Source organism: Myxocyprinus asiaticus, chromosome 34, assembly GCF_019703515.2.
Source record: "Myxocyprinus asiaticus isolate MX2 ecotype Aquarium Trade chromosome 34, UBuf_Myxa_2, whole genome shotgun sequence".
In the NCBI taxonomy this organism is placed as follows: Eukaryota; Metazoa; Chordata; class Actinopteri; order Cypriniformes; family Catostomidae; genus Myxocyprinus; species Myxocyprinus asiaticus.
This window is the reverse complement of record NC_059377.1, coordinates 8343435-8415523: the sequence shown is the minus strand read 5'-3', so window position 1 is coordinate 8415523 and position 72089 is coordinate 8343435. Positions and strand designations below refer to the sequence as shown.

Genomic DNA, 72089 nt, shown 5'->3' with positions numbered 1-72089 from the left:
AAGGCTCTGGAACTTTGTGGTTCCTATTATATAGTGGATTATGGCAGGAACCCTGGGTCAAAACCTTCGTCTTCGGCTCCCTTCTCGAAGCCTTCCACGGCCCCTGTCTTGAAGCCTTCCACGGCCCCTGTCTCAAAGCTGTATGATCTGCCATTGATGTCGGTGCGTAGGTCATTGAAGACCCTACCTCAAAAATTGAGGCCCACTCCTGCCACGGCCAACGAGCCAACGCCCATGGCCAATGAGCCAACGCCAACGCCCGCCACGGCCAATGAGCCAACGCCCGCCACGGCCAACGAGCCTACGCTCGCCAAGGCTAACGAGCCAACGCTCACGCCCGCCACATGCGGTACACAGCCATCCATGTAATGTAAAAGAAAACAGGACTCATAGGACCAGGCAACTTTCTTCACTGCTCCATTGTCCAGTTCCGATGCTTGTGTGCCCATTGTAGGTGCTTTCGATGGTAAACAGGGGTCTCCGCCCTCTCCCCCAGAGACTATTCCTCCTGCGGCTCCGCCCTCTCCCCCAGAGACTATTCTTCCTGCCGCTCCGCCCACTCCCCCAGAGACTCCTCCTACAGCAGCTCTGCCGCCTGACCCTGTCCCTGTCCTGTGGCTGCCTCCCAGGCCTCCTGACCCTGTCCCTGTCCTGTGGCCGCCTCCCAGGCCTCCTGACCCAGTTCCCACCTTGAGGTCATCTCCTTGGTCTCCTGGCCGTCCGCCTGATCTGCTCTGGTCTCCCTGGTCTCCTGGCCGTCCACCTGATCTGCTCTGGTCTCCTTGGTCTCCTGGCCATCCGCCTGATCTGCTCTGGTCTCCTGGCCATCCGCCTGATCTGCTCTGGTCTCCTGGCCATCCGCCTGATCTGCTCTGGTCTCCTGGCCGTCCACCTGATCTGCTTTGGTCTCCCTGGTCTAATGGCCGTCTGCCTGATCTGCTCTGGTCTCCTTGGTCTCCTGGCCGTCCGCCTGATCTGCTCTGGTCTCCTTGGTCATCTGGCCGTCTGCCTGATCTGCTCTGGTCTCCTTGGTCATCTGGCTGTCCGCCTGAACTACCTGTTTTCCCTCACACCCCATGGACAATTTGGTTTTTTGATTTGTTTTTGGAGCGTCTGGAATCCGCTCCTTAAAAAGGGGGCTCTGTCACGTATTCCCTGTGTTTTTGCTTAGACTTTTATTTTGAAATTCTTGTTTAGTTCCCTGTTCCTGTTTCCTGTTAATTTTGTAGTCCTTTGTAGTTTCTTTTCATGATTGGTTTTCCCCTGATTGTTTTCCCCAGGTGTTCCTCATTTCCTTGTTTACCCATTTGTATTTAAGTCCTTGTTTCCCCTGGTTTGTTTGTCAGTCTTCACATGTGTTGTCACATTCTGTGCCTAGTTTCCCATGTTTTGTTTCGTTTTATTCTGAGTACTTTATCTTTGATTTCCATTAAAAGCTGCATTTAGATCCTCATTCCTCGCCTGCCTCTTCACACAATCTGTAAACAAGTTTTGGAAAAATTACTGATGTCATGCACAAAGTAGATGTCATAAACGACTTGCCAAAACTATAGTTTGCTAATAATAAATCTGTGGAGTGGTTAAATGAGTTTTAATGACTACAACCTAAGTGTATGTAAACTTCTGACTTCAACTGTACATACAATTTTTACTAAAACTATTAAAGCATGTAAAATGCCATACCAGTGACTTCTGTGAAACAAAATAATATGAAATATGATTCAAATATTCAATATAATGCCTATCCCTAGTCATTTATACATATTTCAGTTCAAGTCTGAGGGTTTGCTATAGCAATTAATTTCTATATCAATTGTTTTGATTGATTGAGGGTAACCATGATCTAATAAACTTGCCCATATAACAAAAAATGTATAGATGTTGACATTAAAAGGGTGACAAAAATTTGATTATTATATGATATATTTAGGGCTGTCAATCAATTGAAATTTTTTTAATCAAATTAATTACATAAAATGTCGCATATCAATATTTGCTGTGAAAGGCCCCTAAATAAAGTTATTTCTATATTAAATCAATACATAATTCAAATAATTATAAATATACTGTATATAATCTTGAGACCCGAGTGTGACTGCTGTGTGCATTTTCCATTTTCCTTTTTGATTTGTAACTAGTAGCACCTAATAAACAAGCAAAAAAATAAAAAAAATACACTCTAGACCAAATATTAAAAATGAATGTCCACATGTGGACAGCGAGACTACGTTGTGAAATTTTAAACACACTAAGCTATAGAAAGTCAGAATTTTTTCATCAAATTCTTTATTATGTTTCCATGAGTGTTGGTTATTCATGTTTTTGAGACACTACAGACATTACAGCTGATTTTCTGTAAAGCTGAATAAATAATTCTTATTCAAAGTAATGTCCAGCATCATCCAATCACAGCCAACCATGTTAAAATTAAATGTAGCATTATAAAATTCTGAATCTATGTACTGATTACCATTGTCTAGGGCTGAAATGATTAGTCGACGTTATCGACAGCGTCGACAATAAAAAATTGTCTACAACAATTTTCGTTGTCGAATAGTCGTTTGATCTCATTTAAAGTAACATGAGATCACATTAAACTCTAATGATGACGTGTGAAAGCAGCACTACAGTTCACGCCTGACTGAGGAGAGGAAGAAAACACAGCTCACAGTCCAGATGCACGCTAAACCTTCCAAACAGCTTCAGGTGATGTAGATTGCAAAGTATGAGGGAATTATACAAAAATACAAATAAGTAAATTCAGAAACACTCTTGTTGTGGAATAAGCAGAGCCGGAGCTGCCGCTCTGCTGAAGCAAAACTTGCGTTTTGAGCGTCTTTAAAGGAAACACCCCGGCGTTACATCTTTAATGCAGTTATATTTAATGCGTTATTGCTTTATTAAAATTCAAATAATAAGGAAGCTGGTCATGTAAATAACTACAAACTCCAAAACTGGCATTTCTCTGTGCGGTCAGTGCCTCTTCTATGAGTTGTGTGAATGTCCAAATCTAAGGGGGGAGTTTGAAACTGCACCCGGCTGAGGCACACTGTCATGGGGAGGCTCATCCCTCGAGTACGCACACTTAATGCAGCTAGATTATAACGTGATGGCTCGCGACTTATTGAATCATAACATATGTCACTCTGTTTATTATCGTGAAGAAAATTGGCAATACGCAGCTTTATTAATAAGAGAGAGTTATTATTTTTTTTGTGAATTAAAGATGGATTGAAGTAAATAGAAGGTGAGAGAGGGTAGTCTTCGCCCCATTATACAATGCAACAAAATACGTTTTTGATTTGTTTTTGTTTTGGCTTTTTTTCCAATATAAATATCTAAAACTCCTTTAAAACAACGTACATTTACTTTAGCAGCTATACTGCAGAAGAAAAAATTGTTACCTGAGAATGTGGAATATAATATTAAAAATACAAATATTTAAAAATATCAAAAAATCCACTTATATTTAAGATACATTCTCTTAAAGCAAGTCTAAATATCTATGTTGCTTGTTTTAAGAATTTTTCGACAATCTTAAATGGAAAACAAGACAAAAACACTTGATAACAATAACAGGATTTTTTTTTTGCAGTGATTTTCTTTACTGAAATAAACGTAATAAAAAAAAATTTGTTGTTTTTTTTTAATTCAGTGAATGTCATTTAGAGGTATTTTTAAAAGATGATTTTGTCCTCTTTATTGCTAGCAAGCACGTTTAATGCAATCTTTTAAGTCAGGGCACAAATATATAGTCGGTTAAGGGCTAATGATTAATTGTTGCAATAATCCCGAATAGTCAAATAATCGTTCTAATAATCATTAGATTAGTCGGTTATCAAAATAATCTTTAGTTGCAGCCTGAAACTGAACTTTTGACCAGATGTTAGGAGTGAATGCACTTGGCTGCATAGGAAAAATATAGGATGCTCCCTTGCTCACTATTTAGTGAATAACTTAACCTCCAGTGTGCTGCCTGTCTTCACTGGTCTCAGAACAGTTCAAAATGCAACTTATTTTCATCCCAACTCCATATAAATCCTCTGAAAGCAAAATTGTTCAGCTTTTGGGTGAACCCATTTATTCTTAATATGAAAAGGCACAGTAAATATATAGGAATGCATTAACTAATGTTAATGAATAGAATCGTATTGGACAGAGCTAACAAAATGAAACATAAAATGTATTTTAAAATGAAGCTAAATGACCCACAGATGTGTTAGAGTTGAAAGTTATTAAAAATAACTAACATGTTTTTTTTCTACTTTTGAGGAAATACAATGCCAGTGTCCACATATGTAGACATCATGTTTATCAGGGCACTGATGTGCGAAAATGAATGGATTTTTTAAAGCGGCATATCAAACGAAACTAGAGATGCTACTCTTTACAACCAAACAGGTTTAAATGAAAAAACTTAAAGAGATTTCTTACCAAAGGCACTTTTGTTGGCTCTGCATCCGTAGGAGCACTTTGAGGAAACTGGCGGCATGCTGTTGTGTCACTTGCGGCAGAAGTTAACCCTTTAAATGACAGTCTAGAGTCTTGTGGACATTATTCAGTCGGTTTTTATTCATTTACATAAATTATGCGTTGCATATAGCGAAGCCAAAATACAACGTCCACGCATGTGGATGCGGGGTCACACGAGGATAATAAATATAATAATTTAGATATTCAGATTGAAATCTGCATTATTGTGGCAGAAGAGTCAAGCATTAATTACACAATACAAAAAGTGGTTTTTGAAGCCAATATATTGTTTGTTTTATTCCCATATTATAAACATAACCTACCATCAACAGCAATCCATTTTTCAATTGAGTTCATCAGTCTGTCTTGTTTTCACAATACGTGTTCTTGTGTTTGGTCTGCGCTATTTTTAATTGTCGGTCTATGTGCAAATGCGTAAGATACACACTTTAAAAGGGTCTTACTGCTATTCAGTATCATAAATGTGCATTTTTTATGGATGCTGTGTCAAGTTAAAAGTAGTTGAAACTTTGAGAATCACGTCTCAAGATCCCTGCATTCTGCTGTTCTGTTGTGGTTGAGGCGCGCTGACTGCCCCCTGCTGACGCGGCTCGTAAAAACACTTGGTAAGAAGTGTATAGCTGCAGGCAGAGCTCCAAACAGCCAGCAAAGATATAGGGAGCCCCTAAACTAACCTTAACTGTGTGGAAGTGATGCCCCTTTTTGGAGTTGGCGCAACCCCATTTGGAGATCTCTGGCCTGCAGCTATACCTACTTGTAGATGGTAGGAAAATATTAACTTTTTTTTGCGGAATTTACGTATGGGTCAGGGGGCGTGATTAATACATACATTTCTTTAACACATTTTTTATATAATTAATTGCACAAAATGTACATGTTGAATCAATTGCCCTAGATATAATACATATGATATGATACACAAGATGTACACAAAATTGCTTAAAATTAAATCAGCATTTATTGGATATGGTATTTACTCAGAATTTACTCAAAAATATTTGAAAACAGAGTTTATGTAAACTTTTACACTGCACTCTCAGGTTAAATTCTAATGGTTAATCTTTTTTTTTTTTCCATTTTAAGGTGATGTATGGTCCACGGAGTGGAGACCGCTTCAACCCGCCTTCATTTATGCAAAGGGACCGATTCAGCCGCTTCCAGCCCACCTACCCGTACCTGCAGCAGGACATCCACTTACCACCCACCATTTGCCTGTCAGATGGCGAGGAGTTGCCGCCCTATAAGGGCCCCTGTACGCTGCAACTCAGAGACCCTGAGCAGCAGCTCGAGCTTAGCCGTGCGTCCGTGCGCGCTCCACCCAACCGGACCATTTTCGACAGCGATCTGATAGACGTTTACGTGCACGGAGGCGGGCCGCGGCCCCCGAGCAGCAACTCTGGGAAGAGTGCCTCGAACTCGCACGTAGAGGGGCCGCCACCCACCTATAGTGAGGTGATGGGTCAGACGTACCCAGGCTCCACCTCCTTCCTGCACCAGCACAGCAATAACGCACCACCCTCCAATCAGAGGACAGCCAGCGGCTCCGCCCAACCTGGCACAAGAACAACTCTGTTCATCAAGGTTAAGGATAGCCAGCGTGACAAACCGGTGTGACTAGGAGGCGCTTGTGTCTCTGGTACTGCCTCCAGGACCTAGAGGGGAGTGGCTTCACTCTTGGCCACGCCTTTTGCACAATTTGAATAGAGAATTGAGGAACCAAGCTTACAAATGTTTTTTTTTTTTTTTTTTTTGCTAGAACTTTGGGGCCTTGTATGGATGTTTGGGCTTCTTGGCTAAATTTTTGTCTGTTTGTTTGGTTTTGTATGCTTTCCTGTAGTTAAAGAAAATGTATGTTGGCACAGATTGTTTGCGTGAGAGACCACCTAGGTCATAGGATTGAGACATTTTTTATTTGTTTGTGCATTTCCAGGACTTGTAAACATAAACTGTTCACAACCAATCAAAATTTAAATTGAGTGCCATGATATAATCTTATATCTTGGGGATATAAGACTCACCACAACAAGTTTTTACTTTGCACTTATTCTTTAAATAGTATACATGGCTACCGGTACCTGGGATTTTTTTTCCTTTTCACTTTTTTCTTTGTTTTTTTTTCTGAAATGGAGATGTAGAACTCTGATCCAGCCTAAAATCTCCACAACTGAACTGCATCATGGCACTTATAAAAAGGGGGTTTAACAAACTGTTCAAATTCCACATTATTTTCCACTGACCAAGTGAGAGATATTGGAATGGATATCTGCAAGATGGAAGTTACGACACATACGCCACTTTCATCCTGTCGAGTAGCACTTTAAACTTACGTCACTTCAGCATTGTCATGGGGTCCAAGTGCAAGGAAATCATGGGAACTGTAGTCTTATGCACATCGTCGCGTGTCATATCTCATACTGTTTATCGTTTTCCACTAAGAAAAGCATGCATCATGTAGTTTTCCAGTTATCCATACTATATCTCATATTTTATCCCTAATTCTTCTCTCCTGGAATGCCGTTTAATTCCAAGGCACCACAGGAACATGGTTTTGCTTGTTTATCCTACACCAGTATTTATTCTTTGTGAAAGTGTACCTAACACGATCCACTGTAACATCCATGTGCTCCCCCATTTCTTTTTTTTTTTTTTTTTTCAGATTATCACCACATGGCACACATTTGGAATGCTTTCAGACACGTTGATTGTTTTTGTGATCACATCCGAGCTTTGTAAACCATCGGCTTTTGTCTCATAGAAAACCTATCAGAGCTTAGGCTATTTATTTGTTTAACTATTTATTTATGTTACCAGTTTAGGAGGATCTTTGGTTCATGTGGATGGGAAAGTCACTGTTTTCCCCCAAAATAGGTTTCTGTACAATCTCTTTTGCAAGATTTACAAGCAAATGTTATCTCCCATTTGGTTTAATGGTTGGTTTTGAAGCTTCAAAACGACCTCCTCTCATTGGCTCAGCTTCCTGTCACTCATTCTGGCTGTGCAGTTTGAATTTTTACTGTATTGCTGCTACTGCTACTGCTGCTTATGTAGGCTTATATCTGCTTCCCCATTACTTTATATTCCCATAGATGTTTGTGCTGTTTTTGTTTTTTTTTTTGTTTGTTGTTTTTTCGTTCGTTAACATTCATAGTCGTACTAGGAAAACAAATCAAATGTATTTTTTTACGTTTTACGCAGATTTGCATGTTACTATTTACATGAGCAAATTTGGTGCCTAACAGTCATGTTTAAGCAGACATAGAAACCCACTTGCACTCAAAAGTCCCCACCTTTGTTGTGCCTCACTTCCTATGGTGCTTCTTTCAGTAGTCGGACTCTGTTTTTTTGTATGGTGCTGTATATAACTTGAATATATTATGCACATATCCTACCCAATGGGTAGAAAACCACAAGAAAGCATTGTTAATACTGTAATATAATGTATAGAGAATATTAAAAAGAAAAATTTAACACAGTGGCATCAAGTTTTGTGAATGCCTTCAATTGTGCTTTGTCTTTTTTGTAAAACAAAGTTTGCAAAGAGAAATGCTACATTATGGTCACGTAAAGACATAAATACTTCTTATATTTTTCTTTCCTATACAGTAAATGCAAATCTGTTATGTGATGAAACAAATATTCTGATTATAAGGCAGTTATATAAAGGATATCTAGCTGCTGCTTTTATAACTTCTGGAGAAAGAATTATAAATGCCAGCACTCGTCATTTTATTTATTGACATTTTTATTTTGTGACTGCTAGCTGTTTGGACTTGTAAGAACCACGCTCAGTCAATCGCAGAAAATAACTTAACGTAACATAATTGTACCGTAGTTAATGAAATAAATTAGACAAATGAAACGGATTGTCGATTTTGGGCTCCCACAGAAACAGAAAGGACGTTTTGTGGTTTATATCAGAACAGCAGCTCAGGTTGAGGCTATATCTTATTGGTGGGACATCCAACAAAATGGATTTACCAGTTGGAGTTCCACTGTGAGAAAATCCAGCCCATTGCATGTTCATTTTGCCATTTTGCATAGCAGTCTCATTCCGAGCTCTCTGCACCAAACGGCTCCTCTTCAGAAACATGCTGTGTTCCGTTTCCTGTACGTGCTTGAATGAACAAATAAACAAATGACTGACTGACTGAAGAGTTGTGTGGGTGAATTCAGCATCTTGTTCAAAGAATAGATCAGAAATTCCAACTCCACAGAAATTCACAGCATCAATGGCCTTGCGCAAGATCACATCACGGGACTTCATGATCTATTGTGGACTACAAACTTTTCTTTTTTACGAGGAAAAAAAACAGTTTATTGAGCAAGGAACACTGCTGTCCTTATGCCTTTTTTATTTGTATTGTTCTATTATTTAATTGTGATGTCAGCGGTTTTCAGTTTGAGGTCTGTTAATTGCAATACTTTTACAGGAAAAAGGTGACTAAAAACTATTTTAAAAATGAATAAAAACAAATAAATACAAGGACAAAAAAATCAATAAAACTATTGCTCAAAGATACTATTGTAGTCCCTCATGAAATGATTCCACGCTTGTTCTTTCGCTGTCATCAAATGGCTAGAGAGAGCAATAAAATTGAGGAAAACATGCACTGTAGAATGAGTCTCTTTTGTGTTTCTGTCATCCTGTTATTCTCCTAAATGTGAATCTACTCAGCCAAAACAAACTGCTTTCAAAACTGGACTATTTTTCCATTAAAAAAGTTTTACACCTAAAGAAATTAATAGTGAATGAATTCTGACAGTACAAATAAATTCTTACAAATAGGCTACGGTTAAAATGTACACATGAGATGAATACTTTTATGATATAGAAAAGCTGGTTATGTTTGGAATAGCATGCTTACATATTACTCTTACTACTGTATTTCTGCAGTATATACTACAGTCTGTAGCTGAGCACAGTATGCATGGAATAGCCAGAACACATTGTGCAGTATACTGTATTGCACAATTTGTGCTTGACTTGACCTTCCATTTACAGTTTGACTCATTATTTGATTGGATTAACAAATGTTGAGATATTTTAACTAGGGCTGTAAACAAAAAAAAAAACAAAAAAATTATCGAATTAATTACATGACATGCCGATTAATTAATCAAATTAATCACGTATATCTTTTTTTGCTGAGAATGGCCCCCAAATAGAGATAATTCATATAAATAATGCATAATAATTCATTTATAAATATAATATGTATAATTTCTAAGCTATAATCAATATAAACTCAGCAAAAAAGAAACATCCCTTTTTCAGGACACTGTATTTTAAAGAAATTGGTAAAAATCCAAATAACTTTACAGATTTTGTGAAGGGTTTAAACAATGTTTTCCATGCTTGTTCAATGAACCATAAACAATTAATGAACATGCACCTGTGGAACGGTCGTTAAGACACTAACAGCTTACAGACGGTAGGCAATTAAGATCACAGTTATAAAGACTTAAGACACTAAAGAGACCTTTCTACTGACTCTGAAAAACACCAAAAGCCCAGGGTCCCTGCTCATCTGCGTGAACGTGCCTTAGGCATGCTGCATGGAGGCATGAGGACTGCAGATGTGGCCAGGGCAATAAATTGCAATGTCCGTACTGTGAGACGCCTAAGACAGCGCTACAGGGAGACAGGAAGGACAGCTGATCATCCTCGCAGTGGCAGACCACGTGTAACAACACCTGCACAGGATCGGTACATCTGAATATCACACCTGTGGGACAGGTACAGGATGGCAACAACAACTGCCCGAGTTACACCAGGAATGCACAATCCCTCCATCAGTGCTCAGACTGTCCGCAATAGGCTGAGAGAGGCTGGACTGAGGGCTTGTAGGCCTGTTGTAAGGCAGGTCCTTACCAGACATCACCAGCAACAACGTCGCCTATGGGCACACACCCACCTTCGCTGGACCAGACAGGACTGGCAAAAAGTGCTCTTCACTCGCGGTTTTGTCTCACCAGGGGTGATGGTCGGACTCGCGTTTATCGTTGAAGGAATGAGCGTTACACCAAGGCCTGTACTCTGGAGTGGGATCGATTTGGAGTTGGAGTGTCCGTCATGGTCTGGGGAAAGATGGGGAAAGCTCATCGGACTGAGCTTGTTGTCATTGCAGGCAATCTCAACGCTGTGCGTTACAGGGAAGACATCCTCCTCCCTCATGTGGTACCCTTCCTGCAGGCTCATCCTGACATGACCCTCCAGCATGACAATGCCACCAGCCATACTGCTCGTTCTGTGCGTGATTTCCTGCAAGACAGGAATGTCAGTGTTCTGCCATGGCCAGCGAAGAGCCCGGATCTCAATCCCATTGAGCACGTCTGGGACCTGTTGGATCGGAGGGTGAGGGCTAGGGCCATTCCCCCCAGAAATGTCTGGGAACTTGCAAGTGCCTTGGTGGAAGAGTGTGGTTACATCTCACAGCAAGAACTGGCATATCTGGTGCAGTGCATCTCCTCCTCATGGACTGCACCAGCTAGTGGCCACACCAGGTACTGACTGTTACTTCTGATTTTGACCCCCCCCACTTTGTTCAGGGACACATTTTTCCATTTCTGTTAGTCACACGTCTGTGAAACTTGTTCAGTTTATGTCTTAGTTGTTGAATCTTTTTATATTCATACAAATATTTACACATGTTAAGATTGCTGAAAATAAAAGCAGTTGAAAGTGAGAGGACATTTCTTTTTTTGCTGAGTTTTAATTTAAGGATTAAAATTCAGTATGAAATAAATTGCATTATTGTGGCAGGTGAATAAAGCATTGATTAGAGTAGACAATACAAAAAGTGGCTTAAGAATTCAATATATTGTTTGTATTTATTCTCATATCATTGAACAAGCCTACAGTTGTCGCTCTATTTACACGTATGTCACTTGTATTCATAGTCATAAAAACCGCATTTTCAGGACGCTCTGTCAAGTTAAAAGTAGTGGAAACTTTGAAAATCACGTCTCAATATTCCTGTATTTTGTTGTGCTTCTGCTTCCTCAGAGTGAGCGAATCTCATTCTTTGGCTGCGCTGCCACTTATTCACATGGCTCGCAAAAACAGATGTACTTCAAGGTTGAAAAAGTCAGTGATTTTGCTTGCTGACATCGCCTCTACAACCATAGATATCTATACATAGATACCTTATTAGCAGCTGTTTCTATGGACCACGATACGTCAGCATGTCCGCCATATTGGATGGGTCAAGAGCTGTCCGTCAACACATGAATGTAAACTGACAGATACGGTCTATTGTATTTTCAAGCCAACTTTCAGATTATCTGATTTTCCACAAACATTGGACAATATTTTAGATAATATAAAAAATCCTAAATTCACTTATAAAGACACAAACTGCAAATAAAGTCCTCTACAAATGAAGATATCAATGTAAACATTCTGAAAATGAGCAACCAGTCAGTCAAATCATTACTTGATCTGTTTCCACCAGTGGTGCCTGTATGGCATACCATGAGCTCTGACTGACCTGAGAAATGTTTACTCTCAGAATATTTCATCAATCATGAAATGTGTCCCGTATTTCTGTTGGCTGTTTAAAAGAACTAGCAATGCCCAATTTGCAAATGAATAATTCTTTTGAATCGGTTCTTTTCAGTGAATTAGCCAAACGGGCTTGCAAAACAATCTGGATTGATTCGTGATTCAGTACAATTCGTTCAGAGCGCTCTCTCACTGAATGATTTGGAGCAGTTTCTCACACAGTAAAACAGTAATGGGATATTTACGAATACAGCGCTGGATACAGTTTAAATTTACCTACAGTCAACTGAAACAAAAGGCTTCAGCTAGTGCTGTGTCATGTGAACAAGGGACTGTTCTAACTGAACGTGTTTTCCATGTAATCATTCGCTAGATGGATGTCTTTTGACAACTGTGTCACATTTCGCAGTGTTTTTAGAAGCTGTGTCAAGTTAAAAAGAAATTCTTCAACTGATAAAAGTGCCCTTTATGTTGTGGTGCGTTTTGCTTTTTTAGTGCGAGAACGTGTCTGTTCTGAACGGTTACTGGAAGAAATACTTTAGCCAATAGTTACATGAATGCAACTCATACTCAAGAAAATAAATAAACGCTTATCTCAAAGTCACCAGAATTGAACGTTTTGGTGTTGTTTTTTGCTAAATAAAATCTGCACCGCATCTCACAGGACCGGCACCGTTTAAACACCATGTCAAGTTAAAAAGATCTTCACATTTTCAAAAATGCATGTTGAGACACCTGTGCTCTATTTCATTCTTTGTGCTAAATCTAGATTATTTTTAGCACAGCTGTCACAAAGATTAAACAATCTGAACAAATTCAGGCTGTATAGAGGGGACTATTGCATTGTTTCATATTATTCCAGATTGTTCTGCACCAAGTGAAGTTTCATTAAATAAACGGTAAGGCAATGCTTTTTTTCCCTTCTGCTCTGGAGTACTAAAGGGGCTGCCGTGCCTTGTTAAAACTGTATGTTTGCTGTTTCAATACTGTTAAGAATGTTGCCTATATGCTTACATAAAATACAGCTATACTAGGAGAAGATACAAGGAGAAGAATTAGATAGTAAGCGATTTCGGGGTCGGGTTCGTGTTTAAAATCTGACGGAATTGTTCGGGCCAGGCCACACGGTCTGGGGTTCGGGTCGGGTTTCATTTTAAGGCCCATGCAGACCTCTAGGCAGATTTCTGTGCATACCCTCAGATTAAATCCTGCAGGCACCCATGGTTTCCATACAAAAGCAGTTTATGCAGCGGTCTGAGGCTTCTCCTACATTCTCTTACATTCAAACAGCTCTCCTTGTTGACTGTTCCAAGATAGCCCCACGGTTGACATACCCAAACCAGCTGAATGAGTCATCTATGTATGTATATGTATGTCTACCACTGCTTCAGTAGGTAATGAACCTTGTAAGATCTCTCCTCCCACTTGCAGCTGGTATGGTAGGAACATCCGTACTTTTATTTAAGGAATTTACGTATGTCAGGGGTCAGGATTAACTGCGTAATTTTTTCAACATGTTATTTTTTATAGAGATGCACCGATCTGATAACTGGATCGGAATCGTCTCCGATACTGACATTTTAGACGGATTGGGTATCGGTCCAATGAGCCCGATCCAAATCCGATGCTGTGTGTTAGTCATATTCGTTATTGTCAAGCTCCAATCTGAAAAATAACCAAAAAATGCACCATTAAAGTAGTCCATATGACTCGTGCATTTTACTCAAAGCCACTTGAAGACATACAATAGCTCTGTGAATCGCAAAAGGCTGTCTAATAGGTAAATAAGCAGCGCATTAGTGAATGGCGCTTCTCTGTTGACACAAATATAAGCAAGCGCAGGCTGGTGAAGTGGTTGTGGCTATTTTCATATGTGAGTGTTACTCACAAACAACATCTCAGATGTAGATGCTCAATAGTTCGGTTCACTTATAATATGCATTTAGAATGGCACCAGAGGAGCATTTTACTAGAATTTGAATAAGATGCGAATTAAACCACTGTGAACCCTACATACAGACATAAAGACTTCCTGGAGTGTTCCAATCGTCAAAACAAAAGCCCGATGATTTTCAAGTTAAAGGTGCACGACTGAAATATATTACTGTTGTATTTTAAAATTCTAAAAGTCAATAATAATAATAATAATAATGTATTATTATTATTTAATTTCAAATTATAACAATATTTAAGTTGAATGGGTTCTAAAAATAACTGTGAATAAAAAGTGGACCAACATACAACTAAATTGAACAAAAAGAGATCTGAATCCTTTAAAGTCCAGATACAAGTTGAAAATTTTTGGCAAAAAAAAAATAATAATAATAATATATATATATATATATATACATATATACACTATATTGCCAAAAGTATTCGCTCACCCATCCAAATAATTGAATTCAGGTGTTCCAATCACTTCCATGGCCACAGGTGTATAAAATGAAGCACCTAGGCATGCAGACTGCTTCTACAAACATTTGTGAAAGAATGGGCCACTCTCAGGAGCTCAGTGAATTCCAGCGTGGTATTGTGATAGGATACCGCCTGTGCAACAAGTCCAGTTGTGAAATTTCCTCGCTACTAAATATTCCACAGTCAACTGTCAGTGGTATTATAACAAAGTGGAAGCGATTGGGAATGACAGCAACTCAGCCACGAAGTGGTAGGCCACGTAAAATGACAGAGCGGGGTCAGCGGATGCTGAGGCGCATGGTGCGCAGAGGTCGTCATCTTTCTGCAGAGTCAATCGCTACAGACCTCCAAAGTTCATGTGGCCTTCAGATTAGCTCAAGAACAGTGCGTAGAGAGCTTCATGGAATGGGTTTCCATGGCCGAGCAGCTGCATCCAAGCCATACATCACCAAGTGCAATGCAAAGCATCGGATGCAGTGGTGTAAAGCACGCCGCCACTGGACTCTAGAGCAGTGGAGACGCGTTCTCTGGAGTGACGGATTATGCTTCTCCATCTGGCAATCTGATGGACGAGTCTGGGTTTGGTGGTTGCCAGGAGAACGGTACTTGTCTGACTGCATTGTGCCAACTGTGAAGTTTGGTGGAGGGGGGATTATGGTGTGGGGTTGTTTTTCAGGAGCTGGGTTTGGCCCCTTAGTTCCAGTGAAAGGAACTCTGAATGCTTCAGCATACCAAGAGATTTTGGACAATTCCATGCTCCCAACATTGTGGGAACAGTTTGGGGATGGCCCCTTCCTGTTCCAACATGACTGCGCACCAGTGCACAAAGCAAGGTCCATAAAGACATGGATGAGCGAGTTTGGTGTGGAAGAACTTGACTGGCCTGCACAGAGTCCTGACCTCAACCCGATAGAGCAACTTTGGGATGAATTAGAGCGAAGACTGCGAGCCAGGCCTTCTCGTCCAACATCAGTGTCTGACCTCACAAATGCGCTTCTGGAAGAATGGTCAAAAATTCCCATAAACACACTCCTAAACCTTGTGGAAAGCCTTCCCAGAAGAGTTGAAGCTGTTATAGCTGCAAAGGGTGGGCCGACGTCATATTAAACCCTATGGATTAAGAATGGGATGTCACTTAAGTTCAAATGCATCTAAAGGCAGATGAGCGAATACTTTTGGCAATATAGTGTATATATATATATATATATATATATATATATATATATATATATATATACACTGGTACTGGAACTGGAATTACTGTTAATTTTGCTGCTACATTATCCAGTATACTAGTTAACAATACAGTTTTTCTTAATAAGCTATACATTTATATTGAAATAATGTGTAGTTAGAGGTTTGTGTTTCTTTACATATTAAAGAGTACCCCCAATTAGTTCCACACAATATTGTAAAGATATTCTAAACTGATTATGCAAAAAAAACAACACTGGTATCGGATTGGGATCGGTATCGGCCGATACTGAGATTTCAGATATCAGAATCGGATCAGAAGAGAAAAATTGGTATTGGTTCATCCCTAATTTTTTATATAATTAATCGCACTAAATGAATGCGTTAAATCGACAGCCCTGATTCTTTACCCAATATTGAATAAAAAATGCAAAATAAAAAACATTTCAACCCAAGATGATAACTGCATGTACTCCACTCACATCCAGCATGACTCAAAACAATCTGCTCACCTGAACTATAACGCGATGGGTGAATGACATGTAAAGATAGCCAGAGTTGTCATACAGAGATATTTTTAATTACTTTGTGTTGTCTCTTGGAGTTTCATGAGCACAGAGTCACATCAGTACGTCCACAGCATGAAGGTAAGATCTTGTGTATTTATGAACGAAACTTGTTTTACAATCTCCCCGCTCATCTGCTTTCCATTATGACATCCACTGAACCCTTTAAAATACTCATGGTAACTTTTGGCAACTCTATAACCTGTGTAAATCAACTTCGCTAGCTAATTACTCTTAGACATCAACACCATAAACATCTATATAGAACCGCTAGACCGAAAGGTCAAAGACAAAATTTTCCAGATGGCTGTGCACTAGTTTCTCTGGTGCATAAGGTGCATTCAATTCAATAAATCGAACAGGTCGCCCCATCACAGTAGCTGCCATTATAAGATCACATGACCAGCCATGTCTTGCCCAAGACATTAATAATATGGTGCGTTCAAGCCCTGCTGGGTAGTTCGTATTGTACTTACGATGTTATGTGCGTTCAAGTAATTTTAGTCAGAAAGTATGAACCGTTTTGCAATTTCATATTTTTGTCTCTCATTTTCTCATACTGGCAAAGACAGGAAGCTTTTTTAGCACTAATGCAACAAAATGAAGTGAAAGCCCCACATTAGGTGTGTAATTAATGCTTTATCTGTCTAGTTTATCATTCTCATGCAGCTATATATAATGATGGGGAATGCAGTTTTATTGCACAAGCCTGTCACTGCATAAACCAGCTAAAATGAGTCTTATTGTATGGCAAGCTGTATTTTTATTCTTCATTAAAAGTATAAAAATGCACACAGACTAAACTGCTGGAACTGCACAGTCAAAATCCACAAGCAAAACAGAATTATAACAATTTGCTTCCACTATTATTCTTAAATAGACACACCACCAGCTAAAAGAAACTACAGAGTTTCCCACTTAGATTTATACTATACTTAGATATATTCCTAGATTTATACAGTGCATGCAGTTGAAGAGATGGTAAGTCTATCCCTCAAAGCCTCATTTTCATTCCCCTCAAAAGTCAAAGATGGCGCTTCTGTGAATAAGGTATTTAATCTTAAATTTATATTGCACTTCTCCAGTGATCTGAAGGTTGTTAATCAATGGTATACTGTATGCTTCTGTTAAATCCATCAGTCCACGTTATTTCAACTTCATTTAAAAAAAAATATATAATAATAATTCATGTTTAATAGCAGAATCCCTGGAAAAGAATGGCACTACCCATGATCCCGAGGGGGACAATCCACCAATCAGATAGTCTCTGCAAATAAACCACTCCCTACACTTTTTGCTATAATTTTGCAATAAAATTAAAATATATTTTTTTCTATACTTACAGTATAATCAACAACTTAAAATCAATATTTTCCAATCTTTTTGAATTAAATTACCTAATTTATGGTGCTTCATGGGATTGTAGTTCATTACCTCCTGAAAGACGTTAACAGAGACTATTTAGCCCGAGATTTTGTATTAAAATAAATGGGTGAAAATGGAACTTCCAATAGAGGGCAAGAGTCTGGTTCTGGATGTAAAAATCCCATTAATTTTTCCATAAAAAAATTATTTTCAACGATAACTTATAAACCTTTAAAGACAGATCTACCATGAGCTCAGAGGTTGTTAATCTATGGTATATGCTTCCGTAGAAGCCATCAGTTTGCGTTATTTCTACTTCACTGTTTAAAATCATGTTTGATAGTGGAATTCATGGTAAACAATTACTACCCATGGTCCAGCAGAGAAAGATCCACCAATCAGAGAACATTGCCCGTGAACATTTCCCGTGAAATGTGCCCAGGAGTGACTCCCCAATCCAATAATGCACTGTAAATGACGCAACCAAGTCGGTTTCTCTTCACCCTTAAACTAGTTTTATATTTGTACATATTGGAATATTTTGCAATAAACATAAAAGATATTGTTTCTATACTTATAATCAACAACCTAAAATCAATAGTTTTATACATTCCATTGATTTTTTATTTAATTACATAATTCACAATGCTTCAAAACAAAGTTTATAATGTTGTGATTCACCTCGGAGCAGGTTTGTTTGATTCATGGCTTACAACTTTTTTATGGAGTATTTTATGAAAAGCCTATGGAAGAAATTAATGGGAAAAAAATTGCCAGAACCCAGGCAGCTATAAAAGTTGGCAGGCACTGTTGCCCTCTATAGATGTAGCAAAGGAAGTCCTGCCTTACAGGTAAAAGAGCCAATCAACTTTCAGATACAGACATTGACTGTCAGTAAACTCGAGAACACGCATGCACATTATCTGGACTAGCCTGAAAAATAGCGTTTTGTTTTTTTGTTTGTGTTTTTTTTTTTTAGCATGATCTGAGCTAAAGAAGCACAATTTGTTTATACCATTGTTGTCAGATTTAACTGATTATTTGAAATATGTTCTTTGATCGTAATCTTCACCAACTGATTTGGAGATTTCTGTCTTTCATTATGCAAGTATATTGGAGCTGTAATTTTATACTGCTTGTTTATATAGAAAATTGCTGCCTGGAAGCATTCCCAAGATGGCCACTGAGTGGACTGGCTTGCCTTGAAAGGGACTTTGATGATAAATACACAGTCTTGTACCTTCATTTATTTTATTTTTTTTACTATTATTTTGCTCCAAATATAATTTTGTAACCTTGTGATTAACCAAGCTACAATGTAATAATGGCCGTTTTACAATCTGTGGGTGTTTTCAAACCGGGATGGGCGTTTCTAAACTATAAAATGAAAGTATGGAATCTCAATGGTTTGAAAACGCCCACTGATTAGAAAAAGCCAATTTTTGTTCTGCAGAGACATAAGTCTCTGAAAAACTCATCTGGAATCAAGTCGGCTGAAAAAAATGGGCTGCTTTCATCACAGACATCAACCACAATTTACAACTTGCTAGTCAGTTGCATGTGATAGGCTATTATTGGGAGGTACTCTGGAGAGCATTTGATTGGACAAATATCTGTGTAGTGCAAGATGAGTAAACAATATTTCTGGTTCGTTTTCCCAGAAGAGAACAACTAAAAATTTTAAATGCGTATTTGTACTAAAGGTAAATTTTGTCAGGTTTCAGGCATACAACAGCATATTATAGATGATTTTGAAAAAAATAATTATGCCTTGAATATAACAGACATAACAGACTAAGGGCGTTTTCACACCTGGCTCGTTTAGAGCGTTTGTTTCGGAGCCTGGCGCGTTTTACAGAACACAGGCAGGATGGCGTTAGCAAATTTTTGACAAATAAAAAAACATTTTTACGTGGCTTTACTCTGCTGTTTGTGTGTGTATGCGTGTGTGTATGTGTAAAAGAGGCAGAGAGAGAGAGAGATCTGTGAGATCAGGAGATGGAGAAATAATGCAAAAGCAACTAATGATGTATAAAAATAACCATCATGGAAACTTTACAACTCATATCCATCCAAGTGACGGATCATTTGTATTTGGATCACAACCTCTAACTGGCGACGCTCGAGAATTTTCTCAAATTTGTAATGGTTGACAAATTTTTTACAATCATATAATTTTAACCGGTATATCAATGGATGAGCTTAATCTGGAACAGTGAACAAACATAGTGACCAATAAGGTGACAGCTTGCTCACATGTGACTTGTATTGACATAGTTTAGGTCCATTTTGAAATGCTGCCTTGTGAAAGCAAACCGAACCAAGAAGAAAATGCAACGTAACAATTTAGTCCCCATTTTGGAACAAAGCAAATGGTCTACAGGTCTGAAAATGCCCTAAGAACCACAAATTGTATTTAACCCTTGTGCGACCTTAGGGACATTTTTGTCTTTTTCATTTTTGTTTTTTCGATCATTTTGGACACTTTTGATGTCCAAAATGTTTTTGTTGTTGCTGTGAAAAAGTGAAGTAGCCTACTCCATGCTGCAGAATTTGCACCAAGGAACCAGGGGCCTCATTTATTAAACCTATGTACGATCAGATTTGATCCTAAATTCCTTGGGTTTGATCCTACATTATAAGTGAGGAACAAATCAGGATTTATAAAGGCAGAAACTGACTTGAAAATGTTCTAACTGACAAGCATGTGTACAAACGTTTTTTTGTGCTTAGGCTCCGGTATGCCAGTGTGTGCTGACTTGATTTTTTATTTTTATTTTTAGTAATGCAAATATGATTAGTCAGTGAATGACTGAATATATTAACAAATATTTTAGCATGTTTATGTGAACAAGAATATTCCGATACGAGTCAGAATGTGGTAGGCCTATTATTTAGATGATGTGTGCTTTATTTTAGATATCCGCTGTAACTGAATATTTTTTATAGTAATATCTGCACGTTTCCATAATAAATACATTTTAAGACCTACGAGATAGCAGGAAGGTGTAATACACGGTATGTTATAGGCTATATCAAGCACATTTTTGGAGTGAGGAGGAGGAGGATATAGTCCTTAACCCTTGTGCGACTTTGGGACATTATTGTCTTTTTTATTTTTGTTTTTTTATCATTTTGGCTGTGTTAATGCCAATGGCATAAATTTTGCCAAAGGTGTGTATTTTTGGGGGATTTTTTAATTTTTCAACCTCAGTTCCTATAATACATCTATAATGCACTGTGTACATAAAATAGTTACACTCAGGAACTTCAGGAATAAATGTCCCCATTGAAACCCATTAAAACTGCAGTATATGATCCCAGTGCCATTAAAGTATAACATCATGAATTCTATTATATTATGCTTTCATTCCGGAGCCCTGGCTTCAAAATTTTAATTTTTAATATTTTCCACCAGATGGTGCCATTTTTCTCATGTTTAGCCAATGGAGCAAATACATGCTTTTTTCCTATTTTCTGTTTGCTGTATTATAGAGCACTGCAGGCCAATTGAATAAACGATGCAGCTAAAATTGTTTGGGTGTGTTGGTATGGATGTCAGTGTGTGTTTTGTATGTGTGTATTGAAAAATTTGTGTGTGTGTGTAAAAAATAACAGTGGCATTAAAATCCTGAAAATGAATGAATATTTGGTAGTTATGATCAGGACTGATGTTGGTTAAAAAAACCTAAGTCAGTAAAAGTGGAAAATAATAATATATAATATTTTTATGGCAGTTATTTGATGTGGACATTTTTGTCCTCTAAGGTAATGAGTGAGGTTTTTTTGCACACACACACACACACACATAATAATAATAATAATAATAATAATAAATCAAAATCATTGTTGTTGCTAATCACTGTCATATCCCAGACTGTGATAATCAAAAAAATAAAAAAATAAATAAAAAAAATAAATAAAATAAAACCCTCTAAGCATTTAGTACATGGAAAATAATTCCTTTTTTTTTTCTCATAAAAACAACAGTGGCATTATATAAACAAACTGGCATTTAAAGGGTTAAAATCCTGAAAATGAATTAATATTTGGTAGTTATGATCAGGACTGATGTTGGTTAAAAAAAAATAACTAATTGAAAGTGGAAAATAATATTAATATATAATTATGGCAGTTTTTTGACAGACATTTTTGTCCTCTAAGGACCTCTGAGTAACTTTTTTAAATTGATGCACAAGGGTTAATGTGGTGTTCAACACTTAGAAATAGAAATAAATTAGAGATGTATACAATACAAACAGCATTGGAAAGTGAGACATTTTTAGGTAAGCCCTATAAAGTTAAAGGCTATATAATTTATAATTCATAATTCTGAGAGGAGATGAGAAATCACTGTTTATTTCTGATGTTTTTATTGTTAGTTTGGACAACCAGGTGTCATCACATCATGGTACATCCTTCAAGTTAACTGACAAAACAACAGATGCAGCCTCTGTTTTTACCATAACATCCATATGAACATTTACTGCCAAAGTAGACAGCCCAAGTGCTTGACCAGCAGAAACATTCACAGACATCTGCGGCTCAAAAATAAAGCCTCATTTCTCACTATGCAAAACTACAGCAAAAATAGCACCTGTAGGGAAGTATGACAGGTACTGTGTAGTCCAGACATTAATTATAGAAAAACAAAAACAATTTAAAAGAAGACCATATAAGTTAAATACATGACATCACGACAGGAACTTCTAGTGAATTCAAAAAAGGATGCAAAAATGCTGTTGGCTCTTATATACTTGTTTGATTTGCAAAATGACAAGACTATTTGTGAATTGAAGTTTCTCTGTTACTGTGTTTTTCAGTTCGGAACAGCACACGACTACATTAGCTGCATTTCATCTCCAGTAACACACCTATGTGACTAGTCCAAGTGCTGTTTGTAAGTTTAAATATTACTGAAATAACCATTGTAAAAATGGAAAGAAGCAGTGCTAATAATGGAGCATTACTGCCAGGCAGTAACAGTCCTCACATGTGGACATATATAATATTGGACACATTCCACTTCAAGTCCTCTTTAGAAAAACATACTATCATCCTTTAAACAAAACACACACTTAAAGGGATAGTTCACCCAAAAATGAAAATTCAGTCATTGTTTACTCACCCCTATGTTGTTATAACCTCATATGACTTTCTTTCTTGTTCTTAACACAAAGGGAGAAATTGTGAAAACAATCTTGTGCTCAGTGATGTCATACAATGGCAGTTTATGGTGACCACATCTTCAAGCTTCAAAAGAACGCAAAAGTATAATTCAGAAGTCTAATAAATTATTACATGAGACTCATGATTGTTATGAAAGCATACGATAAGGTTTGGTGTGAAACAAACCTAAATCTAATGTATTATTTAGTTAAAATTTCCACTGACCGATGCTCTCCTGTGCATGTTCATGAGTCTGCACGTGAGCAACAGTAGTTACACAGCACGCGCGAGATGGGGCGTTCAAGCAGAAACTTGTATTGTTACGCTTTAACGGGACCACCAGCGATATTAACAACAGAAAACACATCATAGCTGCACACAAACCAGAGAACAAAACTTACAAACATGTCTGAAGAGTTTATAGTGGAAGATTAGATGCATTTTAATGTCCAGCCTAATTTGTTAGAACCGGAGTCCGCAATCAAAAAGTGTGATGGAGGAGGCTGAAGCACCTATCAGTACCGCTGCTTCCTATTTGCATGTTACACAGTCTGCGTAGGGCACCAACTCCCTTTACCTGAGGGGCGCACCAGAAACTCCACCGGCTGCCCTTACTCGTACATTTTGCGTTATTCAAGGCCCAAAGGAAGTTGCGGAAAACAGACAATCGCCTCGCGCTCGGACCACGAACACATTTTGGACCGGTACCAGTTCATAGCGAACAGGGATACCGTGCGCGACGCTAAATATTGAAACCAAGCGATCGACAAAATGTCCCGTTGTTCGTCACAGCTGCTTAGGACAAAATACTCTGATTAACACAGAAAATATAACTTTTATTGCGTGTCCTTTGACGTCCGAGTAGGACACGGTGTGACTGTACCTTGAGCCAACAACTCTTCAGACATGTTTGTAAGTTCCGTTCTCTGGTTTGTGTGCAGCTATGGTGTGCTTTCTGTCGTTAATATCAGTGGTGGTCCTGTTGAAGCTACACAAAACGAATTTTCGCTTGAACGCCCCATCTCACGCGTGCTGTGGAACTACTGTTGCTCTCATGCTCATTCTCATGAACGCGCACAGGAGATCAACGGTCGGTGAACATTTTTTTTACTAAATAATACATTCGATTTCGGTTTGTTTCTCACCAAACATTACCGTATGCTTTCATAACAATCATGAGTCTCATGTAATAATTTATTAGACTTCTGAATGATACTTTTGCGTTCTTTTGAAGCTTGAAGATGTGGTCACCATAAACTGCCATTGTATAACATCACTGAGCACAACATTTTTTCACAATTTCTCCCTTTGTGTTAAGAATAAGAAAGTCATATGGGGTTATAACAACACGGGTGAGTAAACAATGGCTGAATTTTCCTTTTTGTTTCATTTGTAACAGCTGACAAACATGATTATGATGTGCTGTGATATTTTATATCCAGTCGTGGAGAAACGAAAATCATAATTATCCATGATTTTGCCATCTTGCGATAGCTTAGCCTATAATTTGAACGATTATTGTAGCGCTAACAGCCTACATTAGATATTTATATATTCTTAAGACACAACTCATGTTGTTTCTCATGCGTAAATTATGGCAAAATGTTCATTTGTGGGTGAACTCTCTCTTTAATGTGTATTGTTAAATAACATGAATCTTCATTACATTAATTTGAGGTGTCAGATAAAGTCTTTCGTGCATCTCTCACATCCTGACCTCTCATAAGTCATAATACCCCCCTCATTAGGCATTACAAAACTATTCCTTTTTCTTCCGGAAAGACACTTTGTCTTTGGTTTCTTGAAGTTTTTCAGTGAATTTGTCTTTTGTTTCCTCCATTCTCTCAGATATACGATCCTTGGTCTCTTCCATCTTCCCAGAGATCCTCTCTTTGGTCTCCTCCATCTTTTCCTGCAGGTATTCTTTCACGGGTGGAGGAGTGGTCATGTAGCCGTACTTCCTCAGGTACTTCACAGAGAGTGATGTTCCTCCTAAAGTCACTGTGTACCTTGCAGGTGTGGCGATCTTTGGGAAATGAGAGAAAATAAGACCAGTATCATATTAACTTATGCAAAAAGGTAGCAAAATGCCAAATGTTGTGAGCAATTCTCACAAACTTTGAGGTCAATGTCATTCTAACTAAATGTATTCAGATGAGCTGCAGCATCTTTAAATATGACATTTAATATTTATTAATTATAATAAATTAAAAATATATATATTGTTGAAGTCAGAAATTTACATACACTTACAGTGCATCCGGAAAGTATTCGCAGCGCTTCACTTTTTCCACATTTTGTTATGTTACAGCCTTATTCTAAAATGGATTAAATTCATTATTTTCCTCAAAATTCTACAAACAATACCCCATAATGACAATGTGAAAGAAGTTTGTTTGAAATCTTTGCAAATTTATAAAAAATAAAAAACGAAACAAATCACATGCACATAAGTATTCACAGCCTTTGCCATGACACTCAAAATTGAGCTCAGGTGCTTCCTGTTTCCACTGATCATCCTTGAGATGTTTCTACAACTTGACTGGAGTCCACCTGTGGTAAATTCAGTTGATTGGACATGATTTGGAAAGGCACACACCTGTCTATATAAGGTCCCACAGTCAACAGTGCATGTCAGAGCACAAACCAAGCCATGAAGTCCAAGGAATTGTCTGTAGACCTCCGAGACAGGATTGTATCGAGGCACAGATCTGGGGAAGGGTACAGAAAAATTTCTGCAGCATTGAAGGTCCCAATGAGCACAGTGGTCTCCATCATCCATAAATGGAAGAAGTTTGGAACCACCAGGACTCTTCCTAGAGCTGGCCGCCCGGCCAAACTGAGCGATCGGGGGAGAAGGGCCTTAGTCAGGGAGGTGACCAAGAACCCGATGGTCACTCTGACAGAGCTCCAGCATTTCTCTGTGGAGAGAGGAGAACCTTCCAGAAGAACAACCATCTCTGCAGCACTCCACCAATCAGGCCTGTATGGTAGAGTGGCCAGACGGAAGCCACTCCTCAGTAAAAGGCACATGACAGCCCGCCTGGAGTTTGCCAAAAGGCACCTGAAGGACTCTCAGACCATGAGAAACAAAATTCTCTGGTCTGATGAAACAAAGATTGAACTCTTTGGCCTGAATGGCAAGCGTCATGTCTGGAGGAAACCAGGCACCGCTCAGCACCTGGCCAATACCATCCCTACAGTGAAGCATGGTGGTGGCAGCATCATGCTGTGGGGATGTTTTTCAGCGGCAGGAACTGGGAGACTAGTCAGGATCAAGGGAAAGAGGAATGCAGCAATGTACAGAGACATCCTTGATGAAAACCTGCTCCAGAGCGCTGTGGACCTCAGACTGGGGCGAAGGACAGGACAACGACCCTAAGCACACAGCCAAGATAACAAAGGAGTGGCTCCGGGACAACTCTGTGAATGTCCTTGAGTGGCCCAGCCAGAGCCCAGACTTGAACCCGATTGAACATCTCTGGAGAGATCTGAAAATGGCTGTGCACCGATGCTCCCCATCCAACCTGATGGAGCTTAAGAGGTCCTGCAAAGAAGAATGGGAGAAACTGCCCAAAAATAGGTGTGCCAAGCTTGTAGCATCATACTCAAAAAGACTTGAGGCTATAATTGGTGCCAAAAGTGCTTCAACAAAGTATTGAGCAAAGGCTGTGAATACTTATGTACATTGATTTTTTTTTCCCGTTTTTTATTTGTAATAAATTTGCAAAGATTTCAAACAAACTTCTTTCACGTTGTCATTATGGGGTATTGTTTGTAGAATTGAGGAAAATAATGAATTTAATCCATTTTGGAATAAGGATGAAACATAACAAAATGTGGAAAAAGTGAAACACTGTGAATACTTTCCGGATGCACTGTAGGTTGACGTTATTTAAACACATTTTTTAACCACTCCACAGATTTCATATTAGCAAACTATAGTTTTAGCTAGTCATTTAGGACATCTACTTTGTCAATGACATGAGTAATTTTTCCAACAATTGTTTACAGACAGATCTTTTCACTTTTAATTGACTATATCACAATTCCAGTGGGTCAGAAGTTTACATACACTAAGTTAACTGTGCCTTTAAGCAGCTTGGAAAATTCCAGAAAATTATGTCAAGCCTTTAGGCAATTAGCCAATTACCTTCTGATAGGATAATTGGCTAATTGGAGTCAACTGGAGGTGTACCTGTGGATATATTTTAAGGCCTACCTTCAAACTCAGTGCCTCTTTGCTTGACATCATAGGAAAATCAAAAGAAATTAGCCAAGACCTCAGAAAAAAAATTGTGGACCTCCACAAGTCTGGATCTTCCTTGGGAGCAATTTCCAAACACCTGAAGGTACCACGTTCATCTGTACAAACAGTAGTACGCAAGTATAAACACCATGGGACCACGCAGCCATCATAACACTCAGGGAGGAGACGCATTCCGTCTCCTAGATATGAACGTAGTTTGGTGTGAAAAGTGCAAATCAATCCCAGAACAACAGCAAAGGACCTTGTGAAGATGCTGGAGGAAACAGGTAAACAAGTATCTATATCCACAGTAAAACGAGTCCTATATCGACATAACCTGAAAGGCTGCTCAGCAAGGAAGAAGCCACTGCTCCAAAACCGCCATAAAAAAGCCAGACTACAGTTTGCAAGTGCACATGGGGACGAAGATCTTTTCGGAGAAATGTCCTCTGGTTTGATGAAACAAAAATTGAACTGTTTGGCCATAATGACCATCGTTATGTTTGGAGGAAAAAGGGTGAGGCTTGCAAGCCGAAGAACACCATCCCAACCGTGAAGCATGGGGGTGAAAGCATCATGTTGTAGAGGTGCTTTGCTGCAGAAGGGACTGGTGCACTTCACAAAATAGATGGCATCATGAGGAAGGAAAATTATGTGGATATATTGAAGCAATATCTCAAGATATCAGCCAGGAAGTTAAAGCTCAGTCGCAAATGGGTCTTCCAAATGGACAATGACCCCAAGCATACCTCCAAAGTTGTGTCAAAATGGCTTAAGGACAACAAAGTCAAGGTATTGGTGTGGCCATCACACAGCCCTGACCTCAATCCGATAGAAAATTTGTGGGCAGAACTGAAAAAGCTTGTGCGAGCAACGACGCCTACAAGCCTGACTCAGTTACACCAGTTCTGTCTGGAGGAATGTGCCAAAATTCCAGCAACTTATTGTGAGAAGCTTGTGGAAGGCTACCCAAAACATTTGACCCAAGTTAAACAATTTAAAGGCAATGCTACCAAATACTAACAAAGTAAAATTAAACTTCTGACCCACTGGGAAGGTGATGAAAGAAATAAAAGCTGAAAGAAATAATTCTCTCTACTATTATTCTGACATTTCACATTCTTAAAATAAAGTAGTGATCCTAACTGACCTAAGACAGGGAATGTTTTCTACGATTAAATGTCAGGAATTGTGAAAACTGAGTTTACATGTATTTGGCTAAGGTGTATGTAAACTTCTGACTTCAACTGTGTGTGCGTGTATGTATGTATATATATATATATATATATATATATATATATATATATATATATATATATATATATATAAATAATCACACACACACACAGGGGCCCAAAGTTTGGAATAATGTACAGATTTTGCTCTTATGAACAGAAATTGGTACTTTTAATCACCAAAGTGGCATTCAACTGATCACAATGTATAGTCAGGACATTAATAACGTGAAAAATTACTATTACAATTTGAAAAAAATGTGACAAACTACTTCAGAGTTCTCATCAAAAAATCCTCCACGTGCAGCAATGTCAGCTTTGCAGATCCTTGGCATTCTAGCTGTCAGTTTGTCCAGATACTGAGGTGACATTTCACCCCACACTTCCTGTAGCACTTGCCATAGATGTGGCTGTCTTGTCGGGCACTTCTCACGCACCTTACAGTCTAGCTGATCCCTCAGTGGGGTTAAGATCCATAACACTCTTTTCCAGTTATCTGTTGTCCAATGTCTGTGTTTCTTTGCCCACTCTAACCTTTTCTTTTTGTTTTTCTGTTTCAAAAGTGGCTTTTTCTTTGCAATTCTTCCCATAAGGCCTGCACCCCTGAGTCTTCTCTTTACTGTTGTACATGAAACTGGTGTTGAGCGGGTAGAATTCAATGAAGCTGTCAGCTGAGGACATGTGAGTTGTCTATTTCACAAACTGGAGACTCTGATGTACTTATCCTCTTCTTTAGTTGTACATCTGGCCTTCCACATCTCTTTCTGTCCTTGTTAGAGCCAGTTGTCCTTTATCTTTGAAGACTGTAGTGTACACCTTTGTATGAAATCTTCAGTTTTTTGGCAATTTCAAGCATTGTATAGCCTTCATTCCTCAAAACAATGATTGACTGTTGAGTTTCTAGAGAAAGCTGTTTCTTTTTTGCCATTTTTGACCTAATATTGACCTTAAGACATGCCAGTCTATTGCATATTGTGGCAACTCAAAAACAAACACAAAGACAATGTTAAGCTTCATTTAACAAACCAAATAGCTTTCAACTGTGTTTGATATAATGGCAAGTGATTTTCTAGTACCAAATTAGCAATTTAGCATGATTACTCAAGGATAAGGTGTTGGAGTGATGGCTGCTGGAAATGGGGCCTATCTAGATTTTATCAAAAATTACTTTTTGCAAATAGTGATGGTGCTGTTTTTTACATCAGTAATGTCCTGACTATACTTTGTGATCAGTTGAATTCCACTTTGGTGAATTAAAGTACCAATTTCTTTCCATAAGAGCAAAATCTGTACATTATTTCAAACCTTTGGCCCCCAGTGTGTGTGTGTGTGTGTGTGTGTGTGTGTGTGTGTGTATATATATATATATATATATATATATATATACACACATACATACACACACACACTTTTTTATTATACATTTAAATATAAGAAAAATAATTGTATTTCAATTTTAATATTTTAATCATAGGCTCAGTTAAATTTCTTTACTTAAAATTACTGGCACTGAGATATATAACTTGTTTAGGAAATCTGAACTTAAATTCAGATAGCCTTGATTTTGCTTTAAACTTGATGTCGATCAAACTTAGTTCAATTATTGGTTATATAGTTGGTCAAGCATGCCACCAATTTTATTTTTGTCATTTTAATATTATTAATAATTGAAATAAGTGAATCAATAATGTATACATTATGTAAATTAATTATTTTTTCAATTACATAATTAACAAATTAAAAATAACTTTAGAAAAGTTATACTACCTTGTACATGGCATATGCTGTGAGTGCATATCCACTTTGAGAATTCTCCAGCAGTTTAACAACCTTGTCAGGAAACCCAACATACTCCAGAAATGGCACCAAATTCACTCCTCTAAGAAAAAGAAATAGACAAAATAGATAAAAGCAAATAAGCACTTTTTTAAAAAAAATGTAGATTTCTAATGTTATTACTCTACATTCATATCGACAATGTACATCCAGGCCTTATTTTCATTAAAGGAATAGTTCTCTCATAATTTAACAATGCAATGCAAGTGAATGGTGGCCAGAAATTTGAAGCTCCAAAAATCACAAAGGCAGCACAAAAGTAATCCATATGACTCCAGTGGTTTAATCCATGTCTTCAGACGTGATATGATAAGAGTGGGTGAGAAACAGATCAATATTTAAGACATTTTTTACAATAAATCTCCACTTTCACTTTGTTCTTTTGTTTTTGGTCATTCGCATTCTTTGTGCATATTACCACCTACTGGGCAGGGGGGAGAATTTATAGAAAAAAAAAATACTTAAATATTGATCTGTTTCTCACCCACACCTATCATATCGCTTCTGAAGAAATGGATTTAACCAATGGAGTCATATGGATTACTTTTATGCTGCCTTTGTTTTTTGGAGCTTCAAAATGTTGGTACCCATTCACTTGCATTGTATGGACCTATAGAGCTGAGATCTTCTAAAAGTCTTTGTTTGTGTTCAGCAGAAGAAAGTCATACACATCTGGGATAACATGAGGGAGAGTAAATGATGAGAGAATTTACATTTTTGGATGAGTAAATTACAGTAAGTAAATACACACAGTAGTGAGGTTTTAATACAGCTTAAACAAAAAAACATTATGTGGCCAGAAACCATTTGAACTGTATGAATGGTGATGTCAGGTAAAACAATATACAAATAAAAATCTAAATAAATAAAATAAAATCCTGATATTTTTTTGCCTTCTGCCGATATTTGGTTTTCTGAGATCAAACAGCAATTGTTGCAAAATACATTCAAAATGTTTAATGCAACTAAAATACAGTAAAAATCTAGTTAAAATAATCGAGGCATGTCTTCCACATAGTTTATCCCTTAAAGAATAATATTTTATCATTTTTATTTATATAAACCAATACATACTAATAACAGCAACATTTACCTACATACCTATTATACTAAAACATTTAAAGCATGTAAAATGCCACATTGGAAAACCTAGCAGTATTCAGGCACCTTATTAGAAGTGTCTCCTGTGTGAGAGCTAAACCAAATGATATTTAAGACTTTTCCATGGGCTTCCACGTTTTGAAAAGTGAATTTAAGACATTTTAATACGTTTTAAAGAACCTAAGGATCCCACAGTAACAGGGGTAACTAAGCAAAATAAATGTTAATCAAATTAGAACAGAACTACCATCTTTAATATTAGCTAAAAGAGCTGTGAAGTTTGGTTGTGTGCATTTGGCGATGGGAACTGTTAACTCCGTCTTTCTCTGTAAAGTGAGGTCATGGTGAATGAAATTGGCCATTTTCAAGCATCCATTACCACCTCCCACATTTGTGAAATGTCTAGACAGTGGTGACCCACATTCCACAAAATGTATTGCACAGTAAACATTCCAGTGTGCCATTTACCTCGGTTCACCACGCCACTTAGAGATAAAATGACAGAGCAAAAATGTAACAACTTGTTCCCCACAGACACCTGGTTAACAGAATACAGCCTGACAATCTGACAGACTTTTGTAATATACACTACCGGTCAAAAGTTTTGAAACATTTCATTCTTTATTTTATATATATATATATATATATATATATTTTTTTTTTTTTTTTTTTCTCCACATTTTAGTCATTAAAACTATGGAATAACATAAATGGAACTATGGGAATTATGTTGTGACTAAACAAAATCCAAAATAAATCATAACTGTGTTATATTTTAGCATCTTCAAAGAACTCACCCTTTGCCTAGAATTTGCAGACATGTACTCTTGACATTTTCACAACAAACTTCTTGAGGTATCACCCTGGGATGCTTTTTAAACAGTATTGAAGGAGTTCCCATCTATGTTGGGCACTTAGTGGCTGCTTTTCTTTATTATTTGGTCCAAGTCATCAATTTCAAAAACTTTATTTTTTTTTTTTTTTTAAATAACATTTTAGTTTTAATGAAATAAATTAATATGGTGGCACAATTATATTTTTGTCTACAAAACTAATTTCAAACATTTAAGCATATGCCTTCAGATCAAGATTTTTAAGATCATGAGAAACATTTCAGTCAAACATTTCAAACTTTTGATCGGTAGTGTATATCTGCTAGATATTCTTTATCTGTTTGTATTGACAAATACACCAACCAGCCACAACATTAAAACCACCTGCCATATATTGTGTAGCATTCTGAGATGATATTCTTCTCACCACAATTGTACAGAGCAGTTATCTGAGTTACCGTACACTTTATCAGTTTGAATCAGTCTGGACATTCTCTGTTGACCTCTCTCATCCACAAGGTGTTTCCGTCCACAGAACTGCCGCTCACTGGATGTTTTTTGTTTTTGGCACCATTCTGAGTAAATTCTAGAGACTGTTGTGTGTGAAAATCCCAGGAGATCAGCAGTTACAGAAATACGTAAACCAGCCCATCTGGCACCAACAATCATCCATGCGATTATCTAATCAGCCAATCATGTGGCAGCAGTGCAGTGTAGTGCATAAAATCATGCAGATACAGGTCAGGAGCTACAGTTAATGTTCACATCAACCATCAGAATGGGGAAAACATGTGATCTCAGTGATTTCGACTGTGGCATGATTGTTGGCACCAGAGGGGCTGGTTTGAGTATTTCTGTAACTGCTGATCTACTGAGAATTTCACAAACAACAGTCTCTAGAATTTACTAGAAAAACAAAAACAAAAAACAACCAGTTCTGAGGACAGAAATGCCTTGTGGATGAGAGAGGTCACCAGAGAATGGCCAGACTGATTCGAACTGATAAAGTCTATGGTAACTCAGATAACCGCTCTGTACAATTGTGGTGAGAAGAATATCTTCTCAGGATGCAGGTTGGCGCAGTTTTGGCGGCACAAGGGGGACCAACACAAAAAAATTTTACTAAATAAACAATAGAAATGTAATCATTTTAATTGTTATGCACTTTTATATTTATATTCCATATAAATAGTAGATTAACAAAAAGCATAATTTACCCTCTTTTAATTTTACTGAACATTTTTTTGTGACTGAACATGGTGTGCAACAACTACTTCACTTTTCTTTTTTTTTTAGAACCCAGTTGAATATTGCATAGTACTAAATTATTAATGTGGGACCCAGTCAAATGTATTATTATATTATAATACTACATTAATCCTGCTTCTCTGTTATAATGTGCAGCGTTTGTACATTTATATAATAACTTGTAACAGTTACTAATATTTGAAATTGGGTTAATGCTTGAACATGCAGTACTTTGATTTCACAAAAGCATGTGAGAGCACTGAAAACATCATTAGCCCCAGTTTATTTATTATTATTTACCATTTTATTCTGAAGGGCACACAGCTTTTTGCGGTTTAATAATCACATATGACCATATTGCTATTTTGATGTTATTTTGATTAATTGTGAAGCCCTGAAGTATCGTGAAATTAGTCTACTTATGCGCTCTTTATGAAACGCAAATAAAAAATAAAAAAAAACACACATTAATATCATTGCAATTATATCGTGAATATTTGATATATCGCCCAGCCCTAGTAATAATTATATTTCTTTGAATTCAATTATGAAAAGTTACTAGTGATAAACCGATTTATGGAACAAACATCTGGGAGTATAACTCGCACTCATTTTCTCCAGAGAAATTAATTTTTAACGCTAATGTTTAAGCCTTTCAAAACAGGCATACCATTAGCTCTGAGGTTGTTAAGCCTGACCTATGCTTCTGTAGAAGCCACAAGTCAGTGTGATTTCATCTTCATTTACAAAAAAAAAATTATCTTATCATTTACTCACCCTCATGTCATCCCAGGATATGTATGACTTTCTTTCTTCTGCAGAACACAAGCAAAGATTTTTAGAAGAATATTTCAGCTTTGTAGGGCTATATAATACAAATGAATGGTGACCAGAACTTTCGTGCTCCAAAACGCACATAAAGTAATCCATAAAACTCCAGTGGTTTAATCTGTCTTCAGAAGCACAGTAATAGGTGTGGGTGAGAAACAGATCAATATTTAAGTCCTTTTTTTTTTTTTTTACTATAAATCTCCACTTTCACTTTCTTCTTTTGTTTTTGGTGATTCACATTTTTCATGCATATCGCCAACCTTCTGGGCAGGGAGGAGAATTTGTAGTAAAAAAGGACTTAAATATTGATCTGTTTCTCACCCACAACTATCATATCCCTTCTGAAGAAATGGATTTAACAACTAGACCTGTATGGATTACTTTTATGCTGCCTTTATGTGCTTTTTGGAGCTCCAAAGTTATGGCCACCATTCACTTGCATTGTAAGGACCTACAGAGCTGAAATATTCTTATAAAAATCTTTGTTTGTGTTCTGCAGAAGATAGAAAGTCATACACATCTAACCCAAATTTGCATAATATGATTCATCTTTATAAATCTACTTACTTCATTGCAGCATAGTAAAATGTACCGAACCACATTGTAGATGTCACCAAGTGCACAGGGATCATAACTTTGCCATACTGCTTGAAGGTCTTTTTGAACCTCTGGATGAGGCCGATGGATTTGTCCTGCAGCGGGTCTGGATCATCTTGCCCTGTAGCTGCATTAACCTGATGATCTCTGGAAGAGTTTTTCCCTGAGGCTGGAGAGCAGACAGCACTAGAGGAGCTCAGCCAACGTGGGCTGGAGCTCAGGTGTGTCCAGCACCGGCGGGCTGGGGTTTCCAGCATCTGTGCAGGGTGACTGTGCAGCAGGGCAGCTGTCTGCCAGAAGACTCGAGCACACATAAACCGCTGCATTTCACACAAGCTTCTATTCCCAGGGGTCTGTAACAACAAAAACAGTAAATAGTTAGAGAGGGGTCCTACTGTGGGTATCTGACTTCAGTCAATGACATCTCACATACACCTTTTCCACAGAAATGGCACTGGTTCTCGTGCTGGAGCCTGTGCACGGTTGGTTCTTGGCCGTGGGAATCTGGAGCCTATCGCAAACCGGCTCACTTTTCCACTGACTTGAGAACCGAATGGTAATGTAACGGGTTACATGGCTACATGGTAGTTTTACGTGACTACCTAAACATACAAAGTAATGAAATCCAATGTTATTACATTGCTCAACAAGATTGCCAAAGATGACATCTACGCTCAAGACGACAAGAAGCGTAATTACATTATTTTGTTTGAACTTTTTAATGTGTCTCAACTAGTTAAGTTCTATAAACAGTAACAGTGTAATCATTACTAACACTGATGTAGCAGATGGTTATATTTGGATATTTGCCATAGCTTATAAAGTTATGTTTATGTCTTCATTGAGTACTCCACCGATTTACTTAACAGATAGCAGCAATCTTCCTAACTAAGTGAGTAGCTGGTCAAAATACAAAACACTGCACAAAATAAGAGGAGATGAGTTTAAGGAAAGCTAACAAAGTTGGCAAATGTAATTACTTCTCGAAATCAGCTGCAGAGGACACTGGCGATTCGGTGTTTGTCTCGAGGTTGACTGTCACTTAATTCAATGCCCCGGTTAGTTAGCTGGCTGGTCGGAGTCCGAGTACAGAATCCAAGGCATCCTAGTGAACGGTTTTATTGCTCTGTCCACTACAGCTTTTGCTTAGGTCCTTTTTCTGCTCCCTGTACTGTAAGTTTTTTTAAAAATCTGTTTATGATTTGGTCAATCGTCTGATTGAAGCTGCCGTTCAATATTTTTTGCTGTATCTCCTTGTACACATTTTTTTTTCCCCCCGTTGGAGCTTTCTAATTTATCTTGGATCTCCATAGAAGACCCTATTGCAAGTAGAGTGCTGGTTTTCTTCATGGAACACTGCTGGACACTTTTTTTCCCCTCCCTTTTTCTCCCCAATTTGGAATGCCCAATTCCCAATGCGCTCTAGGTCCTCGTGGTGGCGTAGTGACTCGCCTCAATCCAGGTGGCGGAGGATGAATCTCAGTTGCCTCCGTGTCTGAGACCTCAAACCGTGCATCTTATCACGTGGCCTGTTGAGCGCGTTACCACAGAGAATAGCATGAGCCTCCACACACACAACTCACCACATGCCCCACCGAGAGCGAGAAACACATTATAGCGACCATGAGGAGGTTAACCCAATGTGACTCTACCCAGCCCAGCAACTGGGCTAACCGGTTGCATAGGAAGCCTGACTTTCAGTACGCCCTGGATTCGAACTCGTGACTCCAGGTTTGGTAGTCAGCGTCTTTACTTGCTGAGCTACCCAGGCCCACTGCTGGACACTTTTGATGTCTGACGTTTTTGTTGTTGCTGTGAAAAAGTGAAGTAGCCTACTCCATGCTGCAGAATTTGCACCAAGGAACCAGAGGCCTCATTTATAAAACCTATGTATGATCACATTTGATCTTAAATTCCTTGGGTTTGATCCTACATTATAAGTGAGGAACAAATCAGGATTTATAAAGGCAGAAACTGACTTGAAAATGTTCTTATGTGTACGTCAACTGACAAGCATGCGTACAAATTATTTTTGTGCTTATGCTCCGGTATGCCAGTGTGTGCTGACTTGATTTTTTATTTTTATTTTTAGTAATGCAAATATGATTAGTCAGTGAATGACTGAACATATTAACAAATATTTTAGCATGTTTATGTGAACAAGAATATTCCGATACGAGTCAGAATGTGGTAGGCCTATTATTTAGATGATGTGTGCTTTATTTTAGATATCCGCTGTAACTGAATATTTTTTATAGTAATATCTGCACGTTTCCATAATAAATACATTTTAAGACCTACGAGATAGCAGGAAGGTGTAATACACGGTATGTTAAAGGCTATATCAAGCACATTTTGGAGTGAGGAGGAGGAGGATATAGTTAACAGTCCTTAACCCTTGTGCGACCTTCGGGACATTATTGTCTTTTTTATATTTGTTTGGCTGTGCATAATGCCAACAGCATAAATTTTGCCAAAGGTGTGTATTTTTGGGGAATTTTTGATATTTCAACCTCAGTTCCTATAATACATCTATAATGCACTGTGTACATAAAATAGTTACACTTGGGACATTCAGGAAAAAATGCCCCCATTGTAACCCATTTAAAACTGCAATATTTGATCCCAGTTCCATTAAATCATAACATCATTAATTCTATGATATTATGCTTTCATTCCGGAGCCCTGGCTTCAAAATGTAAATGTTTAATATTTTCCACCAGTGACTCACCTCAATCCGGGTGGCGGAGGACGAATCTCAGTTGCCTTCGTGTCTGAGACCGTCAATCCGCACATTTTATCACATGACTTGAGTGCGTTACCGTGAGACCTAGCGCGTGTGGAGGCTTCACGCTATTCTCCGTGGCATCCACGCACAACTCACCACATGCCCCACTGAGAGCGAGAACCACATTATAGCGACCACGAGGAGGTTACCCCACGTGACTCTACCCTCCCTAGCAACTGGGCCAATTTGGTTGCTTAGGAGACCTGGCTGGAGTCACTCAGCACACCCTGGATTTGAACTTGTGAACTCCAGGGGTGGTTGTCAGCGTCTTTACTCACTGAGCTACCCAGGACCCCACGTGTGCATGATTTTAAAATGAATTGCGATTTATAAAGTGGAATGCATTTAGGAAAACATTTTCGTGCATATGGACGTTTTATAAATCGTTGGTAGGGGCATTTAGGAAATTGACGTACATTCATATTTAAGATCATTTTACAAAAGTCTTTATAAATGAGGCCCCTGACCCTGAACCATGCTGGTGGAAAAGAGGTAACATTGATGCAACATAAGATCCATAGGATTGTGAGACAAATGAAAGTGCAGAAAAGATTTGAGGGATTCCAAGAGTATATAGAGATATCAGTCAGGTCAGCAGCAGGGAGGAACAATATACAGTGGGGTCCAGAAGTTCACTTTAAAATCTGGGATTTTTTCATTTAAATTAAGAAATAAACGAAGTTTTAGGATTGTAAAAATGTAAAACTTTGAAATAAATAAATAAAAATTTGCTCTATTAGGCCACTTCTAGTTGGGTGATTCTCATTAACCTGTCAGAAAATGTCCTAGTCATACTTAGCCCCAAATTAAAAAAAAAAAAATTATATTTTGTATAAAGAAAATTAAGCCTTCATTTAGGGCCATTTAGATTTTGTGCATAGTGACATTATTTTCAGGACATTTTAGCATATTTTACCCCCCCATTTACCATTACCGTAACCAGTCTGGATGTTTACTTCTAATATTCCCATTGTTTTCAAATGATGATTCTCATTACTGTAACAGTCTTTTTTTTTCCTTTTATTTATTTATTTTTTTTACTGTATTTCAGTAAAAAAAAAATATGCTGCTGTACAATGATTTCTAAAAATGTAAATCAGCAAAACTGAAAGGCAGTATGAACGGAGTACTTCAATGACATATAAATACTTTACCATTTGAGTAATATTATTTTTATACTTTGTGGTCATGAGAATTGGGAGGCAAAATATGCATAACTTTCATGAAAATAATAATGGCCCTATAAACAGGCTTCATTATCTACATGCAAAATATAATTCCTTATTTGTTTCTTTTGATTTTAGAGCAAAATAGCACCAGGACATTTTCTTGACAGGTAAGCAGATTTGTGACATTGAAATGTTCAAAATTATGTACATTTTTGATAAAAGTCAATTTCATCATTGCCTTTTTTCTTTCTTTCTTTTATTGGATGCATTCCAAATAATATGAGTCCAATAAAATATATAAAAAACACTTATATATTATATATATATGAAACAAGCAAAGCACAGTACAGATTTATAATATCAGCCAGAATATAGGTATTGGCAATATAATTTAGCATAATCAACTTTTAAGTATCTACATAAAGTTCTATATGAGAGTGGTGCTTGCCGTGGCAAAACTAGTAACCACAATGTCCCACCATCTATCCCAAGTTCAAATAGCCAACCCCCACGTTTGTACGATGTTCTGGTGCTGAGATATGGCTGGAGCATGTAGCTATGCAGTTGCTAGGGGGTTCTGGGTTTAAATAAGTGCACAAAGAAAATTAATGCAATACATAAAGAGAAAAGGGAAAAACATTTTTGTTAGATCTAACATACCTTCAATATCCCTTCAGTAATGACGTCACTGATGCGGGTTCAGCTGGAAGCATAAACACGTGTATGTGACATGTTCAATTACATTCATATCAACAAAGACAACATCAAATACAACCTCCTTATTACATAAAAAGCATATTTAAGGTTCAAATCTTTCAGTACAATCTTCACATGTGTGAAATATGTAATGATGGTCACTAAACGTGGTGAGTCAGTTAGCTTTGCTAAGTGATGTCTAATGTTTGAGCTACTATACTACTAACCAGAGTTTCTGAACACACACAATTGATCATCGGAGAGCCGCACGGCTACGCACATGAGTGACTAGGTCCGGCATGATGCCATTTCCCCAACACAAACTCATTTTATTCATGTCCCTTCTGTCATTCACAGAACTCCTCGCCAGACGCATGAAAATGACTGTGCTCGCAGTGCAGTGTGGGAAGTAAAGTACAATCACACGGAAGAGAAAAGACTTTCTCACCGATGTAAAGCCTCTTTGGAATTACATTTCCCGTAATGCATCGCATCGACGCGACTACAAGTCTACTCTGCGATGAAAAGTTCAAGGAAAAGGTTAAATAGTCCTAAACAAATAAAAAACAAAAAAAGTGTTGACATGTAGAATGAATATATTGAACAAATATCAAATCTTTTAAGTTTTCATATTTTTATTTACTGAAGAAAAAAATCTATAATTTTCCATCAGTTGTTTTTCTGCTAAATATATATATATATATATATATATTTAGCAGAAAAACAACTGATGGAAAATTATAGTTTTATATATATATATATATATATATATATATATATATATATATATATATATATATATATATATATATATAAGCATTATCATTTATTATAGTGGGATTTCTCCCGAATCACAAAATAGCAACAAAACTTCCACAGCACTTTTCTAAACAACGTGCAACACTGATTTTGAGTTAATTTGATCTAACATTTAATAACTTTTAATAAGCACATTTATGGAGCTAATGAGAATCCCTGAAATGATGAAATACTTGTTTGTATTTTCTGTTTGTTCAAGGTAATTCAGTAACAGTAACAATAACTGTCCAATAAGTAGCCTAAAAGGACAATGTTTGGAGCTAAAAGCCTCCTTGTTGCTTTGTTAAAAAAATTAATTTGATCAAAATAAACTTCTGTTATTTCTATTCACACATGTAATAATGTTGCTCCATCAATATTCAATAAAAATACATTTATTTGTTCAATCTTGATACACTGCGAATTTTCCTTGAGTGGTGTCATTAGCCCCGTTGTACCCCTATGATTTTATATATTGATAATATATAACCATATATAGAGTATGAACAAAAGTGCTCCTCACTGAAAAAGTGTCCAATAAGATTACACACCTTTATGCAAAAATAATGATTTAACCCTTGTGTGACCTTGGGGACATTTTTGTCTTTTTCATTTTTGTTTTTTTGATCATTTTGGATGCGTTAATTCCACTGGCATAAATTTTGCCAAAAGTGTGTATTTTGGGGGGGGGGGGGGGGGGGGATTTTGATATTTCAACCTCAGTTCCTATAATACATCTGTAATACACTGTGTACACAAAATAGTTACACTTAGGACCTTCAGGACAAAAATTTCCCCATTGAAACCCATTAAAACTGCAGTATATGATCCCAGTGCCATTAAAGTATAACATCATGAATTCTATGATATTATGCTTTCATTCCAGAGCCCTGGCTTCAAAATTTTAATTTTTAATATTGTCCACCAGATGGTGCCATTTTTCTCATGTTCAGCCTATGGAGCAAATACATGCTTTTTTCCTATTTTCTGTTTGCTGTATTATAGAGCACTGCAGGCCAATTGAATAAACGATGCAGCTAAAATTTTGTGGGTGTGTTGGTATGGATGTCAGAATGTGTTTTGTATGTGTGTACTGAGAAATGTGTGTGTGTGTGTAAAAAATAACAGTGGCACTATGTAAACAAACTGGCATTTAAAGGATTAAAATCCTGAAAATGAATGAATATTTGGTAGTTATGATCAGGACTGATGTTGGTTAAAAAACCTAAGTCAGTGAAAGTGGAAAATAATATTAATATATAATATTATTATGCCAGTTTTTTGACGTGGATATTTTTGTCCTCTAAGGACCTCTGAGTAACTTTTGTTTATTGACGCACAAGGGTTAATAAACAGATAAGCCAGTTCAATGAGGTAACTAATGATCTAGAGAAGAAATTTGATCTTTATAATGTTTAATAGTAGCTGAACTAACATAAAGAAAGAAGTTCAATAAATATCAGTAAGATCCTACTGGTTTAATTTGATTGTGTAAGCTATTTACAAATACTGTACATATTAAGCTACTTTTCTTTTTCTTTTTTTTTTTTTAAGATCAAATGCATAGTAACACTTCAGTCCTGTAGGCGGCGCTAAGTTCATTCTCTGCACATGAAATACTCCAGTGAACATCCGTGAGCGCTGGTGTATGCGAGTACAAGATGGCGCAAAACTCAAGTGAGTACGTTGAGCACATAAACTCCCAATGTGTTTCATGATGTTTGTGACCATCTAAAACTCAACTAGACTCGATCTGTTTCTGTACAGGCGAAACACGTGTCGAAATGGACGCTTGAAATGAATGTCACTTTCATTTGTTGTTATGAATCTGCATCGACACACTTATAGTGATCTATCAGCATTAAACTACATTAATATCCAATACCTTCTCAGTTTCACTCCTTATATGTGTAATGCTGTTTTGTCCAGCGGTCCATAACTGTTATTCATGTGTGTGATCTTCCTGCCTTTGTGCCCATTCTCTTGTAACACATGAAAACTAATACACTGTAATGCATTTATTCTCAGGTGTATATGAGGAAGACAGTAAAGATTCTGATCCAGTGGCTGAGCAGTGCCGGACAGGATCAGCTTTAGATGTTGCTCAGACTTCATCATCATCATCATCATCGTTGAAGAGACAGAGGGATGATACTGATGAGGAGGGGGATGAAGATGACTCTCCCAGAAAGAAGCTGGTAAGAGTGCAACACTTTTGCAGTGTTTTCCCCATCTCAAAATTATTCAGTAAAGGGATCAAACAAGCAGCTCTGAGATACAGGAAATCACAACATTACAGCATTTGATTTAAAGCAAACTTTCTAGGGAATCAGAAAAAGGCAGTGCTACAAAACTGTCTACAGAGATAGTGCACCGAACTATCATTTATTCACACTTTTGTTGTTCCAAACCTGTATGACTCGCCATATTCACTTACCTTTCACTTTCATTGCATCGTTTTTTTATACGATAAAAGTGAATGGTGAATGAGGCTCTCGGTTAATGTCAGTAATTGATGATTTTGGGTGAATGTATGAATGAACTACAATCCCATGAAGGGTTGTGAATGACGTAATCAAATCAGAAACATTAGTACAATACAAAACTGTTGACTGTAAGTCATTAAAATTGAAGTATAAAAATATATTGTAAGTTTATTACAAAATATTCACATATATACAAATAAATAATTAGTTTGAGATTGTACAAAGCCTCGATTACATCATTCACAATGCTTCATGGGAATGGGCAGTCGCTGCTGATCTCTTTTCTGTGATTTCAGTCTTCTCTGATTGGTGGATCTCTGTTGAGGATTATGGGTAATGTAGTTCTTCACTTGGAATTTGTCTATGGAGCACAATTTCATAAAAAATTAAGTTGAAATCACTGACTTACGGTTTCTACATATGCATATATCATCACTTATCTATCTCAAGTGATCTTGGTATGTCTGTCCTATGTTATCATTAACATTCAATCTTTTTATGAAGAAAATGATTGGGATTTTTTATCTGGAAATATATCTAAAACTGATTATAGTCTAATTAATGGCTTTTCCACAATATTTAAATAGTCAAGAATTTATGAAACGCAAAGCAATTCACGATATTGTAGAAATGGAAAAGCATACAGAAATATCAAACCAACATTTTAGCCAACTGAAATTGGAAATACTGAATACATATTACATATTAAAAAACACAGCAAAAATACCCTTTTCCTCAGAACACAGTTCAGCCTTTCAGTTAAAGGGGCATTCAGTAGTTCTCTAGCTAGCGTTAGCATTGCTTTTCTTCGTGTACTTTAATACTGATGTTACAGTGGTGTTAGACGCTATGCTGCCATCTTTCGACGTGGATCAGCATGATCATCTCTGCTGCCCCCGTCAGCTTTGGAATATCATTTGCATCTGGAAAATTCCTGAGTTTGAGGTAATTTGTAAAGTTATTTATTACCCTATAATATAATTGCTTTGCCTAAAAACAAACGTCAGAAATCAAGTGAACATGCTTCTACAGTTAAGGACAGATTATTATTGTCCCTCATATCAATAATCTTTGGAGACTGTCTACGTTTCATGTTATTTCTAAAGACATTTATTACCTTTATTAGAGAACTGCTTAGCATAAAATAAACCTCAATTATCTAGCGATACAGAGTGTTATGTAAAGGAAAGATTAGAATTGTTTTTGATGATCAAATTTAGCATGTCCATGAATACTGTATTTGAAGAACTCGTTTTATTTCCAAGCAACCGACGTCATGTTTTATACAAAATCCACAACGATCGCTGTGCCGAGCTACTTTGCACTAAACTATAATGGAGACGTAGATGCCTTACCGTTACCGTTTTTTGCCTTTGCCGGTTTTTCTGTCTTCTTGCTTGAAGCAAGTTGCTTCAGACCTTTTTTTGCTTCTTCGACAGTACAGATACTGGATCTCCCGTTGTCTCCGCTGCCAAAGCACGATAAATAAGTATGTTCCATTGTGTTCTGTCACCATGACAAATTCCTTGTGTGTAAGCATACTTGGCAATAAAGCTCATTCTGATTCTTTTCCCTCTTCGCGTCACCAAACATCAATGTTCAAAGCATAACCAAGCGTATCTACACAGGCGGCAGCCAATGAGCGTGAGGATTCTCTTCTTCGATGTTTAGTGAAACACCACGGGTCATGTGATTTCAGCATGGCGAAACACATTGAAGGGGGTGACCAGCACCATGTAGAATAAAACACCTTTTATAGAAAACTATTTTGAGTACAGTCTTCATCTCATGTGTGTGTACACCATTCAGATCACTCTTTACAAAAAACACGATCCATTCGTTAATGTGTAAAACTTTTTAAATTGGCCCAAACTGCTGAATGCACCTTTAAAATGTTTTTCAGGTCACCAGGGAATTACACAGTCTAAAAGTGGCCACACATTACAACAATCTGCAGGAGTTTGGCCTGGCAGAACGCAATAAAAGCAGGATAGTTCACATGCGCAACTTCAACAACTGGTTGAAGAGCGTGCTCATCGGTAAGAAACACGGCTTTACTTTTCTCTCTCAAACCAGCATGCTTTATGAGGTATGATTACCCAGTCTATTTCAGCTCAGTGTACGTTATGTGTTGTTCTAATAAAAAATATTCCCTATAGAACAAAAAGTTACCGGTATCTTAATAGTCCATGATTCTTGAACATGAACAACTTGTCCTTTAAAATTTCATCTGAGCCTGTTGTTAATCTCAGATATTTTAAGATATTATGAACTCTTGAATATGGACAAGCTGCCTTCCTGCCATCAAATTGGAGCATATGGCAAATCTTACTGTTACAAGATTATTGTGTTGGTTTGCTCAGGGGAGATCCTGGACAAGGTGAGGCAGAGAAGGAGAGAGGTGTCTGTGTTAGATCTGGGCTGTGGGAAAGGAGGAGACCTTCTCAAATGGAAGAAAGGACGCATTGACACACTAGTGTGTGCAGGTAACCACACGATTCTCTTAGATTCTTTATAGAGAGCAACCTGTATTGCTTTTGACTATCGATATTGATTATGTGAAATGCAGACCTGACTTTTACTAACTGTTGTGTTTTGTTTTGAGTACAATACAAACATGATATGCAGTATAAATATTTTATAATAATGATAGTTATGTATGCCATTACATTTATGCAAAGATGTTTTGCGAGCGAAATGGTAAAAAATTTATTAAGCTAAATATATTTTTGTCCTTGGTTTAGGCTACGTCTTACTGTCAAAGCAGTACTTCATCCTAAAAGGAAAATTCTGTCATCATTTGGCTTTAGTTGAATAAATGTAACTTCCTTGACTGCACTTGTGTTCCTCCATTACAGATATCGCTGGTGTATCCGTTGAGCAGTGTCAGCAGCGCTATAATGACATAAGACGGAGGGGTCACCCAAACGACCGCACATTCTCTGCTGAGTTTATCACAGCAGACTGCAGCAGGGTATGTGCTGTTTACACTTCTGTTTTATTTGACATTGTCAGAAACTGCCAACTAATGATAGTTTCCAAAATTTTGCACTGCATTTCTACACAAGTTTATAGTAAGATTCTTTGGACAGTCAATAAAGTGCCAAGAGGATGGGATATTTAAGGGCATTTCTTCAACTGGGCACTTTCATTAGAGGACAGGGTGGGAATTTTTGGTCTGAAATAGTTTTGCGTTCCCTCGCAATGGATCACCATGGTTTTACTACAGTAACCATACTTTCACCATGATATTTATAGTGAAAACAAAAAATATGGTAATAAAAATCATAATTTTGTGGTTATTTTGGTTTTACTATACAAATACCATTTAAGTGGTTTTACTATAGTAATATTGTAGTTACCATGACTGTTATAGGCTAACCATGTTTTTTTTTAATTTGGCGGAAACCATGCTTTTAATACAGTATACTGCATCCATGTAGTAACCATTGTTTTTACTATAGATTATCCATGGTAAATCTTGTGTGTACTGTGGTATTTCTTATAAAACCATAATAACCAAAAGAATATGATTTTTATTAACATAGTTTTGGTTTTCCTGTATTATTACTATGGGATTACTACAAATATCAATGGTGTAGTGACTCACCTCAGTCCGGGTGGCGGAGGACAAATCTCGGTTGCCTCCGCGTCTGAGACCGTCAGTCCGTGCATCTTATCACGTGGCTTGTTGAGCACGTTACCGCGGAGACCTAGCGTGTGTGGAGGCTTCACACTATTCTCCGCGGCATCCACGCACAACTCGCCACGTGCCCCACCGAGAGCGAGAACCACATTATAGCGACCACGAGGAGGTTACCCCATGCGACTCTACCCTCCCTAGCAACCAGGCTAACTGGTTGCTTAGGAAGCCTGACTGGAGTCACTCAGCACACCCTGGATATGTGAAAAATATTTTAACGAGACTTTACTTTCTAGAAGTCCACAGTGCTAAAAGTGCATGAAGTTGAAGAAACACCCTTTAACAGATTTGTGCTTGCTAATATCACTTATGAACCTGTACTTTATAGATGAGGGGTGTGTTTTTTTAAATTATTTTATTTTTTCATATTAAAATCCAATAGCACATGGAGGGAAAGTTAAGGAAACCTGTTTGGAAATGGTCATTATTTTTGCTGTTCATTTCTGTTCCTCATGTGGTGCAGAAATGACACACTTAACCTTTAAGCTTCTTTGATTTGGGAGAGAAAAAGGGACTTCACTTGATTCTCAAAAAGAAGAAACTTTAAAGTCAATGAGTTTCATTTCATGTTGTATTCTCTCTGTCTCTCTTTTTCTGCCTCAGGAGTTGCTGTGTGAGAAGTACCGAGATCCTGATCTGCGGTTTGACGTGTGCAGCTGTCAGTTTGTGTATCATTATTCATTTGAGAGCGAGCAGCAGGCAGACATCATGCTGAGAAACGCCTGTGAGAGACTCAGACCGGGAGGATTCTTCATTGGAACAACTCCAGACGCATACGAGCTGGTGTAAGCTCTCACACACACACAGACAGTTTTAGACATTTCGGTCTTTCCCCATTTATGTAGAATGACGAGAAACTAGCTGCATGACGAATATGGCTGCAAAGTGACCTGACAGAATTTAAAGGGACTTCGATATCGTGACGACCCTCTACAGTTAACTGCTTTTCAAGACAATAAAGCTGCAGTACTCAAATGTTTCACATAGTTTTTTTATAATAAGCCACCTTGGTCCACAGGAAGCGCTTGGAGGCATCAGACTCGAACAGCTTTGGGAATGAAGTGTACAGTGTGACCTTCCAGAAGAAAGGAGTATACCCTTTGTTTGGCTGTCAGTATGACTTCAACCTGGAGGGAGTCGTCAATGTCCCAGAGTTCCTGGTGTATTTCCCCCTGTTTGAGGAGTGAGTGTCACATCTCAAATGCTCTTTTGACTCCTGGTTTTTGCAACGTTAATGCCTTGACTTGCCAACAGAGGGCACGGCTAATTCATAAATGTGTGCTTATCTGTCTAGTGTCAGAGATATTCTCCATTCCATAATAAGCTTTTTGTTTCCTTTAGCAAATTCCTAAAAACAGATCCAAATCATTAGGTTGCAGATTTAAATATCATGTTTTGGTGAATTGTGAAGACCGTGTAGCACTGTGTGCTTAACCAGTCTGTGTATTATTATTGTTTAGTTGATGTGTTTAAATTACTACTTTTATTTATCTGTCCAGAATGGCAAAAAAGTACAACATGCGACTGGTTTGTAAGAAAACCTTCTGTGAGTTCTTTGAGGAGAAAGTAAAAGATGAGAAGCATAAGATGCTCATGCAGTGGATGCAGGCGCTGGAGGTATGTGTGTGTTTGTGTTTGTGTGTGTGTGTGTGTGCAGGGCTACAACTAACTAAACTATTTTGATTAAATTATTGGTGTTTCTTCAACTTCAGGCACTTTTAGCACTGTGAACTTCTAGAAAGTCTTGCTTAAGCATTTTATTTGTCTACTAACAATGTCCAACAGTGTGTGTATATGCATCCCAGGAGATTTGTGTTTTTTTCCTGAAAGTCATGAAAGTTCCCACCACAGTGTTGTTTCCAGCACATCTCAAATTCTGTATTGTGTTTAATAGAATTCTGTGCTGGAAATGATGGTGATGGAAATGACATTTTTAAACTTTTTCAAATAAATTGGTCAACTCCTTTGTCTTGCTAAGGCTAAATTCATAGTTAATATTTTATGTATCTTAAATACACAATTAAATCATTATTTTACAGTTTTGCATAATTTAGCAAAATTACAGCTTGATGCCAAATAAAATATTCTGCTCACAAGTGATATTTACCTTGATTTTTCTTTGTTTTTAAGTCAGACATCATTTCATAATTCATCTCAAGCATGCTTTCACTGACACTTTTGTTGACTTGGTTAACAAGTACACTAACTTTGGAAAAAACTCTATTGGGTACAAAATTGTTTGGTGAGGTGGAAATGAGGGCACAAATGTGAGAGACTACATTTAAAAAAAGTTATAATCATGTTCACACATTAACTATTGAAATGATTTATGTTTGTTTATTTCACTCTGTTTAGATTTATCATATTTTTAAACATGTAACTATATTTCTTTAGTTTAATTTTGAATGTCTGGGTCTGGGACAAGGCTAAAACAGTAAAATCTGTACATAATAGGCATTTGAAAAGTAGCAAAAATAAATGATGAAGACCGAACAATACATGGAACGGCTCTCATTAGCTAGTCCCACTGCCTCAGTTAGTAGTTAGCAGTAGAAATCTGCGCTCATGTACTTGTACTCGTGATTGTAAAAATGCTCTGATACCATCTGATGTATGAATGTCATTCTGTAAACATTCAGCGCACAAATTAAAATCACATTACATATCCTATATATATATATATATATATATATATATATATATATATATATATATATATATATATATATATACACACACAATTAAAGTCAGAAGTTTACATACACCTTAGCCAGATACATTTAAACTCAGTTTTTCACAATTCCTGACATTTAATCATAGAAAATATTCCCTGTCTTAGGTCAGTTAGGATCACTACTTTATTTTAAGAATGTGAAATGTCAGAATAATAGTAGAGAGAATTATTTATTTCAGCTTTAATTTCTTTCATCACATTCTCAGTGGGTCAGAAGTTTACATTCACTTTGTTAGTATTTGGTGGCATTGCCTTTAAATTATTTAACTTGGGTCAAACATTTTGGGTACACTTCCACAAGCTTCTCACAATAAGTTGCTGAAATTTTGGCCCATTCCTCCAGACAGAACTGGTGTAACTGAGTCAGGTTTGTAGGCCTCCTTGCTCGCATACGCTTTTTCAGTTCTGCCCAGAAATTTCTATCGGATTGAGGTCAGGGCTTTGTGATGGCCACTCCAGTACCTTGACTTTGGAGGTATACTTGGGGTCATTGTCCATTTGGAAGACCCATTTGCGACTGAGCTTTAACTTCCTGGCTGATGTCTTGAGATATTGCTTCAATTTATCCACATAATTTTCCTTCCTCATGATGCCATCTATTTTGTGAAGTGCACCAGTCCCTCTTGCAGCAAAGCACCCCCACAACATGATGCTGCCACCCCCATGCTTCACGGCTGGGATGGTGTTCTTCGGCTCGCAAGCCTCACCCTTTTTCCTCCAAACATAATGATGGTCATTATGGCCAGACAGTTCAATTTTTGTTTAATCAGACCAGAGGACATTTCTCCAAAAAGTAAGATCTTTGTCCCCATGTGCACTTGCAAACTGTATGCTGGCTTTTTTATGGCGGTTTTGGAGCAGTGGCTTCTTCCTTGCTGAGCAGCATTTCAGGATATGTCGATATATGACTTGTTTTACTGTGGATATAGATACTTGTCTACCTGTTTCCTCCAGCATCTTCACAAGGTCCTTTGCTGTTGTTCTAGGATTGATATACACTTTTCTCGCCAAACTACGTTCATCTCTAGGAGACAGAATGCCTCTCACGGTGTTCCCATGATGTTTACACTTGCGTACCATTGTTTGAAATTTGCTCCCAAAGATGAACCAGACTTGTGGAGATCCACAATTGTTTTCCTGAGGTTTTGGCTGATTTCTTTTGATTTTCCCATGATGTCAAGCAAAGTGGCACTGAGTTTGAAAGTAGGCCTTAAAATTCATCCACAGGTACACCTCCAATTGACTCCAATTAGCCTATCAGAAGCTAATTTCTTAAAGGCTTGACATAATTTTCTGGAATTTTCCAAGCTGCTTAAAGGTACAATTTACTTAGTGTATGTAAACTTCTGACCCACTGGAATTGTGATATAGTGTATTAAAAGTGAAACTATCTGTCTGTAAACAATTGTTGGAACATTACTCATGTCATGCATGAAGTAGATGTCCTAAACGACTTGCCAAAACTACAGTTTCATAATATTAAATCTGTGGAGTGGTTAAAAAATGAGATTTAATGACTTCAACCAAAGTGTATGTAAACTTCTGACTTTATGTGTGTGTGTGTGTGTGTGTGTGTGTGTGTGTGTGTGTGTGTGTGTATATATATATATATATATATATATATAATATACTTTGCATGTGCTGTATGCTCTTCAAATGTGAGCGCCTGTGAATGTGTGTAGCCGGTGTTGTCCTTGTCTCACACTCGTGCGCTTTGTTTGTAGCAGATTACTGTGAACAGAGTGCTAATTCACTTCATACAGACTACATATTTATTTAATTAAATATCAGCTGTTTGTAGTTTAATAATCACTGAGTCACGTGGCGACTGGCTTTTCCAGAGGTGAACTACTACAAATAATAATAATAAATCAATAGTAATTGTATAATATTGAAGCAGTATCTCTCTCTTATGATGGTCTGTCATGCAACACTTTATTTGACAAATATAACTCCAGTGCTGTATTTTGGATTGTGCTGTGAGGTTCTGTATAAAAGCACTTCATTTGATAAAAAGAATACAATATTATGTTGAAAATGAATTGTTCTATTTTCATTTAATTAAAGTTTTAATTAAATTCATTTTATTTAGACACAATTTTGATGATAAAATTGAAATAAACTTAAACTGTTGACACTGATTTTAGAAAAAACAGGTATCAGTATCGGTGAGTACTGAAAAGGAAGTATATTGGTACTGGTTCTCAAAAATAAATAAATAATAATAATTATGAGGACATCCCTGTTTGGCAGTAAATCTATAAGCCGGCTCTTTTTAGTGAATCAGTTGGGGCTGACTGAATTAACCAAATAAACCAAGAACTGTTACTGTGTTATGTGTTCTTAAAGCTCATTAGAGTTACTCACTGGTTGTTCATATGACATATAGTTTGAAATACAAATGTAGTTTTGTTGTAATAAGTGAATAATCTAAAAAATAATTCTAAATGGACTATCTGGCAAATAAATATTTCATAAAACAAAACAATTCTTTAAAAAAGCAGTTCACTTTTAAACATGCTTAGTGTTGTTTATTTTTCTCACGTCTGTAAAATCCATTTGTAAAATGCAATAATAATAAAAAATAAAAAAAATGGCCGGTAAGACATCTGACTGCTGGTAAATTTTTTCATCTACAAGCCACCTTGGCTGGTCGGTTAAAATGTTAATTTTGGACCCTGCCCTCGTGCCATCCCAATGTACACTACCGTTCAAAATTTGGGGTCACTTGTATGAAATGTTTCTCATGATCTTAAAAATCTTTTGATCTGAAGGTGTATGCTTAAATGTTTGAAATCAGTTTTGTAGACAAAAATATAATTGTGCCAACATATTTATTTCATTATAAAACTACAATTTTATTTAAAAAAAAAAAATGTTTTGAAATGGATGACTTGGACCAAATAATTAAAATCAGCCAATAAGTGCCCAACATATAAATGGGAACTCCTTCAATACTGTTTAAAAAGCATCCCAGGGTGATACCTCAAGAAGTTGGTTGAGAAAATGTCAAGAGTACATGTCTGCAAATTCTAGGCAAAGGGTGACTACTTTGAAGATGCTAAAATATAACACAGTTTTGATTTATTTTGGATTTTTTTAGTCTCAACATAATTCCCATAGTTCCATTTCTATTATTCCATAGTTGTGATGACTTTACTATTATTCAAAAATGTGAAAAAAAATAAAAATAAAGAATGAGTAAGTGACCCTAAACTTTTGAACGGTAGTGTATATGACTTTCTTCTGCTGAACACAAAGATTTTTAGGAGAATATTTCAGCTCTGTAGGTCCTCATAATGCAAGTGAATGTTGACCAACATTTTGAATCAAATAAAGTCAGCATAAAAGTAATCCATAAGACTCCAGTGGTTTAATCCATGTCTTCAGAAGTGATATGATAGGTGTGGATGAAAAACAGACTTAAATATTGATCTGTTTCTCACCCACAACTATCATATTGCTTCAGAATATATGGATTTAACCACTGGAGTCTTATGGATCACTTTTATGCTGCCTTTGTGCTTTTTGGACTTTCAGAGTTTTGGTCATCATTCACCTCTATTGTATGGACCTACAGAGCTGAGATATTCACGTTTTAAGTCACATGAAATCAAAATTGGCCCTATTTACTTTATTAATGCACATTTATGTTTTTATTGTGAACCTCTTATTTGGACTCAGAGACCACTTTTCATAGTCCAGTCAGTTCCTGGTGGATTTCTGAGTTTTTTTTTTTTTTTATATATCCTGTTTCACTTGGAAATATTTCACATTATGGAAGCAAAATTAATTTCTAGCACTTTCATCTTGACTAAAGTGCTCCCATGGTTTTGCCGACTTGGATCATACACTTCTGTTTCCGCTCGTTTTGAGGTAATTTTTCAAATGCATTTTTTTTTCATAATATTTTTTTCACGACTGTAAAGTGACACCAATGACAGGTTTTCTGTGCCACAAAACACAGACCCATCATTCATTGTCAGCTATTGTCATTGTCGATTTTACTGATAACTTGTTGCAGCCCCATATGTTTGGTTTTGTGTGCAAGAATGTTCCTGTGTTTGTTTGATTGGCATCTCCACATTTTCTTAATCTTAGTGTTGTTTTCCAGTAAAATTATCGAAAACATCCATAAAAACAAGATATATTTACTTGAGAAGCAAAATTGCATAAGGTGTAAAAAAAGTTCAGAGAATGTCTTGAATTAAGTTTATTTTTGTTCCCCAGTTGGCAATTTATTTTTTCTTGTTTTATGCATAAACCTCATAACATTTTGTCAGATTTATGCTTAAAAAAAAAAAATGTACTTTAAGATATATCCTCTGAAAATAAGTCTTAATATTTTAGGCAATTTTGCTTCTCAAGTAAATGTATCTTGTTTTAAGGATATGTAAATATTTTGATTGCAAATCTATAAATTTAGCTGCAAGTAGCAATTACCTGGGTTCAAGCCACATAGGGCCTTTTAGTGCATGTGCTCCAAGATTTTAAGAATTATTGTGATAGCCCGTAAGCATTTAAAACAGAGAGAAAGCAGTATAATTTACAGCAATCTCAGGTTAATAACCATAGATATATGTTTTTAACATGTCTGACTGTTATAGCGCCACCTATTGTCAGATCTACACCAAATTGTGCTTGCTTGCTTTGGAATCATATTTTATTTGTGTACTAAATTTGATTCCATTCAGAGCCTTTGTTTAGGAGTTATTGGCTTTTGGGTAAACTAAGCCACACCAATATGTTTAAATGTCTCTATTATAGCCATTCCAAATTAAAAAAAGGTTATATATATGTAAACTCAGCAAAAAAAAAGAAACATCCCTTTTTCAGGACAATGTATATTAAAGATAATTTTGTAAAAATCCAAATAACTTTACAGATCTTTATTGTAAAGGGTTTAAACAATGTTTTTCATGCTTGTTCAATGAACCATAAACAATTAATGAACATGCACCTGTGGAACGGTCATTAAGACACTAACAGCTTACAGATGGTAGGCAATTAAGATCACAGTTATAAAGACTTAAGACACTAAAGAGACCTTTCTACTGACTCTGAAAAACACCAAAAGAAAGATGCCCAGGGTCCCTGCTCCTCTGCGTGAACGTGCCTTAGGCATGCTGCATGGAGGCATGAGGACTGCAGATGTGGCCAGGGCAATAAATTGCAATGTCCGTACTGTGAGACGCCTAAGACAGCGCTACAGCAAGACAGGAAGGACAGCTGATCATCCTCGCAGTGGCAGACCACGTGTAACAACACCTGCACAGGATCGGTACATCTGAATATCACACCTGTGGGACAGGTACAGGATGGCAACAACAACTGCCCGAGTTACACCAGGAATGCACAATCCCTCCATCAGTGCTCAGACTGTCCGCAATAGGCTGAGAGAGGCTGGACTGAGGGCTTGTAGGCCTGTTGTAAGGCAGGTCCTTACCAGACATCACCGGCAACAACGTCGCCTATGGGCACAAACCCACCTTCGCTGGACCAGACAGGATTGGCAAAAAGTGCTCTTCACTCGCGGTTTTGTCTCACCAGGGGTGATGGTCGGACTCGCGTTTATCGTTGAAGGAATGAGCGTTACACCAAGGCCTGTACTCTGGAGTCGGGATCGATTTGGAGGTGGAGGGTCCGTCATTGTCTGGGGAAAGATGGGGAAAGCTCATCGGACTGAGCTTGTTGTCATTGCAGGCAATCTCAACGCTGTGCGTTACAGGGAAGACATCCTCCTCCCTCATGTGGTACCCTTCCTGCAGGCTCATCCTGACATGACCCTCCAGCATGACAATGCCACCAGCTCGTATACTGCTCGTTCTGTGCGTGATTTCCTGCAAGACAGGAATGTCAGTGTTCTGCCATGGCCAGCGAAGAGCCCGGATCTCAATCCCATTGAGCATGTCTGGAACCTGTTGGATCGGAGGGTGAGGGCTCGGGCCATTCCCCCCAGAAATGTCTGGGAACTTGCAAGTGCCTTGGTGGAAGAGTGTGGTTACATCTCACAGCAAGAACTGGCATATCTGGTGCAGTCCATGAGGAGGAGATGCACTGCAGTACTTCATGCAGCTAGTGGCCACACCAGATACTGACTCTTACTTTTGATTTTGGTTCTTGAGTTTTTATTTCTATTTTATATTCAATTTGTCATTCCAAATTAGTTTTTATTTTCATTAGTTTTCACAGTTATTTTATTAGTTTTAGTTTAGTTTTCTCAGTTTCAGTTTCGTTTTTTTTTTTAGTTTTAGTATTTTTTTATGGCTGCCAAAGCTGAATGTTTACTGGTATCATTTAAAAATTTCTAACATCATTACATTTCTCAGGGCAGTCTTGTGTTACCTCTATCTAGTTGTATTATCATGTTTAATTTGGATTGTAAATGTTGCAAATGTTATAATACAGGGTGAATATGGGTAATTTTAAACTTTTTTAAAATTATTTTTAGGATATTTAAACTTGGTCCCCACTGTATCCATATGAATTTCCTTAAATCATTATTATTCAATACTAAACTAATCTTTGGGAAGTAAGCAATTAAAGGAATACTTCACCCAAAAATGAAAATTCTCTCATCATTTACTCACCCTCATGCCTTACCAGATTATTTCTTCTGCAGAACAAAAATGAATATTTTTAGAAGAATATTGTAGCTCTGTAGGTTAGGGTTGCGACGGTGTACCGGTACCAACGAAATAATGCGATACCAAAAATTTTTAAATGGTACGATATCATCTTGTTAATTTTGGTACCATATTAAAGAATGCTGCCATTAGCAGAATGTAATGTAATGTGAGTGTTTTGAGATGATATCAAAGACCATTTGAAAATAATAAATTAAAAAGCCTCTATATGGCCAAGTGTGAACATTAAACAGCAGAATGATGTCATTTAATAAATAATATTAAATCACATGTGCTGAGAGGGCCTCTCAGCCCTGTCATCTCCTCCTCACACACACACAACACACACACTACGAATGCTTGATTTTCATGCAGTGTGTCAAATAGTATCCATCTGCAGAGCCACAGATCAGTGTGTTGAGTGTACAAATGGCTGTGAACTCTCAAATGAACTCCCTCCATTGCAGCTCAGAGATTTCAGCCTGCAAGTCACGGCAAGCTTGATATAACGAACACTTCACAAACAGGAAGAACTTCAAAGATCTTTCAAAATAAAAGTCCCGCTGAAATGAGAGCTCTATTCAACTGATTACGTGAAATTGAAGACATTATGACAGAAAAATATTACTACTGTATAAAAGTGTATAAAGCAGTCGCATTAATACTCATAGTAACAGTAATATAATATTAAATGGTTATATTATTAGTATTATTATCTGTAAGAAATATCACGTAAGTGTACTGAATTGAGCCATGGCAGCCTTTTGCCTCAGGTAATCAGTTTTCATTTAATGCTTTCATTAATACTGTAAAGCTCTGTTGTGCATCTTTTTATTTATTTTTTTTATATTTATTTTTTTATCGAAAATTCTCTCTCTCTCTCTCTCTCTGTGTGTGTGTGTGTGTGTGTGTGTGTGTGTGTGTGTGTACTGTCAGAGTATTATATTTTCATTTGATTAAAGCTGTACAGCATGTATTTAATTAAACACGATATGATCGTAACATTTAATTAAAACATTTAACATGGAATCCAGGAAAATTTAAACAGAAAATGCATTATTTGTATCTATAAGACTTTATGCAGTTCTTTTAGACAAATAATTTTCTGTGTAATTTCATCAAAAGTCCGAGGTTTTTTATTTGTTGCCTAAGTATCAAGTATCGATACTGAGGTACCAGGGCTGGTATCCTACCGAAGCCAAATTTTGGTATCGGAGCAACCCTACTGTAGGTCCATACAATGCAAATGAATGGTGACCAAAACTTTGAGTCTCCAAAAAGCATATAAGTAATCCATAAGACTCCAGTGGTTAAATCCATGTCTTCAGAAGTTATATGACAGATATGGGTGAGAAACAGATCAATATTTAAGTCCTTTTTTACTGTAAATCTTGACATCAGTGGTCTCCTTGGCTAAAACAGATTAGATTACTTCAGAAGACATGAATTAAACCACTTTATGCTGCCTTTATGTGCTTTTTGGACCTTCAAAGCTTTGGACCTTGTTGACTTGTGTTGTATGGACCTGCAGAGCTGAAATATTCTTCTAAAATTTTCATTTGTGTTCTGCAGAAGAAAGAAAGTCATACACATCTGGAGTGGCATGAGGGTCAGTAAATGATAAGAGAATATTAATTTTTTTGAGGTAAACTATCTCTAACTTTTTGAGGTTTTAAATTGATGACTTTACTTTGGGATGTGTGGCAGAGCTCATTTCATGACCACCGGTGGGAAAAGCAATGGTAAAGAGAAGGTGTAATGCTTGTCAATGTTACATTATGATTTATGATGTAAAAGTGTATAAGAAAATATAAAAAGTAATTCCAAATACTTTGTAAATATTTTCTAGAGAATAGTTCTTCCTCTGTCCCACTTTACTGCTTAAAAAATGTGGGATTTGGTTGGTTGGAACCTTTTTTGTGCACACTGGATGAGACAGCTGAGATTTCATCCCAGGGCTGCTTCCGGTAGCCAGATCTGATTGTGGATAATGATGTCTGCAGATCTGTGCAGCATTATCTTCACTTTGGAAGAATCAGACAGTTTTGTGTCTCTTTGTTGTCATAGCAATACCCTCCAGATGAGATGGGCAGACTGGCGTCTGATAGTCCAGGGGAGTATGACCATGCCAAGAGAATTGCAGAGAATCCTGCTGTTAGACTTCCACTGGTGAGCACTGATCTTTTCCTTCTAGTGAAAAGAGTTTCTTTTTGTTATTAATTATGTTCTGATTGTTCACCCTCTCTTCTCGCCACAGGGGACCTTGAGCAAGTCTGAGTGGGAGGCTACAAGTACGTAGGTTCTCTTCCTGTTCAGATCAGCCTTCTAATTCAATATTGCTTCTCTTATACACTTAAATGGTATCTTTTGGTATTTGTAGTGATGTGCTGGGTAGGGTTGCACCAGCTGTGCATAAGTTCTCACATAATATGGGACGTAAAGTTCACACTAAGGGCTTAGTAACTAGTAGTTAGTTTGTAACAAAGTCAGTACTTAATTTAGTTGCACTACCTGTTCTTAAGGCAAGACTTAGCTAGTAGGTCGTAAGCTCTCCGTAAAGTAATGCATAGTCGCATAATATGACATTTACCTGTATTTATCCAATAAGCAGACTTTCAATTTATACACAGGAGTGTAAAAAAGCCGTGAATTTCAGTATGTTCAAACCTTGTTTGTTCACGTAACTGTCAGCTGTAATAAATAATATCCCCATTAAAATACGATACGTAATAAAACAAGACTTCATTAATGATATAGGCTATTTAGCTTATGTAAATAACAATATTCAATAACTGTATCTAAAATGAATAAGGGACATTAAATAAATATTAATACAACAGGCTGGAAAAATAGACATTAATTATAATATCTTATATCGTATATGTTGAAACTTGATACTGTACACAGGAAAGTGCACCGTTAGATCGGTTTCATGCTGAAGAAGTACGTTTTTTACATAATGTTTTCTCCTGTAAATGTAAACCAGTGTAAATGCCAACATCATCATATACATGTTGAAAAGACTGAAGCCTGTCAACCAAAACATGAGCTCATTGATGTCATTAAATGAGTCTGCTTCTTTATTCCATCCGTTACACCTGGTCGGAGGCTGCCGTAAATATTTAGTTTATACGTAGGGTTACGTCCTACCTAAGTTTAATGGTGCAACGCTCACATATTTAATAGTGCGTATATTGTGATTTAGTGCCCATTTATGTAACGTACGTATAGCTGGTGCAACTGGCCCCTGATGCTTTATCTTCAAAGTCTTTACTTCAGAAATTGTACAAAACATGATCAAAAAAACAAGAAAATGCTGAAAACATAAGATAATGATACTCACTTTAATGAAAGGTTCTTTTAGCTGAGCTGTTTTATATTCATAGGCACAGAGTATAACACGTATCAGGGCTCATTTGTATTGAAAGCGTAGCCTGTACCAAAGCCAAGAAATTAAAGGTTCCTGCTGTGTTCAGACTCATTTCTTAAGATAAAATGCTTGGGATCATTTAGAGGTTTCCTCCTGGTGCAGTGCAGCCTGTGGGTTGGTCATTGGGGACAAAATCTATAAAAGGAATAGTTCACAGAAAAATGAAAGTTCTATCATTTTGTTATTTTGAAGCATCTTTACATCGCTCCCCCCCCCCCCCCCATACAATGACAGTTCACTTAAATATTTCCAAAGTTATTTACATTTTGTAGAAAATTACTCGCTTTTTCAGTAATGACCGAATATGAAATTCAAATGATATTAAAATGTCATACTCTATTTCAGACTTTGACTTGAATGGCAAATGTCTGGACTGTTTAAGCAGCTTAAATTGGCCAAAAACTGCCCACTCAAGCAGAATAAGCAGCTCTGTTTGTGGATTTCTGCTTCTTTTTCTGCTACGTGCCTCAAATGAAACTCTGAATATCTTTAAGTGATTTGATGTCACTAACCTGGCAAACTTGGGCACATCTGGTGATTATTTGTCCTCAAAAGCGCTCATTGTATCAAGGTGGAACCTTGTGAACGGGACTGTTTCCAGGCAGACTGATGAAAAGTCCTGTGTGCTGCTCGTGGAAGTTCTATCAAACCAGCCAATAAGATTGTGCTGTGTGGATCGAGAAAGTGTTTTCCAATTTTGTGTGCTATGTGCATCAGTATTATTGCACGCACTATGGCCGTGACATCTGAGGCTGAGACTAACAAGACATCAGTGAACTCCAGACTTATAAATCGACGTTGTCTTCTATTTCCACATGAGAATGCAACAAATAAATATAAAACAAACCACACCGTGTTATATTGTTTATTGCAAAGAACATATCTTGCCGTTAACAAAACTGCATTCCATTTTAAACTTAAGTGCATAAAATTATGAAATTGAAAGATTTAGCCAGTTCATTTTTTTTTTCATATAAAAAGTAAAAGAGAAAAACGCTTCGATACAATGCCATGGTACTACCGCAGTTCTCAAGCTTCAAAATACCGGAAATGTTCTGCTCTGCTTTTGTTTAGAAAAAAATCACAATTTTCATTAGTTATATATACTTTATTCATATTCCCAGATATTAGTGGTATTTGGATGAACTCTGGTGTGATGTGGTATTTGCTTCTCAGACTCTTGTCTCACCGCGGTAACGACATGTTTCTAAGCCCAGAAATGCAGCAAGGCCTGTTCAAACAGGACGCTAGATGGTACGCAACAGAGACCCTGTTTACACCCGTTATTAAGATATGTTTTGGGTGATCAGATCACAGGCGCTAAATAGTAGGGGTGAAAATTGCCGATTCGATATTCATTGCTTTAAAAAAAAAATAAATAATTATATATATACTTATTTATTTATTGTAATTTAACATATTAAGATGTTAACCCCTTTTTTTCTTAGAAAGAAATGTTTATTGATGAACAGTTGTGTCTGACATGACAATTGTTTACCTTGTAATACAGGATTTACAGGTAAAAGGTTGGGATGTACAAAACCACCAATTTTCATAATCGAAAAGTAAGTGCATTGTCTGAGCTATTATTCGACTAGTTAGTGTTAAGGAACCCATATATAAATATAGCTACAAGCAGCAATTATGGGGACAAGCACCAACATGGCAACCATTGCATAACACTAAGCACAACCCAAAGAACACACTGGGCCTCATTCATGAAACTTTCGTAAATATATGAGTAAATATGGAGTAATTTGCACATGAAATGGGCCTTCCCGAAAAATTTCTGCCGCATTCACAAATGCTTCATACTCCCCAGATTTGTAAGTAAAACCTGTGTATGTTAGTAAATTCCAAACATTTGAAAAAAAAAAAAAAAGAAAAGGGGGCGTGTGCACATTTAATCACAATTATCATAATCCACGCCCATGAAAACACCATAGAAGGAAGGCACTAGACTCACTAGTAAATGCTTTTAACATCTATTGTGAACAGTAATTACATTTATGAATGAAGTACATTCACATCGTAAAATTTTGATTTAGCAATCACAATAGCATCTCAGAGACTGTAATCACATGTTTTTGCTGTCATCTGAGGCTCTTTTGTGAATAAAACAGTTCAAGAAGTCAATCAAAATGGTTTGACGTGTGTAAAAACATTTCTGTTCACCCCGGGAGGAGGATGTCCATCACCATTAACCTTCTCTGGTTCAGTTTGCAGTGCATGGCACTTCTCGGGTAAATCATGATAATAATATAGCTGCAAATGGAAGAATCATCAGAGAAATTATTAGAAGAATATCTTTGACCGAAACGCTGTAAGATATTACAGATTTGCAAGCTGTATGACAACATGCAGGCTTTTTCTATTTTTCCCCTGTTGTATTGTGTACGTGCCTGTCCACGATGTGTTTGTTCATGGGTTTAACAGCATTAGCAGCATTACCAACTGAACACAATTTACAGATACCTTTACTAAATTATGAAACCTAAATTAAAGAGCTCATATCAAATAATAATAATAATAAAAAACTGTCCAACCAGTTACATTAGAGGGCATTCATTTCTTCGAGAAAATTAAACACAAACTGACGTGCACCCCATGTCAAGCACTTCTGCTGGAAAAATCATAAGCAGAGTTGGGAAAGTACTATACTTTGAAAAAATAAATGCAAGCAGCAAAGAAACTAAAGTATAGACTATGGTTTAAAATGAAAAAGCTTTTTTTTTTCTTTTTTCTAACTTATTTTTTAAGGTTAATTTCGCTCATTTAATAATTATTCAGTTTTTTCATTATATATTTAATTTCACTTTTATCAAAATGTATTCATGTCAGTTTCCATTTATGTCAGAGCAGCTTTACGAACGATTAACACAAAAATTTGTTCTGGTTGTGTTTCATGAATGAGGCCCATAGAGTGCATATGACATACAGAGCAAACACATACCACATTACATGTCACCCCAGGATGAGTTCGAACCTACACCTTTCCATTCCATATTTCAATGCACACACTGTAACACAGCCACAAAATTGACAGTGACCAAAGTGACATACAGTACCAAGCTGAGAATCAGCACTACCAAGCACAGCAGTCGCATAATTTGCTCTGGGGACTATTCTTGACCACCCCAAATTTCATAATTGTCCTATGAACGGTTCTATGGGCTACCTAAAATAAAATACAAAAAATTGATTTTTCGAGGCCTGGGTAGCTCAGCCAGTATTGACGCTGACTACCACCCCTGGAGTCGCGAGTTCGAATCCAGGGTGTGCCGAGTGATTCCAGCCAGGTCTCCTAAGCAACCAAATTGGCCTGGTTGCCAGGGGGAGGGTAGAGTCACATGGGGTAACCTCCTCGTGGTCGTGATTAGGGGTTTTCGCTCTCAATGGGGCACGTGGTAAATTGTGCGTGGATCGCGGAGAATAGCATGAGCGTCCACATGCTGTGAGTCTCCGGTGTCATGCACAGCGAGTCACGTGATAAGATGCACGGATTGACTGTCTCAGAAGTGGAGGCAACTGAGACTTGTCCTCTGTCACCCAGATTGAGGTGAGTAACCGCGCCACCACGAGGACCTACTAAGTAGTGGGAATTGGGCATTCCAAATTGGGAGAAAAGGGGATAAAACAAAAGAAAAAGATTTTTCATCCAGGAGACAATTTAAAAATCATTTGTCTCAAATGTTTTATGATCAAATCCCTGAAACCACAAACGGAGGTAGTCAAAAACGCATGTGACCACAGGTGTAATCAGGTGTAAGTGTATTTGAGGTGTAAATGCTAATCTGTCCTGAATGTGTCCTGAACAGCAGTGAAGCACCACCCCTCACCTGTCAATCAACCGCTGTGAGGGGTAAACTTTGCCGGTTATGAGCGGCTTTAAAAATAAATAACCGTCCGATCAGAAAATTTGAAAAAGCGAAAACATACACAATTACGAGAGCTTCACGGATCTTCTTCAGTGTATCTGATATCAACATGCAGTAACAGATGACAAGCACACACATCTTTAGCTCAGGTTAATACAGGTACTTCACTAAAATAAGATAATTCTGCTTGAAATTTTACTTTTGTGTTTGGAATACATTTCAACTGTATCTGGAAGAAACAGCCAGCCTTTTCCCCCCATTATGTCTTTTATGACATTTTTTTGTGGTTTATTATCATGCAGTAACACAGTGACAAATGATTAATGTATGTCGTCATGAAATCAAGAGACCCTCCCCTCGAAATCCAAACACAAGTGGTCACAGGAGACACATCTAAATACCGGGTATAAACAGGGTCAAAGTGGAAAAGGCCGCTGGGATCTCGAGACTCGCTTTCTGAAATTAAACTCCTTTGCTGACACAGCATTTTAAAATGCATTGCTTATGCTGCGAGATGCTGATAGGAGAGCAAGACCTTCGGCTTGTTGTCAGTACTTGCCACACTTATAAAATTCAAATGAACAGTTTTTGAATTTGTGTGTGCATTTTTTGAATTGTGAATTTTGACAGCCTTAGCGGATCATTGCCTTATTGGATATTATTATATAGCCTTATTGGATGTTATCATATTGCTTCAGAAGTATAGTGAAGCCATATGATAGTGCACAAGTCATATGGACTACTGTTATTATGCTTTTTTGTCCATTTTTTGACAGCTTGAAAAGGTTTTGTACTAAATAAAATATATAGTTAACTATTAGAATTGCGGTCAGTCATCAGAAATTGTAAATGTCAGGTGTAGAGTTTATCTGAATGATGCACATCTATTTTTATGGGTAGATTGGCTACCATAGTAATACCCAATACAACACTGACTGATGGCACCACAAGAACATGCACACAGTTCCTTTACTAGCGACTATCCTGAGCTATGATGTCAAAGGCAGCAGACAGGGAAAAATAAGTTACTGTAGTGAAATATATACTGTATATGTTGATAACTGGACCAATAACCAGCCAAGTATTGACCTCCTCTACATTAACGCAAGGTAAGTATATATATACATATATATATATATATATACACACACACACAAAGTAAACTCAGCAAAAAAAGAAACGTCCTCTCACTTTCAACTGCTTTTATTTTCAGCAATCTTAATGTGTAACTATTTGTATGAATATAAAAAGATTCAACAACTAAGACATAAACTGAACAAGTTTCACAGACTTGTGACTAACAGAAATGGAAAAATGTGTCCCTGAACAAAGGGGGGATCAAAATCAAAAGAGTCAGTATCTGGTGTGGCCACTAGCTGCATAAAGTACTGCAGTGCATCTCCTCCTCATGAACTGCACCAGATTTGTTAGTTCTTGCTGTGAGATGTAACCACACTCTTCCACCAAGGCACTTGCAAGTTCCCGGACATTTCTGGGGGAATGGCCCGAGCCCTCACCCTCCGATCCAACAGGTCCCAGATGTGCTCAATGGGATTGAGATCCGGGCTCTTCACTGGCCATGGCAGAACACTGACATTCCTGTCTTGCAGGAAATCACGCACAGAATGAGCAGTATGGCTGGTGGCATTGTCATGCTGGAGGGTCAGGTCAGGATGAGCCTGCAAGAAGGGTACCACATGAGGGAGGAGGATGTCTTCCCTGTAACGCACAGCATTGAGATTGCCTGCAATGACAACAAGCTCAGTCCGATGAGCTTTCCCCATCTTTCCCCAGACCATGACGGACCCTCCACCTCCAAATCGATCCTGCTCCAGAGTACAGGCCTCGGTGTAACGCTCATTCCTTCAACGATAAACGTGAGTCCGACCATCACCCCTTGTAAGACAAAACCGCGACTCGTCAGTGAAGAGCACTTTTTCCCAATCCTGTCTGGTCCAGCGAAGGTGGGTTTGTGCCCATAGGCGACGTTGTTGCCGGTGATGTCTGGTAAGGACCTGCCTTACAACAGGCCTACAAGCCCTCAGTCCAGCCTCTCTCAGCCTATTGCGGACAGTCTGAGCACTGATGGAGGGATTGTGCATTCCTGGTGTAACTCGGGCAGTTGTTGTTGCCATCCTTTACCTGTCCCACAGGTGTGATATTCAGATGTACCGATCCTGTGCAGGTGTTGTTACACGTGGTCTTCCACTGCGAGGATGATCAGCTGTCCTTCCTGTCTCCCTGTAGCGCTGTCTTAGGCATCTCACAGTACAGACATTGCAATTTATTGCCCTGGCCGCATCTGCAGTCCTCATGTCTCCATGCATTATGCCTAAGGCACGTTCACACAGGTGAGCAGGGACCCTGGGCATCTTTCTTTTGGTGTTTTTCAGAGTCAGTAGAAAGGTCTCTTTAGTGTCTTAAGTCTTTATAACTGTGATCTTAATTGCCTACCGTCTGTAAGCTGTTAGTGTCTTAACGACCGTTCCACAGGTGCATGTTCATTAATTGTTTATGGTTCATTGAACAAGCATGGAAAACATTGTTTAAACCCTTTACAATAAAGATCTGTAAAGTTATTTGGATTTTTACAAAATTATCTTTAAAATACATTGTCCTGAAAAAGGGACGTTTCTTCTTTTGCTGAGTTTTTATATATATATATATATATATATATATATATATATATACATACATACATATACACAATGGAACCACACGCAGTGTGTTGACCAAGCATTTGCGTACTTCATAGAGTATGTTTCTGCCTACCTTATTTTCAAAATATGGAGGTTATTTTGTAGAGAAGCTTTAGTGGCAGTCTAGTTTAGTTTTGTTCATTTTTTGCATGTTTTAATTATGTTTCTATAATACATTTTATGTCCAAGTCTCATAATTTGCCTTCTGCAATTGTCTCTTGTCTTTTTTTAGGCATATACCTGGTGTTTGTGTTTGAGAAAATGTCATGAGTTGGAGGGATTCACCATTGTGTCCGCATGAATGATTGCCACAGATGTGGAGTGTAGTGCTGTCTCATTTCCATTCATTCAGTTTCTACAAGCCTGCTGAGCCTGTCTATTTCACAAACCGTCAGATATTTTTATATAGCCAGAGCATTTCTTCCTGTGTGTGCGCGCACGCACGTGTGGCGCGAGTGTGTGCGCGTGTGTATGTGAGAGAGAGAGGAATAACGAATGAGTGGGCAGTCGATGTGTGCACACTGCACATAATCAATATTCTCATTCATTCTGTGTACCTGTTATACAATGCTCACCTGGAACCCATTCACTTCAGGTCAAAGAATCTAACAGTCCAGTATGGCTTACAGTCCCTTTGGGTTTTACTTTGATTTGTAGTCCACACTTGCCTTCAAGCTAGACTCTGTATAGGATTCCCTTGTTCTGAAAGTCACAGAAAGACATCAAAAACAAATCTGTCAGTTTGTCAAAAATACAATGTCCAGCTGTGAAGGGTTTGATTAATATCCTGTTTGTTGTGTGATTGGGGCCACCAGCTGTACTTTGACATGTAGAACCTCAGCTTTAATCCATGAATTTTTTTTATTTTTTATTTTATTTTATTTTTTATACATAAAAGGCATACTGGCATAGGGTATTTCTTACCTCTTCTGACGTCATTGTGTAATGTTGTTCCTGTAAGCTGTCCAGGGACTGTAAACCTATTGTAGGGGTAATAAAATCCAAGAATTACAAAAAAGTGTCCATTGTATATTTGTCTCTCAAGATTATTCTCAAGTAAGAAGGTACAGTACACCTGCTTTATACTATAGACAAAAGAATAAGGTAAAAATAATTTAATAAAATGAAATTTAAAAATGATGAATGGTACATACACATGAATACACACACAGGGGAGTTTCTTCAACTTCAGGAAATGTCATGTTCCAGGGGTTGAGTTTTATTACAAGTAACACATTTTAGCTTTATTCTTTTTGTAAGTTGAAGGTCTCATTAAAACTGACTTTGAAACTTTTTGCCATGCCTTTAATATTTATTTTTTTGGAACTTTCAAAATGCCTTTGTTTAGATTTTATTGTTTTAGCCTTGTTCTAGACCCAAACTTTAATATTAAACTATTGAAATCCATTATAAAATTACAAATCATTACATGTTTTAACTGATAATCTAAACAAAGAGTGAAACAGACCATTAGCCATTTTATGCAACATACTCTGTAAAAAGTCTATAATTTTAATGGTAAAAATGTTACAGTAAAAACAATTTCATTGGTTAACGGGTAGTTACCTTAATATATATATACACTGGTGGCCAAAAGTTTGAAATAATGTGCAGATTTTGCTGTTTCGGAAAGAAATTGGTACTATAATTCACCAAAGTATAGTCAGGACATTACTGATGTAAAAAAAGTTCAGCATCACTATTTGAAAAAATAAATTTTTGATCAAATCTAGACAGACCCCATTTCCAGCAGCCATCACTCCAACACCTTATCCTTGAGTAATCATGCTAAATTGCTAATTTGGTACTAGAAAATCACTTGCCATTATATCAAACACAGTTGATAGATATTTGGTTCATTAAATGAAGCTTAACATTGTCTTTGTGTTTGTTTTTGAGTTGCCACAGTATGCAATAGACTGGCATGTCTTAAGGTCAATATTAGGTCAAAAATGGCAAAAAAAAAATCAGCTTTCTCTAGAATCTCGTCAGTCAATCATTGTTTTGAGGAATGAAGGCTATACAATGCTTGAAATTGCCAAAAAACTGAAGATTTCATACAAAGGTGTACACTACAGTCTTCAAAGACAAAGAACAACTGACTCTAACAAGGACAGAAAGAGATGTGGAAGGCCAGATGTACAACTAAAGACGAGGATAAGTACATCAGAGTCTCTAGTTTGAGAAATAGACGCCTCACATGTCCTCAGCTGACAGCTTCATTGAATTCTACCTGCTCAACACCAGTTTCATGTACAACAGTAAAGAGAAGACTCAGGGGTGCAGGCCTTATGGGAAGAATTGCAAAGAAAAAGCCACTTTTGAAACAGAAAAACATAAAGAAAAGGTTAGAGTGGGCAAAGAAACAGACATTGGACAACAGATAATTGGAAAAGAGTGTTATGGATCTTAACCCCATTGAGCTTTTGTGGGATTACAGCTAGACTGTAAGGTGTGTGAGAAGTGCCCGACAAGACAGCCACATCTATGGCAAGTGCTACAGGAAGTGTGGGGTGAAATGTCACCTGAGTATCTGGACAAACTGACAGCTAGAATGCCAAGGATCTGCAAAGCTGACATTGCTGCACGTGGAGGATTTTTTGATGAGAACTCTGAAGTAGTTTGTCACATTTTTTTCAAATTGTAATAGTAATTTTTCACGTTATTAATGTCCTGACTATACATTGTGATCAGCTGAATGCCACTTTGGTGAATAAAAGTACCAATTTCTTTCCATAAGAGCAAAATCTGTACATTATTCCAAACTTTTGGCCGCCAGTGTGTGTGTGTGTGTGTGTGTGTGTGTGTGTGTGTGTGTGTGTGTGTGTGTGTGATATATATACACATTATATACTATTCCCATTTTATATATATATATAATGGGAAGTTATGTACTTTGGGGTTTTCCATGTTATGTTTTATATACACTGCCTGGCCAAAAAATAAAGTCGCCATTTGGATTCAAAAAAGCAGATACTTAAAGGTGCAACATGTAACAATTTTCATGTAATATTCGCCTTTTTTTGCCAATGTGTGAACGGTTTGTAACGCAACTTAAAAAATTAGCCCTTCCCGGACTACCTAGGTTGCCTATTAAAGCCTGTAGACTGATTTTCATGCGAAGGGAGCGGGTCGCTTTTGCTGGGAAAATCCAAAGGATGTGACGTTTATGCGCACTCCCGAGAGCCTTGCTTCAGTGCTTCTCTTCCCCTATTCAACAGCGACAACAAACTGCAACACTAGGTAATGTTATCTTAGAAATGGAATCCAGCAAACGGCCGGCTCCCAGCACAACACCGACTCGTACACAAACTCCAAAAAACAAAAAAAACATTTATCTACTGAATCCCGTCTGCCTAAGCGGAAACGTGATCGTGGTCGAGCGAAAGCTAGAGTGAACATCGGCAGGGCATTTGATTCCTGGAGGGACCTTCAAAACCGACCCTGAATTGGCATTCTTCTTATTGGACAGGTAAGCTTACATAACTGCAAAGCATGTGAAATATAGTGCCATAAGGATTGATCTGTGTAATTTTAGCTAACTTTATCTTGCCTGCTGATGCTGACGAATTGCAAGCTACCTCGCTTCGTAACTTTCAAATAATTTCAACGATCTTTATACTAAAAGTCAGGTATACAGGAATAATTTAAGCAAATACGCTGGTTTCTTATTCATAGTATAACATATGACATACAAAACAATAGTGCAGCATAACTGCAGTGCAACAGTAAATTGTCTGGTATAGTTCGGTAGTATGTAGCTGTATGTGTGTATCAGTATGCTATGTGGATAAGTAGTTTTAGTTTAGTCTCAAAGTTTGTAGTAAAACAATCATAACTGAAATTTTAATTATGCTACCTCATCTGTCAGCATAATGCCGGTGAATCACATTCAGCCTCTTTATACGTTACGTCATTGTTTTGGTCAATGCTCGCTCGCGTCCCTATGGAGTGTGTGCACGAGCGCGTGCACGAGCAACAGGTTGCTGGCTGCAGTTCACTTAATGGCCACAGGTGTCATTAATAACAAGGGTTTCTGAATCTTACATACTGCACCTTTAAGGGCCTATTATTCAATCATTATTGCAATGATTAATGTTTCAGCTGGCAACAATTCTTTTAACCCTAACTGATGCAATGTTTAGCTTCTCATTTCTTAAACAACCATGTCAGAAGGCGTATCCCATGGTCATGGAAAAGATGTTACTGTGTTTCAGAAGGGGCAAATTGTTGAAAACAACTAAGGAGATTGCTGAAATCACTGGAATTGGGTTAAGAACTGTCCAACGCATTATTATTATTATTTTTTTTTCTCTCTCTCTCCTTTTTTCCGCAATTTGGAATGCCCAGTTCCCAATGCGCTCTAAGTCCTTGTGGTGGCGTAGTGACTCGCCTCAATCCGGGTGGCGGAGTACGAATCTCAGTTGCCTCTGCGTCTGAGACCGTCAATCCACGCATCTTATCACGTGGCTTGTTGAACGCATTACCGTGGAGGCGTAGTGCGTGTGGAGGCCCACGCTATTCTCCGCGGCATCCACGCACAACTCACCATGCGGCCCACCGAGAGCGAGAACCACACATTATAGCGACTGCGTGGAGGTTACCCCATGTGACTCTACCCACCCTAGCAACCGGGCCAATTTGGTTGCTTAGGAGACCTGGCTGGAGTCACTCAGCACACCCTTGATTCGAACTCGTGACTCGAGGTGTGGTAGTCAGCGTGTCCAACGCATTATTAAAACCTGGAAGGATAGTGGTGAACCGTCAGTTTCATGGAAGAAATGTGGTTGGAAAAAAATCTTGAAGGATCGTGATCGGAGATCACTGCAACACAGTGGCGATTTCTCAGGGCCAGCAAAGCCTTCTCTGCTGGCCTAACATGCCAAATAAATAAATATTTTTCATCCTTTCATTCTCAATCACCTTTTTGCCTATGCATTTTTAATCGCTTTCCACTCTTAATTAATCTGAAAACAAATAGAGAAAAACGAAAAGTTTATCCAGTCAGAAATTATTTTTTGATGCTTACAAGCAAATTGTGACAACTGTTTCACAAATTGCATGCCCGAAGCAGTATGTGAGTCTGAGCTCCACCCCGTAAAGCCTTCAGAATTTCTTCAGAATCCCTCAACAGCGCAAGTGAATAAGCATCTAAAGTCAGATTGTCAGATTCATCAGCCAATCAGATTGATTTATTTGTTCTTGGTGGGTGTGATCTTTAGTATGTGTCCCGTTCGAGGCCTTCTAGCTGGCGGTGAGTGACGCAATCACGCTTTAAGTGATGTACATAATTTGAAAGCAAAGAGCGCGAGATCTTGCTGATGAGTCGGCTGTCATCACTGCTGGTATTGCCGTTGAGAAAGAGATCCTTATGGATTTAAAAACACGTGATGTTCTGCGTGATCGTGCGATTGATTAATTAAACAGGAAAGGAGGACTGATTTTCACTTCAAGTAAATTGGTAAGTGCTTTTTGCATTGTTATAGCAACATCATGAGTTCGTTTCCACATTACATGATTTTAAAGCTTGTTTAACAAACACCTGCAGAAACAGGTGTATAAAACATTATAATCTGTTATGATAATCGTACACCTGAAGCACAAATGCTAGCGCTGCAGCATTGTTTATCAGTTGGGTTGCTAGGAGACATCTCTAATGAGAGTCAAACCCCTGCTAAGCTAACGGGAGCGTTGCAGTTTTGTTTTCTTAAACGTTGTCTTCCGAATATCGGGGAATGGAATGTATTTATGGTCGGAGATATCAAGTAGTAATATCCCACATCCAACTTGAATGGAACGCAGCATAACTGTGAACACTGACGAAACGAAATTTATTGCAAACAACATTTAAATCGCAAATATTATTAGATAGATTTTTCCAGGTATTAAAGACCTCCTTGGTAGATTCATATGAAAAATTATGATTTTTTAATGTCTGTTCAGGAGACGTTCATTTCACAAACAGTCATGCTGCAGTTAAAATTAGGCATGCTTGAGCATTAAGAGTCGTTTCAAGTTCTGGCTTTTGTGCGTGGATGTTTTTTTTAAATGTCAATTGGTATTACTAGTTAGCTGTGACATAATGTATGATGCCCAACGGCATAGGGTGTCTTATTCATTGTGAAACTGTGTTTTCTTAATGGCATGAATCACACTGAAGGCCTAGACTTAAAATGCACGGCCCACCATTGCTGAATTGCTTGGTGAAGTCACATCATAAAAAATCAACAGTAGAACTCACGGCTATGTTTAATAGTGAAAGTAAGAGCATTTCCACATGCACAATGTGACAAGAACTTACAGGATTGGGACTAAACAGCTGTGTGGCCACGAGAAAGCCACTTATTAGTGAGGCTAATCAGAAAAAAATGACTTCAATTTGCTAGGGTGCATAAAGATTGGACTGTGGAGCAATGGAAAAAGGTCATGTGGTCTGAAGAGTCCA

General features: G+C 37.6%; 3 protein-coding genes across 9 annotated transcripts in view; 2 read left to right on the top strand and 1 right to left on the bottom strand.

Annotated features, from left to right (window-relative positions):
* Positions 1 to 9102, top strand: part of LOC127424853 (low-density lipoprotein receptor class A domain-containing protein 4-like) — a 167931-nt gene extending 158829 nt beyond the window's left edge. For all 4 annotated transcript variants that reach the window (XM_051670343.1, XM_051670344.1, XM_051670345.1 and 1 more), the window contains one exon: positions 5578 to 9102. In XM_051670343.1, coding sequence (XP_051526303.1) covers positions 5578 to 6108 — 531 coding nt within the window. In that variant the 3' untranslated portion in view covers positions 6109 to 9102. The remainder of the gene's footprint in view (positions 1 to 5577) is intronic.
* A 14889-nt stretch (positions 9103 to 23991) lies between these two features.
* LOC127424860 (uncharacterized protein C18orf19 homolog A-like) lies at positions 23992 to 39838 on the bottom strand. Its single transcript, XM_051670358.1, has 5 exons — positions 39518 to 39838; positions 39255 to 39297; positions 34608 to 34990; positions 29959 to 30070; positions 23992 to 24733 (listed from the first exon to the last, which is right to left on the bottom strand). The coding sequence occupies exons 3-5, from the start codon at positions 34961 to 34963 to the stop codon at positions 24467 to 24469; spliced, it is 735 nt and encodes a 244-aa protein (XP_051526318.1). The 5' UTR covers positions 34964 to 34990; positions 39255 to 39297; positions 39518 to 39838; the 3' UTR covers positions 23992 to 24466.
* Positions 39839 to 41657: 1819 nt separating this feature from the next.
* On the top strand, positions 41658 to 66834 carry LOC127424845 (mRNA cap guanine-N7 methyltransferase-like). 4 transcript variants are annotated; one of them, XM_051670325.1, is made up of 13 exons: positions 41658 to 41765; positions 42117 to 42286; positions 42871 to 42907; positions 43410 to 43519; positions 44478 to 44613; positions 44938 to 45060; positions 45433 to 45548; positions 46881 to 47062; positions 47296 to 47460; positions 47777 to 47894; positions 57705 to 57806; positions 57895 to 57932; positions 65877 to 66834. In XM_051670325.1, the coding sequence occupies exons 1-13, from the start codon at positions 41750 to 41752 to the stop codon at positions 65899 to 65901; spliced, it is 1338 nt and encodes a 445-aa protein (XP_051526285.1). In that variant the 5' UTR covers positions 41658 to 41749; the 3' UTR covers positions 65902 to 66834. The 4 variants fall into 4 exon arrangements, with proteins under 4 accessions (XP_051526285.1, XP_051526284.1, XP_051526287.1 ...); XM_051670324.1 differs by having other exon boundaries at positions 57895 to 57928; positions 65877 to 66831; XM_051670328.1 differs by having other exon boundaries at positions 41734 to 41769; positions 57895 to 57928; positions 65877 to 66832.
* The last annotated feature ends 5255 nt before the right edge of the window (positions 66835 to 72089 follow it).

Bases quoted from the DNA above. Each gene is read 5' to 3' on its own strand.
- LOC127424860 (XM_051670358.1), bottom strand. From the start codon at position 34,963: ATGCAGCGGTTTATGTGTGCTCGAGTCTTCTGGCAGACAGCTGCCCTG. The intron at 30,071-34,607 runs GTAAGTAGATTT...TCTTTTTCTTAG, and splicing joins TTTTACTATGCTGCAATGAA to AGGAGTGAATTTGGTGCCAT. The intron at 24,734-29,958 runs GTAGTATAACTT...CATTTCCCAAAG, and splicing joins CAGCATATGCCATGTACAAG to ATCGCCACACCTGCAAGGTA.
- LOC127424845 (XM_051670324.1), top strand. The intron at 45,061-45,432 runs GTAACCACACGA...CCTCCATTACAG, and splicing joins TGACACACTAGTGTGTGCAG to ATATCGCTGGTGTATCCGTT. The intron at 45,549-46,880 runs GTATGTGCTGTT...TTTCTGCCTCAG, and splicing joins TCACAGCAGACTGCAGCAGG to GAGTTGCTGTGTGAGAAGTA.